The 72,089-nt window shown below is 37.2% G+C and overlaps 3 protein-coding genes and 1 long non-coding RNA gene across 4 annotated transcripts; all 4 read right to left on the bottom strand.

The window, feature by feature from the left end:
- Positions 1 to 16,691: 16,691 nt before the first annotated feature.
- LOC141684151 (uncharacterized) lies at positions 16,692 to 24,499 on the bottom strand. The gene is made up of 3 exons (XR_012560564.1): positions 24,388 to 24,499; positions 22,183 to 22,307; positions 16,692 to 16,814 (listed from the first exon to the last, which is right to left on the bottom strand). It is a non-coding gene; the product is annotated as an uncharacterized LOC141684151 (long non-coding RNA).
- Positions 24,500 to 30,853: 6,354 nt separating this feature from the next.
- LOC141685567 (uncharacterized) lies at positions 30,854 to 31,661 on the bottom strand. Its single transcript, XM_074490661.1, has 2 exons — positions 31,342 to 31,661; positions 30,854 to 31,202 (listed from the first exon to the last, which is right to left on the bottom strand). The coding sequence occupies exons 1-2, from the start codon at positions 31,659 to 31,661 to the stop codon at positions 30,854 to 30,856; spliced, it is 669 nt and encodes a 222-aa protein (XP_074346762.1).
- A 63-nt stretch (positions 31,662 to 31,724) lies between these two features.
- Positions 31,725 to 33,302, bottom strand: LOC141685566 (uncharacterized). Its single transcript, XM_074490660.1, has 2 exons — positions 32,851 to 33,302; positions 31,725 to 32,577 (listed from the first exon to the last, which is right to left on the bottom strand). The coding sequence occupies exons 1-2, from the start codon at positions 33,300 to 33,302 to the stop codon at positions 31,725 to 31,727; spliced, it is 1,305 nt and encodes a 434-aa protein (XP_074346761.1).
- A 9,234-nt stretch (positions 33,303 to 42,536) lies between these two features.
- Positions 42,537 to 43,109, bottom strand: LOC141685565 (uncharacterized). Its single transcript, XM_074490659.1, has one exon. The coding sequence runs from the start codon at positions 43,107 to 43,109 to the stop codon at positions 42,537 to 42,539; it is 573 nt and encodes a 190-aa protein (XP_074346760.1).
- Between the last annotated feature and the right edge of the window lie 28,980 nt (positions 43,110 to 72,089).

Here is a 72,089-nt window from a genome sequence, read left to right as displayed (position 1 = left end):
TTGCTATCATAGCCTTGCCTTTGGAGTAGATTTTTCTCCTTGGTTTCCCTTCAACCTTGAGCGCAACTTGTCTTGCTTTAGGTCCTTTCCTCTTGCTTCTTTGCTCCATCTCCAGTTCATAAGTCTTCAACATGACATAGATCTCATCTAGAGATGTTTCATAAAGATCATAATTATCCTTTATTATTGTGATTTTCAAGTCCCACATTTTGGAGAGTGCAAGAAGAAACTTTAAGTTGGAATATTCTAGATCATATTCTTTATCAACCAGTGACAAGTCATTCATTATATTTTGAAACATGTCATAGATTTTAATCAAGCACTCATCAGCTTTTGAGTCAAAGTGTTCATACTCCTGAGTTAGTATAGTTCTTATGTTTTTCTTGATAGTAGTAGTTCCTTGACAATTGATTTCCAGAGTATCCCAAATTTCTTTGGCAGTTTTGCATCCAATGCTCTATTGAACATGACACTATCAAGACTGTTATAAAAAATATGTCTAATTTTTGCATCTTTCATAATAGATGAAATATCCTAATGAGAATAGTCTTTCTTCTATTTATCAACCATCTTTTCCTCTTGGCCAGCAATAGCAACAGCTAGCTTCATTGTCCTGTGAGGACCATCATAAATCATGTTCAGATATTCAGGATCTGTTACTGCCAGACACATGTCCATCTTCACTTTTCAGATTGGATATTCATAAATCTTCATAATTGGAACCTTGATAGCCTCATATCTACTCATGTTGTGGTTGATTGGATTTGTGGCTGGTGGAGGTGGGGGATTTTGTTGTGCTTCTTTATCCGCCATTAGTGATTATTCTGTGGATCTTAAAGTGTTTGTGTATCAACAACAAGCTCTGATACCATTTGTTAGGCCTTTAATCAACTGTAGAGGGGCGGGTGAATACAGTTAAACAATCAAATCGAAGTAATAGACACAATTGAAAGAACAGTTTTTATTATTAATGTATAAAACTGATTACAATAATCTCTCAAATGATGAACATATATCCTTGAAAGCTGCTAGGTTATGTGAATAATATAACAATGTTCGAATCACATAAAGTGTAAACCTAATCCATGCTTATATACTGCATAGTTACACATTCAATAAGGAATCCTATTACAATACAATAACGAATCCTTTAACATATTTATCTATTGATTGCTACAGTAAGTAAAGTACTACACCGACATATATTTGGAAACATTTTCTCCTTTAATATCTCTTGGTTTCCAGCTTCACAATTACTGAAGTAACTAAATGCTGATGTCAAGTACTGATCAGCAAATACTGATGGTAAATGCTGATGACGCCGCCTCTGTCAAATGATGATACCAAATGCTGGTTCAATAAACTCTGATAGTTTAATACTGATATCATGAATTTTTTCTAACAAAGTTTATTATAGTATCTGCACTGCCAAAATAGTATTTAATTAGTGGATAAGCCCGATGCCTTTTGTTGGTCTTTGTGTAGGGTTTTTAATAGGTAAGATGAGTTCTAATTAAGGAGAAAGTAGCAATAATATAATACCAATTTTTGTAAACACACATGCATTGCCCAAAAGATTAAATCGGCACTTTATAAAAGATTTCTAACATGATTCCTTTTGATAAATACTTTTCTCCCTGGAAGGCCATGACATGAGAACATACAGAATCTACAATTTTATAGGCTGAAGTATATGTATTTATGTATAGTACTATAGTTAGAAGGCCATGGCCAAAGTATATGTATTTATGTCACTATTGACCTTCAAATCTCTTGATTGATTGTGTTGTAATGGAAAATTGGCCAGAGGGAAGGGTTTAAGTGATCTAATGAGCGAAGATTTTTACGGCAAAGGTAAGTCTCATGTGAAGAAAATCATTGGCGAAGATATTATCTCGCTTACTTTCATGTACTTTTATATATCATTGTATATCACGTCGTACTTTAAACATACATATATGTGCACACACAAGCTGAAGGTATTCTAAAAAAATAGACGCTTCATTCTTTGGAATGAGGCTAAGGCTGTGTACAATATATCATCCACATATACTGCTTTATGTGGTATATATTGAATATAATTGATTGATTGATTGATTGATTGATTGATTGACTGATTGATTTATATATATATAAAGGGAATACAAACAGTCTTAGACGTTAAGTAAAATTTATTTTTTTAATCTCTGTGTCTAACAATGATGTTAACAACCCATGGGGCTGTGGGAGTATATGATATATGTCATATAATGATTAATTGTGAAGTATAAATCATACAAATCTATATAAATAGTTTGTTCTATATTTTATTTTAGTGAATTTAATATAATATTTCGCCATTTCATGACGATGTTAGATTGATGGCAAATAAGAATATACGAGTATGTATGTGTGTGTGTATGTTTCTCTATTAATATATATATATATATATATATGTATATATTTATTATACGTATGTATTTATGTATGTATATGTATGTATGTATGTATGTATGTATGTATGTATGTGAAAGGAATATGTCCTAAGTCCAATCAGGTATTAGGATTTAGGAATAACTCTTTATGTAATCTGTTTTGATTTCATTGATATTAATAAAGACTTGTTTTGTTTTTATTACGGGTCTATCTATTTAAGTGTTTAAATAAGATATACCATAGTTTAGAGTAAAGCTTTTTATGGATTATGATGAGATCATAATAATGAGACCTAAAAAGATGATAACTCTAAACTTAAATAGTTCCTGGTCATAGGATTACTAACTGGTAATTAATAATCCGCAAAGATCGGTACATACTATGCTTGCTTCATTATGAAGGATGTCTGTTCTCATAGACATTTGTGTGGTGACACTATAGCTAGTATGTAGGTGCTTATTATAGAATAAGTTCACTGAACATGACTCGCCTAGCTGAACAACTGATGGAGTTCACTCACGTGTCAACAGTTGTTCGCTGAGTGATAGTTGTACAGTTTGGTCACTTTGCTACTGAATGCAAAAAACCTAAAAGGTGAAGAAAGACAAGGCCTATCTTGAACTGGAAGTAAAGTATGAAGCCCTCGTAAAGAAGCGGTCTGGAAAAGCTTATATTGCAGAAGGAATGAGTTGGGATGATACTAATGTTGATGATGAGAATGAAGAGGTTGGAAACTATGCACTCATAGATTTTGAGCATGGAAAAGGATCCACTTCAAAATCAAAGGTACCAACTGAAAGGAATATGTCCTAAGTCCAATCAGGTATTAGGATTTAGGAATAACCTTTTATGTAATCTGTTTTGATTCCATTGATATTAATAAAAGACTTGTTTTGTTTTTATTACGGGCTTTATCTATTTAAGTGTTTAAATAAGATATACCATAGTTTAGAGTAAAGCTTTTTATGGATTATGATGAGATCATAATAGTGAGACCTAAAAGATGATAACTCTAAACTTAAATAGTTCCTGGTCATAGGATTACTAACTGGTAATTAATAATCCGCAGAGATCGGTACATACTATGCTTGCTTCATTATGAAGGATGTCTGTTCTCATAGACATTTGTGTGGTGACACTATAGCTAGTATGTAGATGCTTATTATAGAATAAGTTCACTGAACATGACTCGCACAGCTGAACAACTGATGGAGTTCACTCACGTGTCAGCAGTTGTTCACATAGTGATAGTTGTACAAGTATCCTTAGACTTGAGGTCATCATAGTCATCTTGTGTACACTGAACTATGCTTTGGTTTAGTTCTTAGTCTCCAGGGACAATTATTAGGGCTCTTCTGGGTATAGGAATTTATACACGAAGATAGTGTATGATCAATAAAGGATCTACCCCTTCCAGTGAAGGAAGCGAATGTTCAAGGCTGATCCAATTATGCTAGTTCAGGAATCTCTGGCCAGAGTGAATGAAATTAGAAAGGAGTTTCTAATTTGCATAGAACTACGCATAATGAATGGTAAGCAAGTGATTAAATTACATAGGCTTGACACGAGATCCATGCCTTGTATTTAATCGGGACATTGTAGGGTAGAAGGAGTTTATTGTACGGTAACTATTCACTGACAGGTTCTTGGTATTCTAAGCAGTGAATTCATATTATCCGGATAGTCGCGATATGTTGAGAAGCATCACTCACGATGTAGAATAAATGTGATTATTTAATTAATCATATTTAATAAATTAGAGAATTTATATAAATAATGATAAAATAGTTTTATTATTATTTATTTCTACTACCGGCTTAATATTGAACCTACAGGGTCACACCATTAAAAGAGAATGATTTATTGGTGGAGGAATTAATTAATAATGGCTAATAATTATTTATTTGTGAAATAAATAATTAATTGGAAAATTTAATAATTGATTAAATGAGATTTAATTGATTACAAATTAATTAAGAAAAGTTCTTAATATTATTAATTAAGGATTTAATTTTTGGAAATTAAATCAAGAGAGAGAATTATTTCTAAAGTGTTTAGAAAAAGGATTAATAATTAAAAGGTGTTTTAATTATTAATGAGAATAATAAATGGGATAATAATAATAATAATATTTATGGGAAAATTTCAGCTGAAAATTTTGCCTATAAATACACTATTATAGACCCTATTTTTATTTGAACCCTAAAAAAAACCCAAAAGTTTTAGAAAACCAAATTCTCTCCACCTCCTCCTCCTCCTAAAAGTCGTTTTCTTGGTGGATACCGGTGGAGTGCTTCACACTTGAGGAGCAACTGCTAAGGATCTCTGATCGTTGTCTCCGAATTAATTTTAAAAGGTTAGATTCGATCCCTCGAATTTTTATTCACGATTTATATGCTTTTATTTGGATTTTGTGTGTGTAAAAGTGTTTTTCCACGCCCCGCTGTGTTTAAAAATCCAACATTGGTATCAGAGCATAGGTTGTATGCATATAGATCTGTGGTAAAAATTTCAGAATTTTATGTGCTTCTATGAATTAATTATGATTTTTACAAGTTATATCATGGATTAATTTTTTCTGATGAGAAATCATTTCTCAGAATAATTTTGAGTGTTGATCTGGGTTCTACAAGTGTTGTAGATCGTCTGGGTTTTTTTTTCATAATTTTAGGATGTATAGATTTTTTATTATGAATTTTTGAAGTTCTTGCAATTAAAATTCGTAATTAAAAATTATATAGTATATATATATGTTTGTATTGTCTGCTGTGTGTTTTTCTGTGTTGCACGGAATTAAAGACAAAGCAAAGCAATTAAAGATCAGACGGCGGCACGGTGTCCAATGAGAGGAGAGAGAAGACGGCGACGTTCGAAAACAGGCGAAGGACCGCGCGTCGACCACGCGCGCGTGGGGCTCACGCGCTGGCGTGCCACGCGCGGCGTGTGGAAGATACGCGCTGGTGACGTCATGCTGACGTCATCAGATGATGTCATGCTGACGTCAGCATAGGAGTTAGGGCGCGTGGGGCGCGTGAAGCGCGTGGGTGGTTGTCAGACACGCGCCTGACAGCGCGTGTGCGCGTGTCGGCGCGTGGGGAAGCTTGTTTCGGCGCGTGCGGGCGCGTGGAAGCTCAGAATGGGGTGATTTTGGTGCCGTTGGATTCGTCTTTTCGAGACGCTTCTAATGGTATATTATATGATATTTTATGAAATTGTTTCGAACTGTTTATAGCTAACAGAAGTGTTTTTAAGCTGTTTTTAACTGTTTAAATTGCTTTTAAATGCTTCATGTGATACATAGAGATGTATAATGCTTAGACGAATGTGCTAGATGATGTAACATGCCTACCTTGATGTTTATTGATATTTATATATGTGATATATGCTTAGTTTATCATGCGATGATAGATTTAGGTGAACTTGAATGAACATAAGGCGTTTGTTAGACAACCTAGTATAGTGAAATTATTTCATAACCTTAATAATAATATTATGAATACAATCATGAGATTCTTGTGTTTGTGAAACACGTAATTGAATATGAATTTTTGATATGAGAGAAAAGATGATTCTGTCAACAACAGATTTCTATCTGTAAGAAAGGGTTATTAAGTGACGCCTCTTGACAATGCTCCACCCGATCTGGGAATCGTCTGATTACTGATTATTGATTTGAAATATTTAATTTAAAAGGAAGAATCTCTTTATAATATGATTATGATTGTAACGTAATATAATCCCTCTAAAATTAAATAATATCAAGTAGTAATTGGCCAATGATACAACGGGCTTGTGTCGGTCATAGCCTTCCAACATGATAGAAAAGTAGTTCTTATTTTTGAATCATTGTCGGTTTGTGCTACAGCCGAGGGCTTTGATTTCGAAATAAGAAATACTTGTCTATTACATAGAGATGTGTACATTGAATAAGAATCTAAAGGTCGGTACGTGCTACAGCCGTGGGCCTTTGGGGACTGATTCAACTGTACGGAATGTTGGGTTAGACTTGACTTAGAATATTGAGTTTGTCGTGCTACAGCCGAGACTCAATTATTCAAGAGGCTAAATTTTGATTAGGGAATAACATGAGATGTAATTGACAAGAGTTGTCTGCCTATTGAACATTACATTGCGGTTCGTGCTACAGCCGGGGTCGTGTAATGGAATGTAGGATCCCTATTCCCACTAGCATTATGAATGCTTAATTTTTTCACGTAGGGGGTTGAATAAATTAGGAAAACTACTGGGAGCCACTTATGAATAAAGACCCGATTCATATAGTGTTTTAAAATGAAATCGAATATTTGCTGAGTGTTGTTATGTGTTTATCATTTATAGGTTTACAATATACATTATGTCTTCTGCACTATCACTTAGGAGCATACTGGATGCTCATAAATTGACTGGTCCTAATTATGCTGACTGGCTTCGAAACTTGAGAATTGTTCTCAGGATTGAGAAGCTGGAATACGTGATTGACTCACCTAAGCCTACTGAACCTGCTAGTGATGCACATAATGATGAACATGTTGTGTATCGTAGGTGGATAGATGATGCAAATGTTGCTCAATGCATCATGCTAGCTTCCATGAACATTGAGCTACAGAAGCAACATGAGCATATGGATGCTCACACTATCCTCATGCATCTACAAGAGTTGTATGATATGGCGGGGAGGACAGCTCGATATGAGATATCGAAGGAGCTGTTCGGTTGTAGGATGTCTGAGGGATCATCTGTGAATGACCATGTACTTAAGATGATCAATATGATTGAACGTCTTGGACAACTTGGTTTTGCCATGGATGAGGAGCTGAGCCAAGACTTGGTCTTGCAATCGCTTCCGAGTTCGTTCTCGCAGTTTGTTGTGAACTTTCACATGAATAAGTTGGATGTCAGCCTGCCTGAACTCCACAACATGTTGAAGACTGCGGAATCGAATTTTCCCCCTAAGAAGAGTTCTGTTCTTCTAATTGGTGAAGGTTCCAATCCTAAGAAAAGGAAGAGGAACCCTTCCAAGAAGAAGAAAGTAGGTGAGAAAATGCCGGTTCCACCAAAAGCTGAAGACCCCGAGAGCAAAGTTGTTTGCTTTCACTGTAACAAGGTGGGGCACTAGAAGAGGAACTGCAAGGTTTACCTTGCAGAATTGAAGAAGAAGGGTAGTGAGACTACCGCTTCTGATTCAGGTATGTTCATGATAGAAGTGAATATGTCATTTCTGCTTGGGTATTAGATACCGCCTGTGGTTCTCATATCTGCAATTTGTTGCAGGGACCAAGGAGAAGTAGGATTCTTGAGGAAGAGGAGGTGATTCTACTGAAGGAAATGGAGCAAAAGTTGCTGCTGAAGATGTAGAATCATTTCATTTACATATGCCTACGGGCAAGACTATTGTTTTAAATAATTGTTATTTTGTTCCCTCGATTATGAGGAATATTATTCCCATGTTAGACTTGGCTGGATTTTTCATTTATTATTGAGAATAATGAATGATTTATTCTTAGAGATAATATTCTTTATGGACGTGGTGCTTTAAATAATGGTCTGTATATATGTGACATAATTTACTTCAGATTGAACAAACTAATAAAAGAAAAGGGATGATGAAAATCTCACTTTATAGTGGCACTGCAGTCTCCATTTAGTAGACATGGAGAGAGGACTGCAAATCTGCTAGGAATGGTACACACAGATGTATGTGGACCAATATCTACGCAAGCCATGGGTGGATTTTCATACTTCATTACTTTCATAGATGATAGATCTAGATTCGGATATGTGTTTGATGAAACACAAGTCTGAAGCCTTTGAAAAGTTCAAAGAGTATAAGTATGAAGTGGAGAAACAAACCAAACATAGTATTATAATTCTTCGATTAGATCGAGGTGGTGAATACTTGAATGGAGAGTTTCTGGATTATCTCAAAGTAAATGGTATAGTCTCCCACTGGACTCCTTCAGATTGGTATCTGAAAGGAGAAATCGAACTTTGTTAGACATAGTTCGGTCCATGATGAGCTATGCAAATCTTCCAGTATTCCTATGGGGTTATGCATTGGAAACCTCAGCATATTTACTGAATAAGGTGCTTTCCAAATCTGTTCCTCAAACTCCGTATGAGATATGGAAAGTAAGGAAACCGAGTCTTAAACACGTTAAGATTTGGGGATGTCCAGCTTATGTCAAGAAAGTTGACCCAGATAAGCTGGAATATCGATCCGTAAAATGTAGTTTTGTGGGATATCCTAAAGAGACTTTAGAGTATTACTTTTACACCGATCATCGGGTGTTTGTCTCCAGACATGCTACCTTCTTGGAAAAGGAGTTTATCCTTGAAGGAAACAGTGGGAGAAAAATTGAACTTGATGAAGTTCAAGAAGCACAAACTACTATGGATCAAGTGGAAACACCTGTTCTGACTGAACAACCTTTTGTGGAACAGCCCATTCATAGATCAGGGAGAGTGTCTCGCCAACCTGAGAGGTAATATGGCCTTGTCATTGAGAATGACAATGAGTTGTCGATCATTGATGATGACGACCCTGTGACCTATAATGAGGCTATGAGTAGTGTTGACTCAGAGAAATGGCATAGTGCCATGAAATCCAGAATGGAATCTATGTATACGGTATACAAAAGATAGATTATAGCAGATGGCCAGGTGGAGAGCTATAAGGCCAGGCTTTTGGGAAAAGGATTCAAACAAAGGCAATGGATTGACTTTGATGAAACTTTTTACATGTAGCCCTGTTAAAATTAGTTCGGATTTTGCTTACGATTAATGTGGTTTAAAGCAAGCTTCTCGAAAGATGGAACATTCGTTTTGATGAGATAATCAAAGAGTTTGATTTTATCAAAAACGTAGATGAACCATGCGTCTACAAAAGGGTTAGTGGGAGCGCGGTAACATTTCTTATATTGTATTGAATTAAAGTTGACACACATAACAACATAGCAGACCCACTCACAAAGCTACTTTATGAAAGTCACTTTGATCGTCAAGATGGGTATTAGATACCAGAGTGATTGGCTTTAGTACAAGTGGGAGATTGAAAGGAATATGTCCTAAGTCCAATCAGGTATTAGGATTTAGGAATAACTCTTTATGTAATCTGTTTTGATTTCATTGATATTAATAAAGACTTGTTTTGTTTTTATTACGGGCTCTATCTATTTAAGTGTTTAAATAAGATATACCATAGTTTAGAGTAAAGCTTTTTATGGATTATGATGAGATCATAATAATGAGACCTAAAAAGATGATAACTCTAAACTTAAATAGTTCCTGGTCATAGGATTACTAACTGGTAATTAATAATCCGCAAAGATCGGTACATACTATGCTTGCTTCATTATGAAGGATGTCTGTTCTCATAGACATTTGTGTGGTGACACTATAGCTAGTATGTAGGTGCTTATTATAGAATAAGTTCACTGAACATGACTCGCCTAGCTGAACAACTGATGGAGTTCACTCACGTGTCAGCAGTTGTTCGCTGAGTGATAGTTGTACAAGTATCCTTAGACTTAAGGTCATCATATTCATCTTGTGTACACTGAACTATGCTTTGGTTTAGTTCTTAGTCTCCAGGGACAATTATTAGGGCTCTTCTGGGTATAGGAATTTGTACACGAAGATAGTGTATGATCAATAAAGGATCTACCCCTTCCAGTGAAGGAAGCGAATGTTCAAGGCTGATCCAATTATGCTAGTTCAGGAATCTCTGGCCAGAGTGAATGAAATTAGAAAGGAGTTTCTAATTTGCATAGAACTACACATAATGAATGGTAAGCAAGTGATTAAATTACATAGGCTTGACACGAGATCCATGCCTTGTATTTAATCGGGACATTGTAGGGTAGAAGGAGTTTATTGTACGGTAACTATTCACTGACAGGTTCTTGGTATTCTAAGCAGTGAATTCATATTATCCGGATAGTCGCGATATGTTGAGAAGCATCACTCACGATGTAGAATAAATGTGATTAATTAATTAATCATATTTAATAAATTAAAGAATTTATATAAATAATGATAAAATAGTTTTATTATTATTTATTTCTACTACCGGCTTAATATTGAACCTACAGGGTCACACCATTAAAAGAGAATGATTTATTGGTGGATGAATTAATTAATAATGGCTAATAATTATTTATTTGTGAAATAAATAATTAATTGGAAAATTTAATAATTGATTAAATGAGATTTAATTGATTATAAATTAATTAAGAAAAGTTCTTAATATTATTAATTAAGGATTTAATTTTTGGAAATTAAATCAAGAGAGAGAATTATTTCTAAAGTGTTTAGAAAAAGGATTAATAATTAAAAGGTGTTTTAATTATTAATGAGAATAATAAATGGGATAATAATAATAATATTTATGGGAAAATTTCAGCTGAAAATTTTGCCTATAAATACACTATTATAGACCCTATTTTTATTTGAACCCTAAAAAAAACCCAAAAGTTTTAGAAAACCAAATTCTCTCCACCTCCTCCTCCTCCTAAAAGTCGTTTTCTTGGTGGATACCGGTGGAGTGCTTCACACTTGAGGAGCAACTGCTAAGGATCTCTGATCGTTGTCTCCGAATTAATTTTAAAAGGTTAGATTCGATCCCTCGAATTTTTATTCACGATTTATATGCTTTTATTTGGATTTTGTGTGTGTAAAAGTGTTTTTCCACGCCCTGCTGCGTTTAAAAATCCAACAGTATGTATGTATGTATGTATGTATGTATGCACATATTAATTAAACGGCAATTGATAATTTTTAATAAATGAATGACGAGGTGAATTAAATATTATAGATATTAATGTAGGGTATAATTGTCATATGAATTAATTTGCTCAATAAACCTCCTACCGATGTTAACAACCTATGGGACGATGGGAGTATATGATATATGTCACATAATTATTAATAGTGAAGTATAAATCGTACATATGTGATAATTATCCTCTTGGTCACAGGTTCGAATCTCACGGGAGGAGACTTTATGATTATGCCTCCTAAGTCAGAGCATGTCGCTTAAATGTGGTTTATCTTGGTTCACGTGGTTTGCATGCTATTGCGTGAGGCCGTGGGATTTCCCCAGTGCACACCCAAATAGTAGCGGCTGTGGGTTCGCTACGATAAAAAAATAAAAAAATAATCGTATATATGTTTATAAATATTTATTATATTTTTTATTTGATATAATTTAATATAATATTTGGCTATTTCATTGTGTTGGAGGACGATGTTAAATTGATGACAAATAAGAATATATGAGTATGTATTTATGTATGTATGTGTATGTATATTTCCGTATGTATGTGCATATGCATGCATGTAGGTATGTATGTATGTATGTATGTATGTATGTATGTATGTATGACGACGATGTTAAATTCATGACAAATCAGAATATATGAGTATGTATCTATGTATGTATGTATGTGTATATATCTGTGTGTATGCATGCATGCATGCATGCATGTATATATGTATGATGCATGTAAGTATGTATGTATGTATATATTTATTGTATGTATGTATGTATGCATGTACGTATCTAATAATGTACATATATATGCACCTTAAATATACAACAATTAATAATTTTTATTGAATGAATGATGATGTGAAATAAATATTGTATCGATATTAATGATGTGTCAATTAATATATATTAATTGTGTGCAATAAATTTTATATAAATATTAATAGACAACTACAAAAAATATTAATTGTAAGAATAAATATAAAGTAAATATTATAAGAATTAAATTGCTCATCAAACCCCTTTTGTTGTATTATATAAATTGTTGTATTATATAAATTTTATTGAAATGTAGTTCCAACAATTTCTGTTATAGACCTAAAAACATGACATTGGATAAATATGATTTTCTATGACCCAAAACTTTGGGGTGAGCTTGAGCCCATTGCCATTGCCAATTTGCAATTTCGTTTGGGACATGACGTTAGGCTACAGGTTTAAAGAAAGAATATCAGTATTGGGGTTTCTTTCTGGGCTCACAATAGAAGTCAAAAAAGTTGTGAACACGGATGTAATACATTTCGAGCACTTGCAGGCTGTGGCTGCTTACATGTCATTAACTATTCAAAATCTTAAATTACGTTTTCCAAGTAACGGGCTCTGGCCTCTGAAGTTTTAACCAAATGGTGAACTTTGTTGATATGATTTAATTTAATTTATTTATTGCTTCGCTCCGTAATATTTTTTTTTTTAAAAATAACACTTCTCATGTTGAGCAAGATTAGATATCTGAAGTGGTTAAAAGATTATTATCCTCGCTCACCCCGAGAATTTATAAGAACATATATTAATTTGTAAGGCTATATAAGTTCATATTTGTCAAAAAACACACTTCTAATTACTTAAAATAAACATTTATCTACGTCTTTGTTATTGGCTACAAATTTTTGGCCTAGCATAGAATTTTTCTCTTCATTCTCATTTTATGTATCCCTTTTAAAAAAAATCTTCGGCCTAGCATAGAATTATTATTCCTCTGTCCTATTTTATATGTCTGTTAAAAAAATTACGTATATTAATAAAAATGTTAGTTGGATAAAGTTTTCCAACTTCTAATACCCTTAATTAATACATTAAAAATGAAAATAGAGTTAGTTACAAAAAAATTAAATCTTGGAACATTAGATACATGGATAGTTTTAAAAAATCATTCTTATTTTGTATTAAAATAGAAAATGAACATTTAATACAGAACAAATTTATTTTTCAAAAGGGACATGTATACGTCAAATTCAAATTTGTGCACCTCAGCGCCTAGGGAGGATCTAATAATGCCAGGAACACGTCCCAAAAGAAAATTTTACATTTTTTATCATTAATTTATTTAAAATATATGAAAATATTCGTAACATTTTAAAAATATAAAGGATGTATTCATAAATATATTTAATATTTTTAAAATTTTAATTTATGAATCAGCCTCTGTCAGCACCCAAACCGCCTACAATTTTCTAAAAAAAATTCTACAATGTAAAATTATTTCCCTAAATTTGATGTTGATTGTAGTTCTGATAACTTTTTTTTGTCAGGATTGTAGTTCTAATAACTTCGACTTCTCTCGGTAGGCATGCCATTGTACAATATATTCAAAAAAATAATAATTTATGTAGTCATTATTTTGATCTGCATTCACAAAAATAACATTTTGCTGTACTAATTTTCTTTTAAATACCCTTATACTGATTTTAAATCAAACGAAATATAAAGTAAAGCTACCGGAAGTCTGCGACCCCCCAACAGATGAAGAAATTTTAGGTGCGAACAAATGTAATGCTCCTAATTATTGATCAATAACAACTTGATTTGATTAAATTAGCAGGACACGATAGCTTTTTATACATTCATATTTTCAATATATAATAACAGTGTATAAAATAATGATAACACGACAAGTTGCAAATGCATCCTTATCCAGTAGCCACAATCCAGGCATAACCAAGAATTTAAAGTTCTAGATGGGAAATTTTGGGGGGATGAGTACTCGTAAAGAGTTTTTTCTCTAATTAGTTTTGGCTTTTTACAAAACCCCGCATTGTAAAGTGACCTAATTAATAGAAAATTTATCAAAAATATCACCTTTTTGAGGGTTTTTTTTTGTAATTTTACCATATTTTCGAAAATATTTGCAAAATATATTTTGCAATCAAAATTATCTAAATGTATCTCTTTTTCTAAATTTTTGGAAAGTAATTAAAATTTATTTTTGGTTGAATTTGAGGTTGCATTTGTCATTTGATTTAATCACTGCAACTTGTTAAGATATTCTGCAACTAAAAATTACTTTAATTACTAATTTTTGAAGTTGCAATTTTAGTTGATAGTGGTTAATTATTTTTTTGACAAATATGTCTTATAATATTTACAAATGAGTATTTATTTTAAAAAATTTGGGTCGAACTCAGGACTCGGTACAACAAAAAATAAACTCTACACACTTCAGTTATCCAACCGTGTTCTGATTGTGATTTATTTTGGTTGTAAATATGCTTGCAGAAGGTATTTTGTAAATATTTTTTTAACGATGATATTTTTGTATTTTTTTTAAAAAAGAAGGTTTTTGTGTAAAAATAATTCAACAATTGGGTAATTTTTGAAAAAGTCCTTAATGGCATAGATACCATAATTATTAAGGAGACCTTACATGACAAGGATTATTTCCTCTATTACTTGTGTATAAACTAATTTGTGTTTGAACATTACAGGTTACATAAAAAGAATTACTCCCTCCATTCCACTGGATTGTTCACGTTACTTTTCGGCACGTTTTTCAATGTTCGTTTAAAGTATAGTTTCATAATATTTTTTTAAATTAAACTTTTATTCAGAAAAAATTTGAAAAAACATTATGAAATTATAATTTATAATATCTCGAAATACGTGCCGAATAGTAACATAAAATCTCAGTGGGCCGGAGGGAGTATCAATTATGTAATAGTCTTGTTTTTCTAATTTTCCTGTAGTTGTATATTTAATGTAAGAACACAATCAATCGTTTTAAGAATAGGAAAAAAATTATTGAAGACAATTATATAGAGTTCGGGGTTGCTTTCTCTAAAGCGAGAACGTAAAGATTAAAGAGGCCCATAATATTAAAAGGATGGAAAAGAATGCTTAGCTTGTGCTTAACTGCCTGCAACGGATAAACATGTATATGTGTTCTAAGACTATAGGTTATCAAAAACTGAGGATACGAACTGTTTGTAAATCTGAACTTCGTTAAATGAGAACCAACCGGTTCACAATGGTTTTGGGGTATAACTTTACCATTAACTCCATTTTTTTAAATAGTTTATATAATGTCCCGTGTGTGCCAACTTATAAGTTACTTATAACTTATAAGTCCGTAACAACTTATCACGGAGTATTTGTCGACCCAACTTATAAGTTGGATTTACAACTTATAAGCTGATAAGTTGAATGTTAGTAACAACGTACTTTTTCTCAACTTATTTTGAATTTTTGTTTTTTTATTAACTTCAGTTTTAAAAAAAAATGTGTTCTAAACTATTTTTCTAATATAATAATCACGAATTAAGATAACTTTATTTATAATTTATTTATTTTTGTTCAATTAAGTAAAAAAATTCTGACTTTTATCCAAACACTTATACAACTTATAAATATTTATCTACTTATCACTTATAAGACATTTATTCATTTTAAGTCATAAGTTATTTATTTTAATATTTCCCAAACGAGCACCATATTTAAGTGTCTTAGTGGTGAGAATCTTAAGCATCTTTAAAAAGAACACGTAAATTATGATTGTGGTAGTATAAAAAATAGGACCGATTATTCAGTAATTACTTTTTCAGTATTCAAATTGTAAACTCTGTAAAATCATGTTGTTAATCTGGTCAACTCCATTTTTTTAAATAGTTTATATCATATTTAAGTGTCTTAACTACAAGAAACAGCTCTATCAGCGACCGCATTCTGTAGCAGAAAGCTATTAGCGACCAACTGCCGTCGCTGAAATCTGTCGCATATAAACTGGTCGCTGGAGTGCATTTCAGCGACGTCTTTTAGCGACCGTTCTTCTAGCGACTACCATTAGCGACCGACGCCGTCACTAAGCTGAGTCAGCATCAATCTAACATGAGTTGACGTGGAGGAGACTACTTCTGCGACGAAAATCTGACGCAAACTTTGGTTACGGCTTTTAGCGACCAAATGTCGTCGCTGGTATTTGCGACCACAATTTGCTACCAAAAGCTGTCGCTAATATAGACGACCAATATTTGTTACTAATTTTCAGTCGCTAAATGTAACATTTTTGAGACCGTCTTTTAGCTACTGAATTCGGTCGCTAATGCCTGCGACAAGCTTTGGCTACCACTTTTTGGTCGCTAAAAATCATGTGAATTTTGTCAAAATTGGGCTACTAAATTCGGTTGCTAAAATGATTTTCAAAAATTTAAATAATTTCCTGTTCCAGCATATTCCATAATATTTTTACCTATTTTCCGAACACATATACAATAAAACAACCAATCTACTTTGGAAAACATATTTCCAAAATTATAAACATTTGCTAGAAAATAAATATCCAGATTGGGTTAATGTAATTCAAATATTTTTACAATAATAAGAAAATAAACAAGACAATTATAAGTTCAAGTGTCAGCCAAGTACAAAAGTAGAACACTGAAATCTAAAGCAACTAAGTTCGAGTATAAAAGGAAAACATAAATGGGAATGAGACACACTAAGAAAATATTCCAAACACGTCATCACAATCATCGCGATGTGTCGGGCTTTCTAACTGTCTTTGGCAAGGTTGTCTGGCACACTTCTACCAAAACAAAGTAGATATAATCGAAACCTGCTCATCCTCCTACCTAAAACGTTTCTGAAAAAAAATTACCAACGAATATAATTACACATTATTTTCTATAAACAATAATGAATGACAGATGATTGCAAGTACATATTTACAACAGACTATATTCGTTGACATAAGCATATAGATTTAAAAAAACAATAAAATTACAATATTGAGAAGATCAAATAAAATAAAGTTTTCTCCCCAAATACAACAGGACTTCAGTTTTATTTGATGCAGGGTTCAAGAAATTTTGGACTTCTCTGTATTTATATTAATATCTCTCAAATACTTAGTTTTTATTTTCTCTTATTCAATCTTAATGGCACCGAAGAGACAAAAAATGCAAGTAGGCAGCAGCACCACCGATTCTTCATCTGCGGGTGGTGCGAGGCCAAGGTTTTCAACTCCTGAGGCTGAAGAGGAGTACACGAGGCTTCTCTCGACGCCTATTTCTAAGGAGCGAGGTTTTCTGCCATCACGGAAGGATGGTAAGCTGTTGGAGATTATTCTTGAGATGGGTTGGGTTCCTTTTTGTGAGGCTCCCGCTGCTGTGCCCATGAGTGTTGTGCGGGAGTTCTATGCTAACGCTAAGGCAGAGAAGAATGGCTTTACGGTGGTTAGGGGGATGACTGTAGAGTATATTACTGATGTGATTAGGAGGGTGATTGAGTAGCCCGTGAGGAAGCCCGGTCAGGACACTCGGAACGATAAGACTCCCGAGGACTTCAAATTGGATCTGATCATTGCGACTCTGTGGTGTGCCTAAGACTCACTGGAAGTTCAAGAGGGGCACTACTGATTACTCCACGTTCCCTGCGTCGTGCATGAACAGGTTTGCACAGGATTGGAACTCGTTTATTTGTGCTAACATCATTCCATCTTCGCATGTGCATGAGATTACTGTGGAGCGTGCTCGTCTGCTATGGGGTATTCTTCAGGGCGATTACATTGATTTTGGGGATGATGATTTATCAGGGGATGTTGAGATTCTTGAGAGGAGGTACTACATGTGCTATTCCGTATGCGTCCGTTGTGACGAAGTTGCACGTGGTAGTTATTGTTCATTGGCCCGCACATGAGCAGCTGCAGCTTCCCAGTGCTCCTATCGACAGTTCTACACTATTGAGTATGCAGGAGTGGTATGGAGGGAAGCCCGATCCTAAGGGGCTTGGGTATTCATATGATCATTTTCCAGGTGGCGTGCCTATGGATCAGGCTACTGCGGGAGGTTCTTCACAGGCTCGTAGAGCAGCTTGGAGAGCTTAGTTAGGAGAGGAGGCTGGTTCGTCGCAACAGCAGCAGGAGGCAGCAGGAGCAGAGGTTGGAGCTGGTTTGAGTTCGACGCACTATAGGCGTCTAGCGCGGAGGATGGATGCGATGCACGACATCCATAGTCGGTTTGCACATGATCTCACCCAGGCACTTGGGACAGCTTTCAGAGCCCCCGGTGTTGACATCCAGTGGCCAGTATTTGGTGAGGATTCTGTGTATCCACCTCCCGATACTCCTGACACTCCACCCGTTGAGGGTGAGGATTCTGATTCGCAGTAGGTATTCCTGAATTCCTTACTATTACCTTCACCGAGGATAATAAATATTTTAAGTTTCGAGGAAGTAGTTGAAGGAATATGTTTTGTGTGAATCACATTTAGTTTGCATATTCATGATAGTTTAGTACATATAGTTTGCATATTTTTCTATGTAGTTTTTTTTAGTTTTGGTAGTTTTTATAATATTTTGTTCATTTAGTTTCATGCATGTGCACTATAACATGATCCCTTAGATAATTTTTCTGATTGAATTGGTGATATTGATGTTAGTGTAGTGATGTCGTATTTAGTGATGGTAAGTCTTATCGAACTGATTTGCATGATAGAGACACTTGTATTTCACTAAGTCTTAGAGGTTGCTAGAGTGCTAGATCATGATCTTGGTTTATTTGTTTGTCGAGGTTTGATCGCTTATTTATATTTAGAATTTTGGATATTCTCTTAATAATAAAAGACATGGATTTTTAAAAATTGGAGAAAATTAGATTTCATTACTAGTTGTGTGACTAGGTGTCAAATGGCTAGTAGCCGGCTCATATTTATATGAGTAGTCTAGGGTTGAGCGAGATGGAGCGAAACACACTTATTCAGAAATTTGAAAAAAAAAGAAAAAAAAGAGAAAAAGAGAAAAAAAGAAAGAAAAAAGAAGAATAAGTGTTATGTATAATTGATCACGAGTGGGCTCTTCAGTACTCGAGTTATTAAGTTCTTAGGGGACTTTGTGCCTAGTGACCTAAGGCTTTTATAGTCTGGGATCCGCTAACCTAACGCTCGCTACATGGGTATTATTGTATAAGCCTTTTGTGGATCTCACTCATTGCACGATCAAATAAGCATAATTATGTTATTTTGTTGTGAATAAAAGCATGAATCCATGTTAAAATCCGATATAAGAATTGAAGTGTTATAAGTTATTTTGAGTCTAGCTTTTATTCTATTTATAAATTTGCGATTGCTTTGATAAGTAATGAGTCATGATTGTTGATCTAGTTGCGATAGTATGTCTAAAAGCAGTTGTACACACGCACGTCTCTGGTTTGTAGGTTGATTTGTGAGATTTGATTGATCTTTATATGAATAACTGCATTTGCTGAGGTGTTGCTTGTTAATTGGTTTATTTATTCTATGAGGATCGTTGCATTCATTTAGTTGTATTCATGCATTTCTATTTCTTGTTTTTTTTAGTCTACTTATGCTTGAGGACAAACATCGATTCAAGTTTGGGGGTATGTTGAGTGGCATTTATGACACTTTATTACGCTTCTTAAAGCTTTGAATTGGTGTAATTGTACTCAAGTTATTGGTGTTATAATGTGTTTTCTAGTATTTTTGCATTTCAGGCATTAATATGAGAATTAGGTGAATTAACATTGATTTGATGCTAATAGGGTGTTAGGTTGGTGTCTAAAGGATAAAGCTCGCGAAGAACGGCTCAAATCTGCAAGAAAAAGAAGAAGTCAAAGTTTTGGCAAAAGCCCAGCGTGCCCGCGCTGATCAAGCACGCGGCCGCGCCAGGTCGGGTTTCAAGAATTCTGTTTTGAATAGACGACTGATTTCTAGACTTCTCTGCTGATCAAGGCTGGTATATAAATAACTTTAGGTCATTTTTAATAATATATCAAGCCAGAGACATATGAAGGAGAGCTGTAAGAAGACCGTGTTAGCACGATTCAACGGCGACGAAGAAGATCTTGTTTTTACTTGTGAATCTTTGTTCTAAGTTGTAACTTGGATGCTAGTTTTCTTATTTTTGAACCTTACTCTTGTTTCGTACTTGGTTTTGTTAATTTAGTATAAAGACTACGTTTATTATACCATGCTTTCATCGGAACCCACCTTGATGATGAGTCCGATAATGGGCTAATCGTTATCGTGGGGTTCTAACAGATTTATTTATGGATTTCTTTAGTTAATTTGTTTTGATGCCTTAGTATGTGGTGATTGTATGATAACCTAGTATTGGTTGTGCGTATTCATCTTATGAGCGTCATGAACTTATATGATAGTGTGTTAATTCTTAATGAAGCAAAAGTGAATTTAAGGATTTAGAACTTGCCATGCTAGGATAGGTTCATGTATTTGTTATGCATGATTTGTGGGTAATTTTAACCATCTTACTTGCCGTATATAATTAATATAGATAACTTGTGTTTAAACCGTTATGTTGTCAAATACTATAGACATATAGTGTCTCAATATAATTGGTGTCTATTAAGCTTCTATCTCTTTTGTGGATGTCTGGTAGTATGGTATTCGTGCAACGAAAGTTGGCGCTTATCAGTTTCGTGTTATCTGATTAGTGTTATCACCATTGCATGCTAAGATTAAGAACAATAAGGATATTGAATGAAGTATTTAATGAAGTTAGAGTCCCATGTTTGTCATATCTATTAATTCAGTCAATCTTATTCCCTTAGTTATAATTGTTAGTTTAATTCTTAGTTATGAACAACCTCAATTTGTTATCGTCTTAGTATTGAATAATAACCATACATTGTTGCTTAAGTGCATAAATTATTTAGTTAACCAAGCCAGTCTCTGTGGGAATGAACTAGAAAAGATTCTATATTACTTGCGAACGCGTATACTTGCGTGTATTATTAGCGCGTGTTTAGCGACTAACAATTAAAAGTGACACTATCCAAGCATGCTTTCGAATTCCTCATAACACTACTACTAAGCCACACACATATGCTAATTTAGTTACTTGCTTAATACTATTGGCTATGCACTTCCTACCACTAAGTTAAGTGAGATTAGAAGGCTAGGTCTTAGGAAAGAGTGGAGTTATCTGTGTGATGTAGTTACCAAAGTGTTTTCTGGTAAGGTAAGTAACTTTGATTCTGTCAATACTGCTATGCTTAACATGCTCTATATACTAAGCTTTTGTAGGGTGTGATTTGGTATCTTTCTTTTCTTTTCTCTAAAGTATTCCTGAGTTAGGACAGATAAGATGCCACCAGTAATCAGTTTTAGTAATTAGTAGGAATTATAAGCTTGAGAGATTGGTTAATAACTGTATTGTATCCAACACGAGCCATAAGGTCTGCCTGAATGTTATTCACCATTTTTTTATCCTGTTCTCAAGCTTAGGTATAGTATACATGCATCAAATTAAATTGTAGTAGCATAATAAATAAATTAACTAGCCTGATTAACAGTGAAATATGACTTCCAGAATGAAAATACAACACTCAGCTAGGTACCAAGTAGTTTTAGTATAAATATCTAGCAAGTACAAAATTCCTTACAGTGTTGCATTATTTTTCCAAATCTTCTAAGAGAATTTCATAAAGACATGCGGTTGGATCTAAAATAATATATAATTAAAAGAGTGGCCTTTTAGGCTTGTCTTTGTAGCCTTTGTTACTTTGACTCATGACACGAAATGCAGTCACTTGCTCCGTGTCAGATCCTTTGCCTGAACTGTGAACTCGTTGACAAATTGAGAGACCGCATATGAATTTAATTTAAATTTAATTTTTAAGTTCAGCAGGGGAAGTTTAATCTATTTATCTCGTTTCTTTATTACTTTTGTTATGTCCATATACTCATGATTAAAATTACATAATTTAAACTAATATCCTCTGAATTGGCTTGGATTATTATGACTAATCAATTGACATTTTAAAGTTTTCTACAAATAATATCTTGGTCGTATTTTTGTTTGCTAACAGGTATTTCATTAGAAAAAACTAATTCCCAGAACTCACCACAAGTACACTTGCATTGCAGAAGCAGATATCTGTATCAACGATAAATGAAAAAAAAGGCAAAAATATTCCACAATACTCCATTAATTATAAAAATAATATATAACTTAAATCATCTAAAAAATATACCTGAAATTCATCCCTAGCTGTATCCTTGTGGGAGACAGGAGTGTTGGCCCACGCAATCGCAGGAGTGGTCATTTTGAAGGCACAATTAAGAGATGCACTTCACGATTTTGTGGTATGCAAAATTACTGTAATATACAAGATTAAATAAAACAATAATTATGTACCACAAATAAATGCAACACACATGTCTTTCTCAGAGTCAAAATCACATGATCAGATCCTACAATCCAATAAGATATGACAAAACAAGAATGAATATAAACTGAACAATAAACATGAGTCAATTAAGTTGATGGTGTGTATATCTAATATACCTAAAAAAAACTAACACAAACTCTGAGCATTCAGTCTATATCTGAACTTTAAATGTAGTGATACTTGAAAAATTAATAATTTCTAAGTCATAGATATAACCGAGTATAAGTCATGTATGAAAGGTGTTTACTCAACTTGACACTTTGATCAGAACCTTAAAAATTAAACATACAATTATTTTTAGGCTATGACTACCTACATTTTAATTGGTTGGCTAACTATCAACTATACACTTGTTGAAATCTGATTAATATACGTGTGTGTCCGGATACATTAACATCGTCAAAAGGTGATAATTTTATGAGTGAACTAATAAATTGATGGTTTAAATTTATAATATTTTTAAGAGTGAACTAAGAGATTGTTAGAGATGCTCTAAGTTAATCACTTATCTTGATGATCAGATGTTCCTCAAACTTTAACATTGCAATATACTATTTTTTTAAATCAGTTCTACTAATGAGTAATGACTGAAATTGCACATTTGTAGAAATTTGAACTCCAGATAATCTTATCAAAAATCATGTATCAAAAGACTACCTCAACTACCAAATATATGATGGCTGCTGATCATCAAGGACCTACCTAAGTTCATGATGGCTGTTGAACTCTAAGTCAAAAAAAAGATTTTTTTCCTTATTCATGAGTTTTATCTTCTTCTTTTGTAATAGCTCTTGGACACCAGAAAAGGTTTACTTCTCTCTACTGTTTTTATTCCTTAAATTTCTACCCAGATTATCTCATTTTTTGAAAACTTAATCGCCTCACTGTTGTCAAAACCTTTGTATTATAGTATGAAATACAAAATAGGTAGTAATAATGATAATTAAATGCATTTATGGACTGCTATGATATCTATTAACTGAAATTTTCTTAGAAATTAATGCCGGAGAAATATTAAAACTACAGGAAGTTTGTATAGCCAATATAAGTCACAAGAGTAGATAAATGAGTAGATATGTACATGATGGACTAATACTAATGAGAGTGCAATGGTCTGGGTTTGTAGGGGCTTTTGGGACATTGATCGGTCCTGTACCCAAGGCAATTTGTCGGGGCCATTGCTTCAGAAACTATTAATTAAACCTTAATATCAGTAAAATACAAGTGCATACGTCGTGACAATTACAAGTCGTATAAGATAAAGTAGAAACGACTTTGAAAACTGACAATTACAACCTTAATTTCAGATACTAACCTTGAAAACTTACAATTACAGGTCCTGGGCACAAGTCTTTGTGGACAAAAATTTGTTCACAGGTATGCCAATATAGACCTAATCGATAGAAAGCTAACATACTTGCTCATTATATACTTATATCCTAATATCTAACAGTAAATTCTTAAAATTCTCTACTACGATTCTCCTAATAAAACCAAGACCTGGATAAACTTATTCTTTTTTGCTCCAAGAAAAAACTAAAAAAAATATTAATAAACTTAAATCACTGTAAATTACGATAAAAATAATCAATGTAGGTAACTAACATGGCAATAAAATTGTAATAATCAAAACAACATCCCTTCTATTAAGAGAGCAAAAGATTAATAAACTTACTTTTAACAACAAATTCATGTAATGTAAATGTAAATAGTAACAATTGAGCATAACTAGAAACTCAATAGATAACATCGTAATTCAATATTCCAGGTTCTTCTTTCAACTTGACAAAAACTCTCCTATAATTCATAAGAGTGTCCCTTTCCAATAAAAAATCAATACAAATCAATAGACAAAAGCTTTATTAAACAACTAACACATCATACCCATTAACACAATTAAGCATATATGTTAACACTCGTATACGATATGCATTAATTCTTATATATATATATATATATAGACACATAGACAAACAGATATGTACGCAAATATATGTGTGAAATTACTTGTAATTGGATGAATACTAGCCATAAGATGACTGGATCACAGTAGTTTGGGGAAGAAGACGGTTCATGGAGGGTTTTGACGTGCAAGAGTAATTGTAACCGGGTAATTATAATTGGGCCCAAGTAAAATAATATTTCTACTCATAAAATAGTATTTCGATAGGTCTTAATAATAAAATAGTATATAATTTTGTTATATATATATTAAAATAGCTAATTATTTTATAAATTTATATATTAATATTCTATAATTTTACTACTCATAAATCCTTTTATATATTCTTAATAATGAATATATATTTTTAAAGAAACAATATTAAATATAACTTTAAAATCAAGTTTAGATATATTTTTATTTATTGAGGTGCACTTGGTTGATAGACAAAATGCGAGTAGTATAAATATGTTAATCCGGACCCCTGACCGCCAAAATCAACTCATAATTCAGAATTTCGCAATATTTTAAAATTTTAAATAAATATTTTAAATAAAATACTTTTAATATATATATATATATACAAATCAAATACGGAGAGTTTAAGTCTATATGCATTTTATCCCTAACAACTTAACTAGTAAATAAAAGAAGTCATGTTTATTGATTATACAATGTATATCATCATATAATGGATTTTAAGGCTTTTGTTAATTAAAAAAAATCAAGGCATACTTTTCATATTTTAAATTCTTATAATTAATTTAAAAAAATAAGGCATAATTTAATTATATTATAATATAAATACTATTTTTGTATAAAAAATATTTATTATTATAATTAAAAAAATAATATTTTTAATACCCTGTTCTAGTTGCCGGGTCGTAGATTCCCATTTCTTCAAAATGATTATATATATAAACAAACTCAACTAGTAAATAAAAGTCATGTTTATCGACTATATAATGTATATCATCATAAAATTATTGGTCAAACTACAAGGCAATTTAAAAATTAAAAAAATAAAATTTAAAGCATATTTTTTGTATATTATATTTTCTAGTTATTTTTAATATAAATTTGAAGGCATATAATTAATTATATTAAAATTTAAAATTTATTTTAAAATAAATTTTAAATAAATAAATAACTAATTAAAAATTTTAATACCATATTATAGTTTTAGCAACAGGACGTGGTCGCAAATACTATTCAGTCGTTACGAAAATTGCGCCAAGATTTGTAAACAAAATTAATTCAAATAATTTGTTTTTGCGACTAGATGCGGTCGCTAATACCCGTCGGTCACTACTGGCCTGTGGTCGCTAGTTCAGCCACAATATGCGGTCGCTGATATTTACACTGATGTGGCACTTTCAGCTACCAAATGCAGTGGATAATAAAATTTCGGTCGCTAATAGTGAAGCGCCAAATTTTCCCATAATTTTTTTGGGTAAGATGGCGGTATAGCAACTGACTAGCTACGGGTGTCGGTCGCTGATCCCATGGTTAGCGACGCCATTACGGCGGTTGCAAATAGCGGTCGCCGGAAGCCAGGATTAGCTACCGACTGTGCGGTCGCTGATAAATCTGGTTGCAGATAAGGCTTTTTCTTGTAGTTTCTTCCCAGGTCTTCTTCTCTCTCACGTAAGCCAGAGCCTTGTCCGCGTGGCAGATGGTGTGTGTTTAACCTGCTAGGTAGGGGACTTTACAAAACAGAACCGGATGGGGGTTGTGTCTCCGTGGTAACTCCGGTATGAGAATAAGAATAGGGTTTTCTTGAAGAAGAAGAAGAGGGAAGAAGGGGTTACTCAAAATATGTATAGTGGTGTGTGTATATGTGTGTAGCAGTCAAATATTTTTCAACCCCGAAAACCCTTTTCTTGGGGCCTTTTATAGGCCTCAAGATTTAGGGGTTTAGGGGTTTGTACCTCTTCATCCTAGCCCTTGATCATTCTTGGTTGGTGAGTGATTGGACGGTTTGGATGGACTGTGGGGCCGGATGTCCTTCTTCCACCAGTGTTGTCTTGGGATCCTTACATATGGACGGCTGGGATGCAAAATTTCCATTTGGGGTAACATGAGACAGTTGACATTTTTGTCCTGTGCCACGTGTCCCCGGGGACCACCCCGGTGTGGGCCTGAGGTGTTCTCTGTCTAAGCTTTTGCTTTACTTTATTTGGGTTTGATTATTTATGGCCTATCATTTGCCTCCCACTCCCTTATGCGGGTTTTCCCGGATGGGGGAGTAGTCTTCTTTTCCGGAGTGTGTGTTATGACCTGCATGACTCAGAATTTTTTTTGCATTTTTCCTTTGATTTATGGGCCCCTAACCCCGGGGTATTGTTGGTTATAAGTCCCGGTGTTGTGTTTGGATTTGCATTTTTCCTTCGATTTATGGGCCCCTAACTTCGGGGTGTTGTTGGATACAAGTCCCCGGGGTTGTGTTTGGGTAGGCCCTATGGTTTTTGTCACTTGGAAAATTTTTGCATTTTTCCTTTGATTTATGGGCTCCTAACCCCGGGGTGTTGTTGGATACAAGTCCCCGGGGTTGTGTTTGGGTAAGCCTTTTGGTTTTTGTCACTTGGAAAAATTTTGCATTTTTCCTTTGATTTATGGGCCCCTAACCCTAGGGTGTTGTTGGATACAAGTCCCCGGGGTTGTGTTTGGGTAGGCCCTTTGGTTTTTGTCACTTGGAAAAGTTTTACATTTTCCCTTTAATTTATGGGCCCCTAATCTCGGGGTGTTGTTGGTTACAAGTCCCGGGGTTGTGTTTGGGTAGGCCTCATTATTGGCCTGCTGGGCATAGATGTGACAGGTTCAGAGTATTTTGGCATTTTTCCTGGAGTGTGAGGCGGCGGTTGAGTTTCCTGTTGGAATATATGTATACGTATGTATATATATGAAACGTTGAAGTCCCCCCCTTTTCTCCTCAAAAGTCGCGCATGTTAAATAATTACAGCTGTGTAATTATTAACTACGACGGTTATTATTTGGATGCACAGGATCCTGCCACGTGTCTGATTTCAGCGGCCCTAATTTTGGAAAGGTTGAGTGGGCTATTACCTCATTTGTGCCTGTAAATACCACTCCTTTGCCATTTCTTTTTTCTTTACGCAATTACAAACACCAAACACTCTCTATTTTCTTTCTTGAAGGCGAACTTCGAGATTCTTGCTCTTTAAAGTCGTTCAATTTCTCCTGCCTTCTTGTAAGTACTTGAACTCTGCCTTTCATTTTTTCTTTCTCATGATTGTGCTTTGAGTTAACATATATTTGTAGTCTGAGTTTTTCGAATGCATGCGTATCCAATATCGGGATCGGTTTACTTTTGTTGTGTCGAGTTTTGGCAAATTGAATGTGGTCTTGATGTTGTTCATTGTTTAGAGTTTTAAGCTTTGTTTGCATAAAAAACGATTGATGTTTATAGAGAACTGGGTTTGTTTTTGGCTCATGTATATGTAAAAAAAAGGGGTTTGATTTCGGCAAACACTAGGTTTGTGTTTTAATACTCATCGATGTTTTTTGTGATTTGTTGTAAGTATATATGTGTATGTATAGTCTGTATGATATATACTGGTGTTTCGATTCTATGGTTAATTGTTTCTGAGTAGCTTTCTGTTTTTTTCCCTGTTTCTTTTCTTTTCTTCCCGAAATGGCATAGACTCCGGGGTCATATGGTTAGGAGAGCAAGAGTGTTAAAACTAGCTAACCTTAAACGTAGGCCCGACCGTCCCCACTTCGGACTTCCTGACCATTCTTCTAGTGACTCTTTCCCGGAGCCTGATAATATGCCTCCCCGACTACAACCCGTAGTTGAGGAATTTCCCACCTTCCTTCTGTATCCTGGGCAGACCTTGGGTAGGAGAGATGAGTCTTGGGTAGACATAGACCACTACTTCATTCAGACTCGGGAGAATAGTCCTCCGCATGATTATTATTTTAGGGACCAATCTACTGCTTATAGGCCCGGGGGGAAAGAGCCTTATGATGGGGCGCGTATGGATGAGCTGTTTTATAATGCTCCGGGGACCTGATATGTTCCTTCTCCCCGTCATCCTGACCTACGCACGTACACCTCTGAGCAGATAAATGACCTGGTTAAGGCGGTATTTCATTTCGGGGATGAAAGGGAGTGGAGGTGGCCTGAACCCCATGAGAGGGTATATCACCGGCCCGTGGGTGGTTGGGTAGCGATTCCCTTAGAACATCTTCGTAGGATGAGGCCCAATCTTCACCAATTCACCAAGTCTCTATGTCGCGATGTCTACGGAATTCCCTTCACCCAACTGGCCCCGAACTCTATTAAGTGGATTTCTTGGTTCATGGCTTGCTGCCACATGAAAAATTACTTGCCCACCTTCAAGCTTTTCCATTATCTTTTTAAGATTAAAAAATGTACCCTTCCTCCTCTATTTGAGTTCACCTTTAATATAGATGGCTGCGGGTTCCCTACTGATGCCAAAAGCTCTCCCGTGTTCATGTTAAATTCACTCTGGGGCTGGCACCAGGAGTTCATCTTCGTCCGGGGTGGGGACCTAGAGTTTATGCCTGTGTATAAAAATGCTTTAAAAAATAACAGGTTCCCAACCGAGCGGCTCGGTGGAGCTGCCTTAGCGAAGATGTACGACTTTGTGGTGGCTCTGGGTGCACAGTGGACACATGATACTTTTCTAGATAACCAAACATTGTATAATGTGGGCTGTAAGTGTTTTACTCTGTAGTTATTCCCTTGTATTTTTTCTTGACATATAACTGTGCTCCGATGTCTCCTCCCTAAATTGTTGTTTCCTTGTGCAGGTCTCCCGTTGCTCAACCCTTTCCATCATGCCATCTTACAACAATTCAAGGATTTGGATGGTAGGTTCAAGAAGATCGGTGGTGCTGTGCAGCTGGATTCGGGGAAGAAGGTTGGTGTTGGTAGTGGCTCGCAGCCCGGGATATTGGTTCCTCGGGGAACAACGTAAGGCGGAGTGTTCCAGAGGTTACTACGCTTGTTATTCCGGGGCCCGAGGAGGTGGAGGTGCTGGAGTTGGAGGAAGAGGAAGTGGGCGCTCTAAACATTCGCAAGAGGAAGGCAGCGAAAGATGCGTCTGGTGGCTCCAGGACCCCCCAGCGGAGGAGGGTGGCTACCTCGACTCCTACTAAGGAGGAAAGCCAGAAGTTGGTAGAGGAGGATGCCCAGAAGAACTTCTTGGCCCGGATGACTCTTGACGATCGCCGGAACGAGATGTTTGACAATTATGCCTCCCCTGCTGATTTCGAGTGCTATGCCAAGGAAGATTAGGATACTTTCCTGGACCATCTCGTTCGGGATGTATCGGAGGTATGAGTACTCCTTTATCATCTTTACTCTTTTCCTTTTGTACCAGCACTTAGTCTTTTTTATTTCTTTTCAGGCTAACGCCCAGATCAGCGGCTGCTCTACAATCCTTCACAATTACCATGTAAGGGAGGCTAAGAATAAGGCTGCGGTGAAGGATTTGGCTGGCGAGAAGGAAAGATTCACCAAGTACAGGGAGGTGAAGGAGAGGGAATCCCGAGAGCATATGCAGGTCGTTGCTGAGGCGGTGAAAGCCCGGGAGGTTGCTGAGCTGGTAGTTGGATCCCTCCGGGCGGAGGTGGAGAACTTGAAGAAAAAGCTTGCTGCCAGGCCCCGGGCAAAGGAGGTCCTTGAGGCCTTTCGGGGTACTCCCGCCTACTATGAGGAGCTTAACAACAAGATCTTTGAGAAGGTTAATATCTGCTGGGACATCGCTTCTGCTTATCTGGCTAAGAATCCGGGCGGTGATATGGACGGGTTCATAGAGCTGTACCTTGCAGAAGAGCTTTGTCGTGAGGAAGCCAAAGCTGCTGGAGAGGGCATCTCCGAGGAGCAGCCACCTCCACCTCCCAAAGAGGTCCGTGAGAAGACTCCTCCTCCTCCCTAGAAATGAAGAATGAAGATCCAGGCTTCATGCCTTATAATTGTTTTCTTAGTCTGTTTACGTTCAAGACTTAGCCCTTGTGGCTTTTAAACTTGTTTCTTAAATTTTGTATGACTTTGGTTTGAATTTGGTCCAGGGCTTGTTTTGCCCCGGGTAAGCATGTAAATATATTTCCCTTTCTGTATTTGGTTTCTGCTATTTTTCGCTAAACATTTTCTAAGTACACTTGGTTGTGTGTTGTCCCCGGGAAGGGTTTAGAACTTTTAACAAAATAAAGAATTTTCTAAGTACACATGGTTTGTGTATTGGTCCCCGGGATGGGGTTAAAACTTTTAACTGAGTAAAAATTTCTAAGTAAACATGGTTTCTGCAATCGTCCCCGGGACGGGGTTGATTTCTATCTTACTGAAATTTTTCTAAGCTATATAGCGACAGTAAACAAGCAACATAATAAAATTACCTTAAGCTATGGGGTGCTCAAAGTGAAGTTTTTCATTCAAATCAAAGTAAAGCAAAAATTACATTCTGAGGTGAATGAGAAGAGTGTTTACATCAAGTTATCATAGCATAAAGTAGAGGTGACCCCAGAATGCGCACCTTGCCCTTACTGGAAGAACTTCCTTAGGCGGGCTCCGTACCAAGTATTTGGGACTTCGGTCCCGCTGAGATAGCTTAGCTTGTAGGTTCCTGGGCGGAGCACTTCCTTAACTATATAGGGCCCTTTCCAGTTGGGTTGCAGCTTCCCTTGATTGGTTGGGTCCAAAGCCTCGGTGTGCCGAAGTATCAAATCTCCCATTTCATACTCTCTGATTTTTGCCTTCTTTGCGAAGTAGAGATTTGTCTTTTCTTTATAGCTTTCCATCTTTTTTACAGCCCGATCTCTTACTTCATCCAGGAGCTCCAGGTTGGTCTTGAGGCCTTCAATGTTTGAGACTTCGTCAAAGTTGGTAACCCTGTAGGATTGGTACACGGGCTTCGGTGTCATAGGCAAGTTTGAAGGGGGTCTCTCCGGTTCCTGACCTTGGGGTGGTCCTATAGGACCACATGACTTTCGGGAGCTCATCTGGCCAAGTTTTCTTAGATTCTCCCAACCTTTTCTCCAGGCCCCAGAGTATGGTTCTGTTAGTCACTTCGACTTGTCCATTTCCTTGAGGGTGTGCTACGAATGCCCTTTTGTGCTCGATTCCGAGTTCTTTCAAATACGCTTCAAAGTCAGACCCAACGAACTGTGGACCATTATCGGAGACTATAACCACCAGGATCCTGAATCGCATAATGATTGAATCCATAAATTTGATACAATCTTGTTGATTGATTGTCCTCATGGCTTTAGCTTCTGCCCATTTCGTCATATAGTCAATGGCTACCAGAACGTAGTGGAGGTTGCTTTTTGCTCGGGGAAAGGGGCCCATGATATCTATGCCCCAAACGACAAATGGGATTGGAGATAACACCGAAGCTGGCAGGCTCAGGCTTTACTTAGGGACATTGCTGAATTTCTGGCACTGAGGGCATTTCTTGACATATGCGATGGAGTCGGAGTGGACTGTGGGCCAGTAGTATCCTTGCCTGATGACTTTGTAGGCCAGAGCTTTGGCTGCCAAGTGATCTCCACAGATGCCTTCATGAACTTCCCGGAGACAGTAGTTTGCTTCCTCTGGGTCTACACACTTCAAGGTGGGCGCTGAGAAGGTTCTTCTGTATAACTGGCCGTTTTTTAGGAAGAAACGGGCAGCCTTGTGCTTCAGATATTTGGCTTTGTTCTGGTCTTTCGGGAGCGTTCTGTCCCTCATATAGTCTATGTAAGGAGTCGTCCAGTTGTCTGGGCTGCTGATGCACAAGACCTCGGTCCGCTTTGTGCTAGGTGCCCCGAGCTCTTCAAAATATACCGAACTGCTGAGATCCGAGGTGTTCCGCACGAGCTTGGATAGCTCATCCTCCTTGGAGTTTTCTTCTCTGTTTATCTGGAGGATGGTGATATCGGGGATGGTTTCCAGGATATCTCGTACCATTGCTTGATATTGTGCCAATTTGGGATCTTTCGCAATATAGTCTCCACTGGTTTGCTTGACTACAATCTGAGAATCACTATAGATGATCATCTTCACCATCCTGAGAGATTTTGCTAATCTGAGCCCGGAGAGGAGTGCCTCATATTCAGCTTGATGGTTCGTTGCTTTGAAGGCAAATATTATTGCTTGTTTAATGGTGAAGCCTTCTAGGCTAATCAGAATGAGGCCTGCCCCGGACTTTTCGGCCGTTGATGATCCATCCACAAAGAGCTTCCAAGATTCTGTGCCCGGGTTGGTGTCTTCACGGTCAATCCCGCTGGGGGCAGGTGGTTGCTACTGGGGGAAGGTGCATTCCATAACGGATTCTGTCAGGGCCTGGGCCTTTATCGCCATCCGTGGCACAAACTTGATGTTAAACTGGCTTAACTCAATGGCCCAGTTGACTAGCCTCTCGGACGCGTCCAACTTGTGGATGATTTTCCTGAGTTGCTGATCTGTGATCACTCTAATTTCTCGGCCTTGGAAATATTGCCTTAACTTCCTACTAGAGTGTACGAGGGCCAAGGAAATTTTTTCCAAGTTTGGATACCTAGTCTCAGCATCTTTGGGGACTTGGCTAATATAGTAGATGGGGCTCTGGATTCCTCCTTCCTCCCGGATTAGAGCAGAAGAGACGGCTTTGGGGCCAGCGGTGATGTAAAGAGACAAAGGCTCTCCGGGCTTGGCTTTTGATAGCACCGGGGGGTTCATTAAATGTTGTTTAACTTCTTCAAAAGTTGTGTGGCATTCCGAAGTCCAATCTAACAATTTATTGTTCCGGGCGCCTTTCAGTAGTTCGAAGAATGGGATACATCTTTCCTCAAGCTTTGGGATGAACCTGCGTAGGGCCGCTAGGCATCCTGCCAACTTCTGGATGTCCTTCTGAGTGCGGGGTATCTTCATTTCCATTATGGCATTGATTTTTTCCGAGTTTGCTTCAATCCCTCTTTCACTGACTAGGAAGCCCAGGAATTTGCCTGAAGGTACCCCGAACGCGCGCATTTCTCCGGGTTCAACTTTATGTTGTACCTCCTCAAGTTGTTAAAACACTCCTTGAGGTCTTTGATATGATCCGGGATCGTGAGTGACTTGGAGGTCATGTCGTCTACGTAGGATTCCATATTCCTCGCTAGTTGACTTTTGAAGATGGTATTCATCATTTTCTAGGAGGTAGCCCCGGCATTGATGAGCCCGAAGGGCATCATGATAAAAGCGTAGACTGCCCGATGAGTAATGAAGGATGTTTTGGCGATGTCTTCGGGGTTCATGCGGACTTGGTTATACCCTGAGAAGGCGTCCATAAAGCTGAGCATCGTGTGACCCGAAGTCGCGTCGATTAGCTGATCGATATTGGGGAGGGGATATGAATCTTTTGGGCATGGAGCGTTGAGGCTTGTGTAATTGACACACATTCTCCACTTCTCATTCGGCTTCTTGACTAACACTACATTGGCTAGCCAGTCGGGGTACTTGATTTCGTAGATGATGTTGGCCTTAAGCAACTTCTCTACTTCTTCGTTTATAGCCAGTTGCCGCTTCGGGGCGAAGTTTCTCCTCTTCTATTTGATCGGCCTTTTCCGCGGGTCTACATCCAGATATGCATCGCCACAGACTGGTCTATCCCAAGCATGTCTTCCGGTGTCCATGCGAACACGTCCGCATATTCTTTTTACAGCAGGATAAGTTCTTTTTAGAAGGATGTCCCTAAGCCTTTTCAAATATTCAGCTTCTGGGTGGAGTTCCCGGGCTCCAACTCTATCTCCATAGTCTGTGCAGCAGGTTCTACCTTGGTCTTTTCCTTTACTTCCACAAATTTCTGTATCCGGCCATCAGCTTTGGTCACGCCGTACCCCTAATCCTCTACCATGTTGACGTCTAACCTTGGCCTTTTGCTGTGATGTTTACGATATTTCTTCCGGCTTTGGCCTTTGGGTAAGGCCATTGCCTTCTTCCTGTTTTCGTGTTCGGTTTCTGCCATTACTAAGGCCTGCCCATAGCATCTCCCGGACACGCCCTGGTTCCCTTTAAGTTATCTGATGCCTCCCGGGGTGGGAAACTTTAGCTTCAAATGGATTGTTGAAGGGATGGCCCGGAGCTTCGTGATGGTGGGCCTCCCCAAAATAATGTTATAGGAGGATGTAGCACTTATCACGTAGAATTTCATGACATGAGAGACTTGCTAGGGTGCGGTGCCGAAGACCATGGGGAGATATATTACCCCGCGGATCGGGATCATATAATTTCCAAATCCGTAGAGGGGGTCTTCGAGGCATGGGTTCATACGAAGGTGTCCCAACTTCATCCTGTTAAGTGTGTGCTAAAAAATAATGTTAGCCGAGGAACCATTATCGACCAAAATTATTTGTACCTCATTGTCGGTGATGTCGAGAGTCACGACTAGGGTTTGGTTATGCTCGGGATCTAGGCCTTCATATTCAGCGTTAGAGAAGTATATGGGTTCATCTTCAACAGGCTGGATCATCATGACATCACTATCCATGTCTGGGCTCCGGGGCGGGGAGGAGGTTCCCCCGAAGATCACGTTGACCACGTGCTTGCCGCTACTAGAGGACTTATCTTTGTCATTAAGTCTCCTTTGCAGATACTGGTTCATATTGCCTTTCTTGATCTGGTCTTCAATAAACATTTTGAAAGAGAAGCAGTTTTCCGTGGTATGGCCATGATCCTCATGATATCCGCAATGTTTGTCTCGCGCCCTGTTCTCAGGAGGTGCTAATAATGACTTTGGAGGGTAATAGAAAGGCTTCCCTTTGACCTCTCTTAAGATGTCAGCCCGGGGTCGGTTTAGTGGTGTTCATTCGGGCTCTGGCTTGGGCTCTCTCTTGGGCTTGGGTTTCCTTTCAATCCTCTGTCTGGAGTAGTTGTCCCGGGGTGGGGTTCCCTGAGACTGCTGTACATAATTGGTCTGCCTATCTGCCATGTACCTCTTTTCTTTTCTGTAGGAGGAGCGACATTCCGGGGACTCATCATCGTCCCAGATTCGCCTGTTGATCTTCATAGAGGTGAGGAAGTCATTTTCCTTGATAAACTTTGAAGCCATCGCATAAGCAGAAGCAAGGCTTTTGAGCTCTCTATGGATCAGGTCTTTGACATAGCCCTCGCATGAAACCGGGTGGAGGTTTTACCGGAAAATATTGACGGCTTCCTTTTCGTCAAGGTTAGAGAGCTGGTTGACTGCTTCTTGAAACCTCTTGATGAATTCTGGCAGAGTTTCTCTACTTCTTTGTTGAATGGTTTCCAAGTGGCACATCTAGAGCTCGTTCATGCGGTTTGCCCGAAATCTCTTTAAAAACATTTCCCGAAAATCTTTCTAAGAGTCGATGCTCCGGGAGGAGATTCTGCTAAACCATTTCTGCGCCCCTCCCTTTAGTGTTGAAGCAAAGAAACGGTACTTGGTGAGGTCGTTGTAATCGTATATATTTGAGATATGTTCAAAGTAGTTTAGATGCTCTTCGGGGTCGGCAAGCCCGTCAAAAGAATCAAAGTTGAAGTGTTTGAGGCTGGATTCCCTGGGGTGGACTCCAGTTTTCTTGTAAAGGGCGTGGCCGCCGCTCCGACTTCCACGTCTCACTCAACTTTTCTTTTGAGATCCCGGAGAGCCCGGGCCATCTGCTCCTGTTTAGATTCCTTCTCCTGCTCGAAATATGAGGTGACATGAACTCTGCGTGTCTTCTTCTTTTGTTTCGCCTCTTCCTTTTAGATCCTTTTTTCAATATTGGCCTTGGCCTTGGCTTCCTCTTCCTTCCGGATGCGGTCTCGGAGTGTAGCTCTCTTGATTTCATCCTGGGCGTCTTTTGATGGCCTCTTGGTTTTTCTAATTCGGTCCAAGACTGAGCATCGAGATTCTTCAGAATGTTCCTCCTGGTCCCCGGGGCGGGTTTCAGGAGTCTTGTGGTTCTTTTCCTTCCATAGGTCGAAAGCCGCTTGGATTTGCTCCGGGGTCATGTTCCGCCAAGGGTTTGTAGAAGTTTCTGCGTATTTGTGGGCTGCTTTCTCTAGAGTTAGTCTCTGGTCTCCGGGCTGGAGTTGAGATGAAGCACGAGTTATAGGGGGCTCCTCTTCTATCTCCTTCATCTCGCCATCCCTGGGTGGGACAACGGTGGGCTGAATAGTTCCCGAGACCGAAGTTTTGCTCTTTCTTGTGGCCATTTTTTCAGAACAGAGTATGGGAAACAATAGCAGAAGTGTAACAAGGTGTGTGACTGTTTTGGAAGGAAAGATACGAAAAATTAGTTGTGAAGAGAGTGAGGGTACTATTCTTACTTGGGAGGGGGTTTTCTTGACTCTTAGAGCTTTGTAACGTAACTGGAGACAGCACCACACCACCGGAGGTTCGTGCCCTCTGTTCTTACTTGTGAGGGGGTTTTCTTGACTCTTAGAGCTGTGTAACGTAACTGGAGACGGCACCACACCACCGGAGGTTCGTGCCCTCCTTCTAGTGCCAATGATAACTCTGTTTCTTCCCGGGTCTTCTCCTCTCTCATGTAAGCCAGAGCCCTGTCTGCATGGCAGATGGTGTGTGGTTAACCTGCTAGGTAGGGGACTCCGGTGTGAGAATAAGAATGGGGTTTTCTTGAAGAAGAAGAAGAAAAAGAAGAGGGAAGAAGGAGCTATTTAAAATATGTATAGTGGTGTGTGTATATGTGTGTAGCAGTCAAATATTTTTCAACCCCTAAAACCCTTTTCTTGGGGCCTTTTACATGCCTCAAGATTTAGGGTTTTAGGAGTTTGTACCTCTTCATCCTAACTCTTGATCATTCTTGGTTGATGAGTGATTGGACGGTTTGGATGGACTGTGGGGCCGGATGTCCTTCTTCCACCAGTGTTGTCTTGGGATGCAATTGTTCCATTTTGGCTAACATGAGACAGTTGACATTTTTGTCCTGTGCCACGTGGCCTTGGGGACCATCCCGGTTTGGGCCTGTGGTGTTCTCTATCTGGGATTTTGATTCACTTTGGGTTTGATTATTTATGACCTATCAGTGAGAATCTTAAGCAGTTTTAAAAAGAAGACGTAAATTATGATCATGGTAATATAAAAATTAGGACCGATTATTCAGTGATTACTTGTTCAGTATTCAAATTGTAAACTCTGTAAAATCATGTTGTTAATCTGGTCAACTCCATTTTTCAAATACTTTATATCATATTTAAGTGTCTTAGCGGTGAGAATCTTAAACAACTTTAAAAAGAAGACATAAATTATGATAGTGGGAGTATAAAAATAGGACCGATTATTCAGGAATTAGTTGTTCATATTCAGTAATTAGTTGTTCAGTATTCAAATTGTAAACTTTGTAAAATCACGTTGTTAATATGGTCAATGTTACTCAGGAAAATCATAAGATAAATGTCCTTAAGTCTTGACTAAGCCTCCGAGTAATATTCATGCAGCTGCATATACAATTTCTCCCAATTTTGTTCCTTTTGGAGCTGCCACTGCCAGACTGAAACTTTATAATTTTATTTTATTGTCCAATTTCTTCTGTATGGAATCAGATTATATGTGATAAGTCTAATTCCTTATGTCAAAAAAAACCTTTGAATGCTTATTCAGATGAACAAATAAACATCTAATGTTACATTGTATTCTAGAAATTACTTTAAATTAGTTTTTTTATATATTCTAGAATTAAAAATTATATTTTCATTTTCTCTATTAAACGGCTTTGTAACAACCCGATCACAATTATACGTATATACACTAAAAAGCAAAGATTTCAGTTCCGTTTTATTTAAAATCTGAGCCGAACCTGTCCTGCATACCCTTGCTCTCGGGTAATGAAAACAATGCTTACTTACATTGCAAGTTTGTTACTTCGTGTGAAAACTATACACGTGTCGTAAAAAGCAATTTTTTCTTGAGCCACCATCTGTTCATTCGGATCTAATTTTCATGCTGTTGGGTCCCGTCCCGTGATCTTAACCTGAATACCTGATCAATAATGTTACACGAACAGTGTTCGTGACACGCATACATAAATATCCTAAGACACATCCTAAGACACATAATTCAGTTTGTTGAATACCTGATCAATAATGTTACACAAACAGTGTTCGTGACACGCGTACATAAATATCCTAAGACACAGGATTCAGTTTATAAATACGAGTACAACTATTAAGCATTATCTATCTCTTTCCCAGGAGCATTTCAACCACTCTTTGATTATTATTTAATAAATAAATAAAGGTTTACTTTTTCTAGAATTGTTAGATCCAGGTCTTTTTTTTATTATATTATTACTATATAATGAAACCTAATTTTGTAGTATATAAATTTGTAGCCCATTAACCATGCACCTGTAACTTGATACAGTAACCATGCAGCTGATTTGGTTCACGTCCGGAAAATCTTAACAAATTTGATTTATAACTTAAAATGAATAATTGACTTATAAGTGATAAATACATTAATATTTATAAATTGGATAAGTTTTTTAATAATTTTACTTATAAGTCAGAATTTTTTTTAATTAAATAAACAAAAATAATAATTTTTGAATTTTATTATCTTAATTCGTAAATTTTAAATTAGATTACTTTTTCAAACATATATATTAAAATTAAAATTTATAAAAAAATGAAAATTCAAAATTAGTTGAGAAAAAGTACGTTCGTACTAATATTTAATTTATTAGCCTATAAATTAAATTTACAACTTATAAATAGTGTCAACAAATACTCATACATAAATAGTTACGGACTTTTTTTTTTTGAAAAAAAGCACTTGCATTGAAACATTTCCGAAATAATATTATAATTAATCATATCAGGTACGGTATCAAACCATTCCTGATGATCTGTCATAGAACAAGAAGCCCTAGCTAACAAATGGGCAACATTATTCGCAGATCGATGCACAAAACCAACTAACACTTCATCAAAGTATTTCAATAACTCAATACAATCACTAACAATAGTATCAAAAAATGATCTCCCCCTTACGCCATTTATAGCATCCACCAGAAGCTTCGAATCTGCTTCAAAAATGCATTTATGAACTCTCCACTCCTTCACACATGACAATGCCTCTTTTAAACCCAGCGCCTCCGCTTCCGTTGGTTGTCTTCTTCCACTAATTACTTTACACCTTGCATGCAAAAACTCTCCATGCTCATTCCTAACAACACAGCCCAGTCTCGTACTCTCCCTCCCACATGCTGCATCTATATTAACTTTAATCCATCCAACAGGTGGCTTAACCCAAACTGGCACACCATTCTGTCTACCTGAAACTACTTTATGTTCACCCTCATTCACCCTCCTCCATTCACTTAGCATACGCACAGCTGATTCTCGAACCCCAAACACAGAAATACTCACATGATCCCAGACCCATTTATTTCTCCTATTCCATAAATTCCAATAAATCAGACATATCAATGCACACTGATCAATTGTATTCACTGTAATAATTCTGCAAAATAGTTGGAACAGAGTTTCTCCTGGACGATCTTCGACAATTTGCCACAAACCAGCAGCTTCCCAGACATCCCGTGCAAAATTACATTTAACTAACACATGTACAGGTGTTTCTTCAGACATATGACACCACGGGCATTCCACATTGACCTGGACGTTCTTTGTTGCTAACGCAGCGACTGTTGGCAAACAATTCTTCATAACCCGCCACACAAAATTAAGGACTTTTCCTGGGACCTTCAACTTCCATATTTTCTTCCAAACTGCTACATCTGGTAGAGTATCCTCTCCCTTCAATGTTCTATATCCACTCTTAACTGTAAATTCCCCTTTATTATCAAACAGTCAAAACCATTCATCCACTATACTCCTCATTGGTAACAGAATTTGCTTAATTAACAGTCTATCCCGTTCGTTACAAATATCCTACAATACTTCTTCATCCCATGCTCTCTGATCTACCTGCATCAAGCTCTGCACTGTAATATGCTCAACTGTTCTGGCATTTCAGTCGTTAAAAAACCATTTTGATCATAGGGTAGCCACGACACAGACCATACATTGGTACTATCTCCATCTCCAATACGCTTTCTACACCCCTTCCTAACTAACTCTTGAGCCTCCATTATACTCCTCCATAAATAACTTGAGTTAGCTCCTAACTTGGCATTTAAAAAATCTGAACGAGGGAAATATCGTGCTTGCATCAACTTTGTCACAAGCGGATTCATATTATTAATAATTCTCCATCCCAGCTTCGCAAGCATCGAAATATTGAATTCCCTTAACCTTTTGCACCCCAAATGTCCACCTTCTTTACGCACACACAGCTTGTCCCATCCCATCCACTTTATACCTCTTCCTGTTCCTCCACTTCCCCACCAGAATGCATTCATTTTCCTTTCAATCCCCTCACAGACTTGGGTTGGTATCAAGAATAATTTCATCCAAAAACTTGGTATTGATTGTGCCTCCGTTTTCAGCAACAGTAGCTTCCCTGCCTTCGACAAACAACGATTACTCCACCCCCGTATCTTTTGCTCCACTCGATCCAACAAAAATGAAAAGATTGACACCTTATTTTTTCCCACCTGCATTGGCATACCTAAATACTTGCCTGGGTTCTGAATTTCACACACTCACAATGCAACACATACTTCTCTTCTATTATCATTCGATGTGTTTGGCGTAAAGATAACAGTGGATTTATTATAATTAATACACTGTCCTGAAGCTTTCTCATACCTCAAAAGGATGTTCTTCATCACCATAGCCTCTGATTTATTCGCCTTGAAAAACAAATAACAATCATCAGCAAAAAGGAGATGTGAGATCGTCGGAGCACCCCTTGCAATCGTACATCCATGTAATAATCCAGCCTCCTCATTTCTCCTAATCACTGAACTCAATCCTTCCGCACATAAGATATATATATATATATGGAGAAATAGGGTCTCCCTACCGTACTCCACGTTGCGGTTGAACCTCCCCAAATTCTACTCCATCGTGCAAGAAATTGTATGACACAGACCTCAGATGCCCCATTATTCTAGCTATCCACAGCTCGCTAAATCCAAACCTCGCCATCATATTTTCAATGTAACACCATTCCAACCTATCATATGCCTTTGAGATATCTATTTTAAGCCCAGCCATCCCATTTTTTCCTTGAGTACGTCTCTTCATATAATGATTTATCTCAAATGCTATAAGTGCATTATCTGTCAATAATCTCCCCTCAATAAACGCACTCTGCTTATCCGATATTAATTTTCCCAGACATGGCTTTATGCGATTTGATAGCACCTTAGACAACACTCTGACTAGCATATTGCACAAAGATATAGGTCTTAACTCTGACATCGTGTGCGGGTTCTTGACCTTTGGAATCAAACACACTAATGTACGATTCACTCCCATAGGCAACACCCCTGTCCTCATATACTTTCGATAAAACTGCACAACATCTTGACCCACTATACTCCAGAAAACTTGGAAGAATGCTGGATTCAGTCCATCACTCCCTGGGGATTTATCAGGATGCATCGAAAAGACTGCTGCTTTGACTTCCTCATATGTTATCTCAGCTGTTAACAACTTATTATCATCTTCTGTTATCTGGTTTACTTTTTCCCTTTGTGAAATTTTCCCCTCCACCGTCGATGCATGAAACAATTGTGAAAAGTAACCAGTAATAACTTCCTATATACCCTCATTTATTTCCTGCCACACTCCATTGTCATCTTTTAACCGTTTGATTTGATTATTTCTCTTCCTCGTCGAAGCATATTTATGGAAAAACCTTGTATTCTTATCACCCTCGCATAACCAAAATTGCTTAGCACGTTGTTTCCAATACTCCTTTTGCTTTTCTAGCAACTTCAAAAATTCCCATCGAGCATCATCATACAACTGCACCCCCAACCTATCCCTCCTTGATCTAAATTTTTTCAGCTTATCCATGTACTCCCTCATCTTCATTCGATACTCATGACTGATTCCACCTCCCCACTCTTCAAGCTTCAATCCACAGAATTGGATACGCTTCATAATTTCTCCATTTGCAGAACTTTCCCAACTATTCTTCACCATATTATAGCAATCACTCTCCCTAATCCAAATATTTTCAAACCAAAACCTTCTCTTCTTAGGCGCATATACTCGTTTATTCAACTGCAAGAATAAAGGAAGATGGTCTGATGTTGACATATCCCAGACTCGTACCTCTGCTTCAGGGAATATCTCTTTCCAACTAACATTAGCAAATCCCCTATCTAGCCTCTCCTGCACTCAATTGCTCTTTCCTCTAAATCTTTCCCACATAAATAATTCCCCAACATAACCTAAATCCACTAATCCACAATCATTTACTGTACTTACAAATCCTTCCATCAAGCTTCTCGCCCGATTATGAACCCCTCTCTTTTCTTCAGCGTACATAATGTCGTTAAAATCCCCAATAATACACCATGGAAGCATCGAACGACCTGCTAACTCCTTTAAAATATCCCATGACTCCCTTCTTCTATCCCTTTCTGGACACCCATAAAATCTAGTGTACCTCCACCTTCCTATCTGATCATTAACCACCTCAAAATCAATATAGTGTCGACCAACATCTTTGATATCAACACCACCCTCATTTTTCCAGAATAGTGCAAGCCCTCCACTATGTCCTTGTACCTCCACAGTCCTACATCCTGCATAATTAATGCTTCTACATACCTCTTCGACTTTATTCTGCTTTACTAATATTTCAGAAAAAAAAATAAGATTGGGCCTTACTTGTTGGATGATTTCCTTTAGAAATCGAACTGTACGTGGTTTGGCCAGCCCACGACAGTTCCAAGCTAACAAACTCATTTTTCTAGGCGGGCCTGGCTTCCAGGACCCGCCTCTAACCCGTTTTTTGGCCCAATAATATTATCAAGCCCAGTTTTTTGAATTCCCTCCACATCTGTTTCTTCCGTGATTTCCTCATTTTCCACCCATTTTCTCTTTGTCTCTATAACAACCCTATCACCTCCCCACATTTCATCTCCCATAATTTCATCCTCTTGATTTATCCCATATTTGGCTATAACCATATCCCTATGATTATGCTGTGTAATTCGAACTCCACCCTCATCCCCTAATTTCTCGCTCAATCTTCCCTCTATCTCCATGAATCTCGCCTCCACAGTACCCTCCCCATCTGTGGCGGTGCTTTGCCTGAAATTAAACTTATTATCTCCGGTACCTCTGCTACCTCCACTACCTCCATTTCTCAGCCATCGTGCTCCCACATTGCTATTCTTTGTACTACGCCCCTGTGCCCTAATCCATGTACCATACGCCTTCTCTATCTCCTTTCCTGGATTTACATAAACAATCGCACAGTCTATTTCTGAATGGCCTAACAATCCACAGACAAAACAAAATGTGCTTAACCTTTCGTATTTAAAATTAACCCAACTCCATGTACCCCCCTCTCTTTTAATCTTCATTCTACGCTTCAACGGCTTGTCAGTATCGAGCATCACCCTCACTCGAGCAAATGCCTTCCATGGGCCTTCCAGACTTGCCTTGTCTATCCTCACGAAGTTCCCAACAAACTCTCCTATACTTTTCAATATTTTTTCTAACATAAATCCATGAGGCAGGTCATGAATTTGCACCCAAATTTCTATTTTATTCAATTTGACTTCCTTTGGATCCTCCTCTACACCCAGCTTCTGGAGCACCAATGGACTTTGCTTAAATGACCAAGGCCCTCCATCGATGACCTTCTGCATATCCATAATATGATAAAAAACAAATGAGAATTTATCCCCACCCAATTCAAGTACTTCCATTCCTTCCTTTGGCCGCTACAATGACGCCATGACATTTTGCATAGCATTAAAATTAATGTTTTTCTCCGATAGGAAATTCCCCACCAATACAAACCACTGTTGGCTCTTATGTACTTCCTCCTCACCAATAATAAATCCCCCATCGTCCTCCGCCAGCGTTAACTTAACATATAGTTCCTCCAAATTTATTGATGCAGACGCCATTTGTGTTTATTATAACAAAAGCTTTCTATATTATAAACCAAAACGTAAAGATCCAAAACTTGTCATATAGACAAGACAAAACTTACCATATAGTAAGAGAGAAAAAGAATGACATCTAAATAGTTACGGACTTATAAGTCAATAAACTACTTATTCTTAGGCATCCAAACGAGCCCTCGATAGATATAGGGAGTTCACACAATTGACACGCTACAAAACACTCTATCTATGCATGTGATATGCACCTTTAATTCTTTATAATATTGTGCATAAAAGTGACAGCTTCGATCAGTTTAAACCCCGGGCACATGTTTGCTATCACTAAGGCAATTGAGTCACAAGCCAATAAAGGAGCTGTTATCTGTTATGTGGACCCAGTCATATAGCTGCCAGCTGTGATATAGTTTGTTAGACATGTTTGTCTATAAATACTTTCACAGACTCTGATTTTGGACAATTTGATTGAAATATATTTTACTTTCTTCTTTTTTTTACTTTCATTACTCTATCTGTTTCGCTACACACACAAATGATCATTCTTCAATTAACAATTCTATTATCGTATCAGAGCCAAACATGATGAATGTCGATCCTATAGCTACTTTGTCTTCTTCGTCTGCTTCGTAGTTTTGATCTGATTGTTTCAACATCTAAAATCTCCATTAACAATATTTTTAAACCCTAGTTTACAGGTTTTATCGATTCTCTCGAATTACTCGAATTCGTGTTGTTTGAATTTTCGATTTGTTGTTGAAACTATAATCGGTTAATTAGATCTGACTTATATTCGTAAATTAGACTTGTTTAGTAAACAAATTGACATATTATTCATCAGTTTTACTTTGATACAGTCATGTCTAAGCATGTTGTCACTACTAAAAATATGGCAATAGAAATTGGTTAATAACTGATGTATTTTTATTTTCAAACCGATATCTTCGCATGTGTAGAGAAAGGTCAGGGTCTATGACGTCGGTTTTTAGCCGATATTAAAAGTGAAGATATACATCGGTTTTCTTATATATAGCAATGTCAAATGAGATATAGCACATCATTTTTATTTTGGCAACCGATGTATAATACTTTGAGAGACATCGGTTTTAGCTTCTATTTCAATGTTAAAATCTTAATTAAACATCGATTTCCATTTAGTTAAATGATATCTATAGGACATGTCATTTTCCTTTGCGAAATTCAATGTATTTTTCTATTTTATTTCATTAAATACCAAATTCACTACAAGATCAGAAATGCGATCCAAAGAAATGTAAAATTATAACCCAAAAACATCCAACATTTTAAACTAGATATTTCTTTCATAAGAACCCAAACAAAAAGATCTATCCTTTCACTCGGGCCCTTAGCACTGCAATCCTTCTTAGTCTACACAGAAGAATCCCCATGGAGGTCATGATTGTCCCTTAGTAGTTCCTCATTTATCAACTCCTCCGATGCTTCTTGAGCATCAGCTATACAGTAGATGCAATTACAAGTAGGGCTCACTACAAGAAAAAAGTCCATAGACATCGCTTTTTGGCCGATGTCTATGCTATTTCCCAACCGATGTTGATGTCGGTGATGTCTATTTTAGACATCGGTGAATACCCGTTGTCCATACTCGATTAGACATCGATTTTAGTTAAAAAACTAATGTTTATGTGTGATTATTTACATAAAATGCTATAAAAAAATTATTTAATAAATAAATTACACCTAATTAAACATGTTAAACATATCATGAGCTATGTTTTTTGTCACAAAAACATCAGTTTTAGTGAAAAACACTGATGTCTATGTGATGATTTTTTACAAAAAATGCTATAACAAAATTATTTAATAACTAAATTACACCTATTAAAATATATTAAACATATATTGAGCTATGTTTTTTGTCACAAAAACATCGATAATTTTGACAAAGGTGATGTAAAATGACATATTAAACATCTGTTTCTTTAATGAAAGGTGATGTCTAATTTAGCATATAGATATCAGTGTTTTCTGGAATGAAGTGATGTTTATGTATCATTTAGACTTGAACTTGTTAGTCTTTAACATCAGTTGTTTATCTGAAACTGATGTACATTTTATTTTTTGACATCAGTTTTGTTTGGTTAAAAGTGATGTTTATAATGTTACTTGACATCAGTTTTATCTTAAACAAAGTGATTTCTATGTTTCATTTGGACTTGAACCTGGATTTCTTTGACATCAGTTTTTTACCTAAAAGTGATGTACATTATCTTTTTTGACATCATCTTTTCTTAATTGAAAGTGATGTGTAAGAAGTTTATAGACCAAATTGTGTAAAATTTTACATCACTAATTGTGTAATTGTTGTCTGAGAACGTCAACCAAAATAGTAAAACATATGATCTGAAATCTAAACTATTACATTCTCCAGAAACCAACTGAAGACATTTAGTCTAATGAAAATTGTTAGATAGTTTTTTCACTATCCTGTTTTGAACACTCTTCAAAATATGGACTAAAAAGTTATAACATAGAAATGTATATATTACACCGAATAACTATGACAATTTATAGATTTTTCATTTTATAACTTGAACCATTATACATGCAAAATCTAGGTCAGATTCACCCTCGAGTATTGTGGATAGTTCACGGTAAACTCTTTTAGCATCCAGAAGTACACAAAGTCGGCGTATTATCAAAGCACCGCGTCTAGAAATAAAATAAAAAAAATCACTGATCCAAAAATAGTGGAACTTACACAAAGGATATCAGCTACTTGGGTACTAACTAGGAGAATGGAAGAGAACTCACTTTTCTAGCAAAGAATTGTCAATACGAAAATTATGGACTAAAAATACAGCAAGCTGCCGAAAATGCTTTGGTTCTCTCGCTATCACTGTATGCACCTCAAGTACCAGGAGCACAACCTGAGGAAAGATACCAAAATATATCCATAGGAATTTAAAAAGGAGCAGTTTGCTTCATCATTCAGTTATAAACCAAATAACAATTTAGAACCTCATATTTACATGCATGAGATAGATCCCAAACATTTAATATTTTGACTTCAACATTCAAACTTATATAAAATTCAATATTTAAATAATTTGAACCCTAAATGGGATTATAACCATGTTTACTGTACTGCATAAGAATTTTTTATCTGGGATTGGGCACCTCATTCTAGTTCACACAATATCCTGTCCAATGTCATTTAAAATCTGTTTTCTTTTAATCACAATACCGACTGACTAATGAAAGAATTACAATTAAAATGGTCTCTCCAAGACTCAGCAGGAGGAATGTATTGATCTTATTATTATCAAACTGGAGTACAAACATTTATATCTACTGGGAACAAAACAGAAACAAACTAATCCAACAAACCAGGAGCACTCCTACACTAACTCAACTACTGCAGCTATATTGCCATGACTTATTCAAACTCCTAAAACAACTCAAGAAAGTTTGCTACACTTCCAAACCAAGTCAAACAGCAACATTCAGACATAAACAAATTAATATTATTTCAACGTTCAGACAATTATTAACCTTAGCAAGGGGAGAAAGGAAATTTGTGGTGCAACTAGCATTGGAAACAATATGGAGGTCAGATTTGTATTCCTTCTCATTGACACCAACAACAAACATAGGAGCATCTTTGCTAGGGGCAGATATTATGACCTTCTTTGCACCTCCCTGAGAAACAAGATAGAAGTCCAATCAATATACCTTTCGTGAAATTACTTCACTAGAATACAAGATTACATTTAATAGGCAAATATTAGTACCTAATAAACTATTCCCTCATACAAAACACTTTCCCCACAGAAAATACTCATGTCAATACATAAAAACATACCTGAAAAGAACTGACATGTACGGCTAACAACAATATTGTGAGCATTATATCATTTAACCCATACCTTGAACCGAAGACAGCAACAGGTTTCTCACCAAATAAAAGGGTCTTATCATCTTTAACTTTGAGTTCATGATGCTTCCAGGAACTATGGACACTGTCATACTTGAACATATATGTCTACGACAAACAATAAACAACAAACAATAATTAGTTTCACTTTCGCAAAAGCAAACAAGGAAGATCAATCTTTGTTGTTAACTTGCAAAACTAACACCAACTTGTAAGCATACACAGTCAATTTCAAATTGACTGAGATTTGACCAGAACACAATCGTTAAAATGAATGTCTATTATAATCATTCAATCTTACATTCAAGTTTCGATCCAGCCTTATAATAATGATAACCGTCTATAAGTAACTTGCAAGTTAATGCGGAACTAGTTGGAGAAGACATTGTGGAAATAGGTTTGTAATGTACACTAGTTGGAGAAGACTTTGTGGAACAAGTTGGATAAGATTTTGCGGAACCGTAATAAGAATTGGAATGGTCATTGTCACCATCCTTAAAGGTGGCATCAGAAGAAGGAAAATAAGCATCCATTTCAATTTTTTCCATAATTCGTTGAGTAGTCCAGAGGTATGAAGAGTGACCCTCCACGAATTCTGTTACATCGATCTGTACCAAGAAAAACTCATTTACTCATAATTATGTTAAATTTATATCAAAGTATGATAAGTATATCTGCTAACTGCAACAAAAAATGATGGTTAGCAGATACTTGCATTCTCAATTCTAGGGGTATCAACTTCTTGCATTCCAGCTAATCCTTTGCTGAGGAGACTGTTTATATATGAGAATATCAAGTTGCAACGTTTTAGAATAAACTCACAAAGATAAAATCACATGTTATGGCGAACCAATATTATACTTTTAAAATTAATCAGAAATGAAACCGAGAAATGGTATTATCCACTAGATAGGAAGAACCAGCAGAATTGTGAACATTAAGTAATAAGTTCACGGCTGCTATAGTATGTACCTAGCACGAAAGATGACTCCAAGCATCCAGTCATTTGTAGAATATGCATTCACAAATCTTCCAGACACAACCTGCAAAAGAACTGGTCTATGAATTTAAAGGGAAACATAATGGATCACCAAGACGGATCATTTATAAATAAAAAAGTAGGATATTACCTTCCTTGCTTCTTCCCAGTTTTCACCTTTAATAGAAAGAGGTGAACCAAGGAGAACAACTCTTTCAACCAGCTGAGCTGCAAGTATTCATTGTAACTGCATTAGAACAGTTCTGGCTAGCATAAATGAAAAGGAAAAAGAGTTTCTGTCCCTGAAGATACCATCACAGTCAGCTTTAGCCAGAGTTTCAAGACACTTGAAAATTACTCGTGCTCCAAGCGAAAACCCTATTAGCGTCACATGCCTGAAATGTATTTGGACACAATATATATTAAATTTTAAACAACAAACCATGAACTCCTAGTATATCAAAATTATGTTCCTATACTTTGATTGGCATGTTTACCTCTGTCCATGCAATCCCTTTAACAAAACTTCTTCAGCGAGTAACATTCCAGCCTGATCAGACCTACTCACAAAATAGAATAATTTAGCAAGACGTGGGAAGCGGGAAAAGATAAGGGAGAACTCTTGATAAAGAGAGGAACCTGTCTATGGCAATTGCCCATTTGCTGTCAATAAGATCAAGTACATTGAGTAATGTTATTGGCCAGGCCAGTGCACTGACAAGAGAGTGTAATGTAGTCAACATGGCTCCTTGTTTCATCGCAGTAATTGTAAGCTCTGCAGCAGGTACATGAAATTCTATCATAAACTATATCTATCCTGACACTAATTCACTAAAGGGTGATATGATTTACGTGTAGTTAGCCAGTCCTGAATTAGAGTAAATTTGTGTTCAAAGACTTTCCAGTGACAAGGCAATTTATTAGTTTCTAGTAAAGTTCCATTATGCAGTTTTACAAGTAAAAATGAAAATCATCTACTCTAGAACATATGGAAACTTACAATAACTTTATAGTAACACTGTCATGAGCCTCTCGTACCCGGGAAGAGCGCGCATATAAACAACTTAATTTCGATAACTTGTCTATAAAATAAAGGAGATAAATCTATAACAAGCACCAAACACCAAATCAAAACATTTAAAACCTAATTATATCCATAATAAAATAATAGATCAGCCTTTATAACGAGCAAAATTAAATAAACAACACTAAATCAAATCATAAATCACAAATCACAACTAAAGTAAAAAAATGAGGATTAAAGTTAAAAATACCATGTAATCAGTAGAGATGAAAGGATCGTTAACTTTACATAATTTGTAAAAATAAAAAAAACAAACAAAAATACAAATGAACAACCAAAAATACCCAAATTACCTAAAGCTTTAAATCTTTTTCTCAGATTAGGTCCTGTATACAACAAGAAGAAAAGTATTAGCAACAAGTCTAGACACTAAATTAATAAAAAAAATTAAGGGTTTCGAATTAGAAAAAACCCCAATTTACAAAATTAGGGTTTTCAATTCAAAAATCTTCAACTTTTAAAACTGGTTTTCATGCAGAGAAGACCAATTCGATTCAAGTAGATACAACACTTACCGAAGTAGAGAGGTTAACTGAAAGAGGCTTAAGGGAGAGATTGAGAGCGGAGAGAGGTTCAGAGAGAGAGAGAGAGGTTCCAGTTCGCGAGAGAGAGAGAGGTTCGAGAGATTATGATGGTGAGATGATGGCCAGAGTTCAGAGAGATTGTGAGGGGAGAGAGGTTCGATCGAGAGAGAGAGGTTCGAGAGAGAGGGGTTTGATTTTGTGTCTGAAGATTGATTTGGGGAACCAAAATTTGGTTGGGGGGGGAAATTTGGGATTGCGGGGGGGGGGAATTTAGAATTAAAACTGAATGAAAATTTGACTAAGGAGGGAAAGAAAAGGTGGGCGCGAAATTATTAATTTTTGGGTGAATTTTAGACATCGGTTTAATTATAACCGATGTCTACAAAGAACAAAGACATCACAAAAACACGGGGTAATGTCAATACTTCTTTTAACATTAGTGGCAAAGTTAACCGATGTCTAATGTGTGATATCTATTGACATTATTCTTGTAGTGGCTATGACATCACCTAAGTACAAGAAAAACTGTCATTAAGCACTTTAAATGTAAACACTTTTTAAAATTTAAATTATTTCTAGCATCCTAAATTATAGCAAGCATACTATCATCGATGTTGATCGAAGGCAAACATCTGAATCAGAGATACCAAATTAACCCGTTGTAAACAAGCTTCAAACATAGCAAGAAATACTTTACTCACTCTCGGTTCCTGATATATCCTTTAAATACCCATTCATTTACTCTTTTTATGCCCCAAAAGAGCCTGACGCAATCCAAACTAATTCCCGAGCTAAATTGGCTTTTGAACTACTAAGCTTTTTGCAGACTTGCCTATATAATATAGATTTATGTTTCAATTAAATATTAATGAAATGTGTTCAAAGGTGCACATATCACTCACGAAAAGATCATATATCTTTATTAAGAATGCACCGTGTTAGGTAATGAATCACACACAGGGGGGGGTTGAATGTGTTTTGGTTTTTTTCTACTTTTCTTGAAGTGTTTATGGTGATGAATAAAGTAAATTAAAACCTTGTAGTGAAATGTGTTATTATTAAATTTAAATAAGTAAGAACAGTGAACACAAAGCTTTCAAAACTCACTTAATTTTATATTAAAATTAAGAATATTTTCCTACAAAATTTCTAGGCTCTTTATTGTTGAAGAGCTTAGCTTCTTCCTTGAGAGAATACTAGATTTTTCGATCTAAATAATTGTTAACAAATGACCAGTGTTAACTTTATAGAATAGTTAAACACTAACATGTAATAAGAAGTGCTAATCACTTTAGCAACCTGTCACTAATCTTTCCATTTATGGCTTAGCATATCTTTCCATATTGTGTTAATTTTGATCTTCCTTTGTCTAGATAATCTTCACCTTTTATCTTTCACTCTTCAAGCTGCTTTTTGTAGACTTGTCAATCCAACTGATTGGATCGTCTGTTGATTGATAATCTTGGATATTTAACTTAATTATATTATGTATTTGAGTTTCATTAGAGGTCTCCGGTTAGCTGTTAGAGAACTGATATCTCGATAAGTATAAAGGCTTATCGAGGTCTCATAGTTCTCTAATAATTTTTGACTTATCGAGATCTTCGAGTTCTCTAGTGACTTTGACTTATTCGAGATCTCTGAGTTCTCGAATGTTGTTTGACTGTTTGAGGTCTCTTAGTTCTCGAGTGTAATGTTGACTTATCGAGATCTCCATTTCTTTGCATGTAGAATCAACTTATCGATATCTATGAGTTCTCTAGTGATATTATGACTTGTCAATAACTCAGAGTTCTCTAGTAAAGAAATGACTTTTTGATATCTTCAATCTTCATGTCTTTAATTTGGCTTGTCGATATCTCTGAGACTTCTCTATAAGCTTTTCTTGACTTCTCGATAAGTCATTCTGGAGTTCTCGAATGACTTCTCTATAACACTTAATCTTTGACTTGTAGACTTCTTGACTTAGAATGTTTTTCACAAAACAGATTTATTCAACTCCAAGCTTCTTCACCCTTTCTCTGAGGCATGATCTTCATGATCTTCTTCCAGAGCTTATTCTTAGGCTTGAGACTGTTTACAGAAAAATACTCCAGTCTAGTCTATTTATATTTTTACAGACTTAAATGTTACAATACAAAATACAAAATTAGATTACAATACAACTTACTTTGGGCTGCCAATATGACTTAGTCTTGTTATAGTACATGTATGTCTTGCACAACAAACTTCTCCAATTTGTGAGAAGATTGCTTATCACAAATTCATGCCTGTTAACAAGACTAACCCCAAGTTTTAATGGACAGATAGATTCCACATACAAATTGACATAAATATTACATTTTTTACATTAGGTGATTTCTTAAGTTTAATAGTTACACATATCAGATAAAAATTGTATCTCCTGTTTCTTCTCTAATGAGTTCTTTTAAGTATACAAGAATTTCCAGTTTCTCTATGATAGGTGTCCCTCTTAGAGCTTCCACAAGATTAAGTTTGTCATGTTTTGAATAACCACTCAGCAAATCAATCCTAAATCTTGAGAATTTGCAAGCTTTGACATTTAGAAATCTTCCATCCTTGGTAACTCTGATCATACCTTTTGTCTTGAGATCTTCAGATCTTTAAAAAAAACATTTCTATCTCCTCATCATACTTTCTCTTCCTCTCCTCACTTTCAGCCTTGTTTCTTGCTCTTTAGTCTTCCCTTTCTATCACCCATTCAGCTAAAACAGATTTCCAAGCCTTGGTTGCAGTATTCTTATCCTTTAGTAAGCTTATCACTCTCTTGAATTCTGTGGTTGAAAAGGTATCCATTAGGTTTCTGCCAAGAAAGGTGAAAGACCCATCTTGATAGTAGATTCTTACTTCCCTTAGTGTTACAACCCAAACTCTGATAATTTTGTTATTCCCAAACAATACAACAAGAATTACAGAAGGGGGGGGGGGTTGAATGAAATTCTGACTACTTTTTGTGATTTTAAATTTGTTATAACTTAATACATATAACAGTGTTTGATTTGCAGTAATGCGGAATGGAAGAATATAAGAAATCAAAACACTAAGTAATAAAACACAAACTTTAAAACTTTATGGTGGATTTGAATGTATCCACCATATATATATATATATATCAGATTGAGAACTCTGTGATGCTTTGAATAGCATACAGCTGCTTTACAAGTGAACAGACAAAACTACAGAGAAATTCTTAACAAGTACAACTTTATCTATCTCTCTGAAAAAAGTTATTGCTTGCTTATTATTCTACTTGCTACTCTTGGTTTATATATCACAAAGTTACATGATAATAAGACAAGACAATAAAAAAAATGAATCTAGTCTAATATTATGCTGCAACATTACTCTATCCAGCATCTTTGAATATCTTCACATTTACATGGAAATGGTAATGCTTCTTTGTTCTCAAAATCCTGCTAAACAGGCTGCCACATTCCTTTTGCAAACACCCAACGCATGTGACTGTGTTGTCACTATCAACAACTATTTTGAATATGATCATCCTTTAGGATTATGTTGAACATCTGTCGGGATTATGTTGATCATCCGTCGGGAGCCTTGTAGATCATCCGTCGGGAGTCTATCTGTAATTTGACTCCATTTCACTTTTATAGAATTACAAGACATCTCATATTTACAATTAGCCAACCTATTCTGTGTATCAATCTAGTAGTCAACATGACTTAGAGAATCCTACAGAATCTACTAGACTAAAACTTTGTTATTTTCAGAAATGTGCTACACTTCTTATTTGTTACATAAGCTACACTCTCGATGGATGTTAAGTTATCATCCGTCCGGACTATAAAGATCATCCGTCGGGACTATAATAAGTCATTCATCGAGTGCTACAAATTCACTAAATTAAATCTACTAAGGTGTTTTGTTTAACTTATCATCAAGTTCATGAAAGAGATATGTCCTAAGTCCAATCATGTATGAGGATTTAGGAATAAATTTTATGTAATCTGTTTTGATTTCATTGATATTAATAAAAGACTTGTTTTGTTTTTATTGTGGGCTCTATCTATTTAAATGTTTAAATAAGATATACCATCATTTAGAGTAAAGCTTTTTATGGATTGTGATGAGATCATAATAATGAGACCTAAAATATGATAACTCTAAACTTAAATAGTTCCTGGTCGTAGGATTACTAACTGGTAATTAATAATACGCAAAGATCGGTACATACTATGCTTGCTTCATTATGAAGGATGTCTGTTCTCATAGACATTTGTGTGGTGACACTATAGCTAGTATGTAGGTGCTTATTATAGAATAAGTTCACTGAACATGACTCACACAGCTGAATAACTGATGGAGTTCACTCATGTGTCAGCAGTTGTACATAGTGATAGTGATAGTTGTACAAGTATCCTTAGACTTGAGGTCATCATAGATATCTTGTGTACACTGAACTATGCTTTGGTTTAGTTCTTAGTCTCAAGGGACAATTATAAGGGCTCTACTGGGTATAGGAATTTGTACACGAAGATACTGTATGATCAATAAAGGATCTACCCCTTCCAGTGAAGGAAGAGAATGTTCAATGCTGATCCACTTATGTTAGTTCAGGAATCTCTGGTCAGAGTGAATAAAATTAGAAGGAGTTTCTAATTTACATTAAATAGAACTAAACATAGTGAATGGGAAAGCAAGTGATTAAATAAGATAGGCTTGACATAAGTTCCATGCCTTATATTTAATCGTGACATTGCAGGGTAGAAGGAATTAATTGTACGGTAACTACTCACTGGATAGGTTCTTGGTATTCTAAGCAGTGAATTCGTATTATCCGGATAGTCGCGATATACTGAGAAGTATCCCTCACGATGTAGAATAAATATGATTAATTAATTAATCATATTTAATGAATTAGAGAATTTGTATAAATAATGATAAAATAGTTTTATTATTATTTATTTCTACTACCGGCTTAATATTGAACCTACAGGGTCACACCATAAAAGAGAATGATTTAATGGTGGAGAAATTAATTTATAATGGCTGATAATTATTTATTTATGAAATAAATAATTAATTGGCAAATTTAATAATTGATTAAATGAGATTTAATTGATTATAAATTAATTAAGAAAAGGTTCTTAATATTATTAATTAAGAATTTAATTTTTGGAAATTAAATCAAGAGAGAGAATTATTTATAAAGTGTTTAGAAAAAGGATTAATAATTAAAAGGTGTTTTAATTATTAATGAGAATAATATAATAATAATATTTTATTGGATAATTTTCAGCTGAAAATTTTGCCTATAAATATACTATTATAAACCCTATTTTTGCCTCAACCTAAAAATATTATTAATGTAAAGCTTCTTAAGTTAAACATACTGAACTACTAATTAAATATTATTTTTTGCATGGATCGTGCGGAGGGTTTCGGTTTTTTTTTAAGATTTAAATTTACGTTTTCGTTGCGTTTATGTGCTAAAAACCCTTCAGTTCCCAAGATATTCCTGACAATCTCCCCCAATTAATGTCTACTGGAATTGTAGCCATAAATTAAGAGAAACTTGATGATAACAAAACACCCTAAATGTACATATTGAAATATAGTAGATAAAACTAATAAGTGCTATAATTTATTGAAAAATTGAACAAAGTAAATTGTACAAAGAGTTCTCACAATCTTCTCAAGGTGCACCTCTAGTCTGAGCCGATGTTTTCTATTCCCTTGATTGTTTGGATTTCTTCCCAAGCTTCCTGTTATATTCTTCTATTTGATTTTGGAGTTGTCTGTGGAATTCAAGTTCTTCAACATCTGATAGATCCAGCTTTCCTTGCATTTCCAATAGAGTCTCATTGCTAGAGATACTCAGTTGGTCATCCAGTCTGAAGAATATTCTAACACCCTTATCATCCATGAATTCCAACATCCAATAAGGCCTCAAATGCCTTTATTTCCTGTGAAGGGAATTGATAGAGTCTTTGGAGTACATCCTTGGCTTTATTACTCCTTAGATCTTCTATCTTCTTTAGGACCAATTTCCTTGCAGTTACAATGAATCCAAAGTTTTTCTTGAAGGATGAGAAGACCTTTATCAGTACATAGCAACTTTATTGAAGAATCCTGTGAAGAGGCCATGTGATTTCTCTCCCTCCCTTGTACTTGAACACCAGTCTCTCAGGAAGATGTTTGTGAGCATCAATTCCTCTAACCTCTTCCAATTCATCCAAGTAGGTATTTATATCTGAAATTTTTTTGATGTCACAAATGTAGAGTAGATCTCCCTTGTTGATAGTTGGTTGAGTTTTAGCTAAGGTTTTGGTTCTGAGAGTCACAGGCTTGACCTTCTTGATTGCTCTAGACTTTGTTCTCTTTGGCTTGTTGAAGATAGGTAAATTGAGTTCGGGAATTGACAAACTTTCCCAGTCTATTGGCTCATCCTTGGGAATTATAGGCTCACCATGAAAGTTCTTTGTTGGATCCACCTTGAATTCCCCATGCACCACTGAGGGTTTGAATGTTTGAGATGTAGAAGTAGACTATTTGGGGATGTAAGTCCAATTTTCTCTTGATTCTTTGCTTGTATCTTTGTTTCTTTGTCTGTTGGGATTCATTTAGCATTTTCTGATCTTGAGCTTCAGTAATCACATGTGGTTTCTTAGAAATCTCAGTTGTAGTTTTCACAGCTTGAAGTTTGGCCACGATAGCAGCTTGCTTCTTCTTTTGTTTGAGCTTCTTAGCATCTATAGCAGCCTCCTTCTTTTCTTACTTAATTCTTTCCTTTTCCTCCTTCTTGGCTTCTACAAACTGAGGATGTCTAGCCACCACACAGATTTCCTTACCATTCCTGTAGATCTTGGCAATTCTTCTTTTCAACACTGAATCAGTTGGATCTTTAAAGAATGCAATTGATCTTGCCAACAGTTTCTTTTCATCTGACCTTGGTGTCTCAAACATAAGATCCACATGATTTTTATCTTAGAACTTTGGGTAGTTCTTTTTAGGCTTCAAAACCAGATTGGCCTTTGGAGACTTTATGCATGAAGGTTGGCTCTTTTCCAAGCTATCTAGACTCATTTCATTCACAGAGATTTGCTTGACTTGTGAGTCGTGATGAAAGATCTTGTCTGGAATCTGTATCTGACCAAATTTCTTCTGAATTTCTTCATCTATTTTATTCCACTTGTCATCCAATTCGTTCTCAACAGCTGCAACATCCAGCATTTTAAGATTTGACTTTGAATCAAGCTTAGAAGCTGTTATTTGGATCAGATCAATGTTGTCCAATACATGTGGCTTTGGTAATTTAATTTCCGGAACTATTACTTGGTTGATTTGAACATTTAGCACATGCCCCCCAACTGGTTTGCCCTCCTTGACTAACTGGGATGATTGAATCTTTCTCCCCCTTTTTGTTATCATCAAGTAGAGTGGAGGTAGAAGTTTGTGCAGCCACCAACTTTTAAAGCAACTGAGTTTACTGTGCTTGATTAGATGAATAGTTGTGAGAGAGGATTCTACTGCTTTCAGTCTTGTGTCTAGGGAATCCACTTTAGTTGCAAGAGTAGAATTCTTCCTCAATTGTCTGCTGATGTCAAGTACTGTTGTATCTTGGAATTTAGCATCCAATCTTTCAGAGACATCCTTCTTGATTTGGTCAATCTCTGTTTTGATTGAAGTGACATCTTGATTATATTGAAGAGCTTGTATTTGATGTAGTTGTAGTGATTTGAGGTGTGCTTGTAGAAGCTTCTTGGTGCTAGCATTAGTGGTGGCTTGAAGAGCAGTGTGTGTTTGTTGAATGATGTGAAAAACAGTTGTCTTGAAATGTTGCTCATCACACTCTTTAGAAAACACCCAAGGTGGAATGTTTATTCTAGAGCTAGGGCCTGCTTCTCCCCCTACGTCCGTGAACTCTTCTTCATCACCATATTCATCTCCAAAGAACTCTTCAGACTCACCAGTTCCATAGTCAACATCATCACCGGCTTTAGGTGGCATGGCTGTGATGGCATCCTTTGCTCTTTGCATTGAAGCAGTTGTATGCACCAAGTTAAGCATCTTTTCTGCAGCCTCATTGTCCTGTTCGTCTAGAACTTGATATGTTGACACATGGTGAGTATATGCCTCAGCTTCAAAAGAAACAGAGTCACTTATAATGGGCTCTTCCCATTCAGTTGTACCAATTTTTTCTCATTTTCTCTATGTTCTTGCATCAAGGGCCCCCCTTGGCTCACCACCCTCACACCCTCACCTTCACCTACTAAGGTGGAACTCCCCTCACTTACTTTTGCCAGGCTGGAAGAAATAGCCTGCATTTGTTCACTCTTTTGCTCTCCTTTTGCCTAAGTGCAACTCAACCTCTCACTCAGTTCACTCCCTTCCCCCAGTCCTAAGAGTGATTGTACAACTACTAACTCGTCTACACTTGTAACAATTGTTAAAATTTCAGTGTGTGTAGAGAGTACCGACGGATGAGGAAAATCCTTCGAGGTAGTAGTTAGGATAGCCGATGGATGACTGCTATTAGGCACATCCATCGGGATACAATCACTAACCGATGGATGAAAAATATCCACCGGAATAGAAGAAATTATAGAGTTTGCAGTGGAAACTATTATAGACTCTGTGCAGATTGATGATAATTTGGGCACAGATGTCTCAACAGTTCCTGAAAGAATTGGCAAGTGAGCCAACAAATCATCTAAAAGATGATGCTCACTTGCACTAGATTTTGGCTTCCCCAACAGAGTTAAAGAAGGGGAATCAGGAATTGATGTGTTGATCATATCCACATCCAGATAATTTTTGGAGAGTTTGGTGTTTGTGGAGCTTCTATGATTAAAGATTTTGGCTGTGACTCCACATTTATTGGAGCCACATCAATCTGAATTTGAGATGGTGTAGTGACTGAGTCTTTAGCTTCAGTTTGCACTGTGTGTGTTCCCTGTGCATCCCCAATGGTTTTGGATCTCTTCTTTATGGCATAAGTTTGAGGTGAGCTTGTATCCCTTACCCTCTTGGCCAGTGCTCCTGGTTGGGAGCTTGTTTCAGTAGTAACATCCTTTTGGGAGGATGAAACAAGAGTTGTGCTTATTTCCTTATTAATCACCATAATTTCTTGGGAAACTGTGATGTGGCTAGGCTTGGGTACACTTACCTCTCCATCCTTATTCTTGTGGCTTCTTTGATGTTCACTGTTGTGCATATGTTGTGTACTTGATGATGACATAAACAAAACACCTAAATAGATTTTACTTAGTGAAATAATGTAGCACTCGACGGATAAGAATTATAGTACCGACGGATAACTCATTACAGTCCCGACGGATGATGACTTATTATCCATCGAGTGAGTAGCTTATGTAATAATGATGTAGCACATTTCTGCATACACCTTTGTATAGAGTCTGTAGTAGCATATAAGTTATGTAGACTTTAACTAGATATGCAGAATAGGTTGATGAATTGTACATAGATGATGTCTTGTAATTCTGCATAAGTGAAATGAAGTCAAGTGCCTGATTGCTACCCGACGGATAAACTACAAAGCACCCGACGGATGATCAACAACCCAACGGATGATCAACAATCCGATGGATGATCATGAACCCAATGGAGAAAGAATTCAAACTTCAGTTGACAGTGACAACTGGTCACATGCGTCGGGAGGTATGCAAATGGAATGAGGAAGCCTATTAACTGGGTAATAGAGAACAAAGTAACAAAGCATTAAAACTGATAGTTTTTATAATAATTCTATCTTTTGATTTTGTAATCTTGGTAATATATAAACCAATAAGTAGCAAATAGAAACAGAGATCTGAGATACAAAAACTGAGAAACATTTGTAAGCAGTATTATTAGCATTTCTCTGTATTCTCAGTAGTTCAAATCTGTAAGCAACTGTTAGCATTCTTGCACATAGAGTTCTCTCGATATAATATTTATCTCTGGTGGAATTGTTTAAATCCACCAGAAAGTTTTTAAAGACTCTTCTTTTTAATTACTTATGTTTTGATTCACGTAAGTTTCTATTCCGCATTGTGCTAATCAAAACACTTATATTTGTATTCGAGTTTGAACATTTTTATTTTAAGAAAAAGGTTCAAGAATTCCATTCAACCCCCCTTCTGTAATTCTTGCTATATTATTAAGGACTAACAATTGGTATCAGAGCAATCTCTTAATCTACAAGGAGTTTAAAGATCAAAATAATTCAGCAAGATGAACAAGAAGGATGTTGGAGTCAAGATTCCTTTTCTAGATAAAGATAATTATCATCATTGGAAGGTAAAGATGCATCTTCATATGCTTTCTCAAGATGAGGCCTATGTGGACTGCATAGAAAGAGGCCCTCATGTTCCAATGAGAGATGCAACAGGAAACGAGCCATCAGTTCCCAAGCCAAGGCATGAATGGTCTGAGCCTGACATTGAACAAGTCAGGAAGGATAAAAAGGCCATGAATATTCTATTTAATGGAGTTGATGCAGACATATTTGACAACATTATCAACTGCAAAACTGCCAAGGAAGTCTGGGATACTATACAGATAATCTGTGATGGCACTGAGCAAGTTAGAGAAAATAAGATGCAGCTCTTGATTCAGCAATATGAGCATTTTCACAATGAGGAAAGTGAGTCTCTCACTGACATTTTTAGTAGGTTTCAAAAACTACTAAATGCTCTTAAGTTGCATGGAAGAGTCTATCAGACTAAAGACTCTAATCTGAAATTCCTTAGATCTCTTCCAAAGGAATGGAAACCAATGACAGTCTCATTCAGAAACTCACAAGATTATAAGGAGTTTACTTTGGAGAGACTATATGGCATCCTGAAAACCTATGAGCTTGAAATAGAACAGGATGAAAGGATGGAAAGAGGAAAGAAGAAAGGAGGATCCATTGCACTAGTTGCTGATTTAGAAAAGGAGAAGGAAGGGAAGATGGAAGCTGTTGAATCCACTTCTAAGGTCTGTGAGAACAAGGACAAGGGGCTTGTAGTAGAAAGTGAAGATTCATTGAGCCAAGATGACATGGAGGACATTGATGAGCACCTAGCATTTCTTTTCAGGAGATTTTCCAAGCTCAAGTTCAAGAAGAACTTTGGAGTAGCTGATAAGTGGCATTTTATACCACTTAGAACGTCTTAAAATGGCTTAAATTGGTGTCTTGAAATCAAGTATTTTGTGTATTTGATGCGTTTTTCTAGTGTTTATGCATTTCAGGGTTTTAGTTGCATTTCCGGGGAGGAATCATCAAGAATAAGCCTTGGCATGTGTTCACCATTGCGAGAGGAAAGAAACGGGCAGATTACGGCGAAGAAACGGAGCGAAATCAGAATTTTTCCAGTAAAGGTCTGAGCGCCCGCTCAGCTATGTTGAGCGGCCGTGCAGGGTCGGGAAAAAAAACAATTTATTTTAGGACTTCTACTTCTGTTTGGTTTCCACTTCTATGTAATCTGAGTTTTATGGGACTATTATATAAGTAGATTTGAGACGTTTTCACAAGTGGGGATTGAAGAAGATTGTGTTTTACGCAAGGAGCGAAGGAGATAAGGAAGAAGACCGATTTAGCACACCGCAACGAAGAGGAAGCATATTTTCTTGTGATTCTTGTTTCGTTGTAACGTTGGATGCTAGTTTTCTTGCTTTGAACTTATTTGCTCTTGTGACGTACTCTGTTTTAATATAATTAGTTTAGTTATTATTTTCTTGTGTTTGTTTATCATGATTTCATATGAACCCATGATGACGATAAGTGCTATTATGGGCTAATCGTGATCATGGGGTTGCAACGGATTTATTATGGAATTCTTTAGTTAATTGTTTAATACTTTAGTGTGTGATGATTGTATGATATCTAGTATTGGTTGTGCGTATTCGTCTTATGTGCGTCGCGAACATATAAGATAGGGTGTTAATCTCTTGTGAAGCGACGGTGAATCTTGAGATTTAGAACTTGCCATGCTAGCATAGGTTCATGTACGTTGTGCATGATTAGTGGGTAAATCTAACAGTTTTATTTGCCCTATGTAATCAAAAGGAATAACTTGTGCTTAAATCGTTGTGTTGTCAATTTCTGTAGACATATAGGAACTCAACATAATTGATGACTATTCAACTTCTATCTTAATTGTGGATGTTTGGTAGAATGGTATTAGTACAATGAAAGTTGGCTTTTATCAGTTTCGTGTTATTCGATTAATATCATCACTGTCACATGCTAAAGGTAATAACAATGGCTATAGAAGGAGGTAATAATGAAGTTGTGATCTCATGAATGTTTTATTATTGATAAATTGAAGTGTTAGTTAAGTGGTTAATTAAGTAGTTAATTGTAGTTAATATTTAATCAACAATTTTAAGTGTTAGTGTCTTAACATTGAGAAGTAATCATACATTGGTGAGTGAGTTTAATTAGACAATAATTCAGTCTGAGTCTCTGTGGGAACGAACTAGAAAGTATTCTATATTACTTGTGAACGCGTATACTTGCGTGAATATTAGCGCGTGTTTTCGCCTTAACAAGTTTTTGGCTCCGCTGCCGGGGACTCGGCGTATTTGTTTAGTTTATGTACTTACCATCATTGGTCATTAGGACTCAGTGATTAGGACGTAGTAGTTACTTATTTTTTTCCGGTTGTGTTTCAGGTACTTTAGCAAGCGTTTATGCAAACTCGTTCTCGTGCTCGCAAGAGGACTTTAGATACAGCTGAGGAGACAGACGAAGTTCTTGATATTCCGGAGAAGTTAGATTTTGAGGATTCGGATTCAGGAACTGAGCAGAAAGAACCAGTAAACATGGGAGATCGTATTGTTCAAGCTGATCCAGCTCTTATGGATTTTTCTCGGCCTAAAATTGATGATATTCAGTCAAGCATCCTTCATCCGGCTATTCAAGCTAACACCTTTGAAATCAAGCCGGGCACTATTCAGATGGTGCAGAATTCTGTTTCTTTTAGAGGAGCGGCAACTGAAGACCCCAACATGCACATAAGGAATTTTGTCGAGATCTGCAGAACTTTTAAGTATAATGGCGTGACTGATGAGGCTATCAAGTTGAGGCTTTTCCCATTCTCACTGAGGGACAAGGCTAAAGACTGGTTACATTCTGAACCAGCTGGGTCCATCACTACATGGCAAGATCTTGCGCAAAAGTTTATGGTGAAGTTTTATCTGATGGCAAAGACTGCTGCTATGAGGAGTGCTCTTACTCAGTTTGCGCAGCAACCTACAGAATCTATGTGCGAGGCTTGGGAACGCTACAAGGAAATGTTGAGAAAACCCAACTCAGAGGATGACGTCAGGCAAGGTAGCAGGTATTCTGGAAGTTGATGCAGCCACCGCTATTGCAGCCCAGCTCCAAGCGCTATCAATGAAGGTTGATTCTCTGGCTACATATGGAGTTAATCAAATAGCTATGGTTTGTGAGCTTTGTGCAGGTTCTCATACTACGGATCAGTGTTCTCTTGTCAATGAATCTGTTCAGTACGTGAATAATTATCAGCGACAACAGCAGCCTGTGCCAGCGACCTATCATCCTAACAACAGAAATCATCCAAATTTCAGCTGGGGGAATAATCAGAATGCTATTCAGCCACCATATCAGCAAGGAGTGAGTAAATAGTTTAACCCACCTAGATTCCAGCAACCACAACAGTATGCTACAAGGCAATCATATCCTCAACAGGGAAGTACAGCTGCACCTACTAGTGCTGATTTTGAGGAACTTAAGCTGTTGTGCAAGAGTCAGGCGGTTTCCATCAAGACCTTGGAAAATCAAATCGGTCAATTAGCCAATGCAGTGCTCAATCGTCAACCTGGCACTCTTCCCAGTGACACGGAAGTACCAGGCAGGAAGGAAGCTAAAGAGCAAGTCAAGGCTATTACCTTAAGGTCCGGAAAAGTAGCTGATGCTGAAAAGGCAAAAGAAGTAGAAGCTGAAATTAGAGATGAAGAACCAAAGCAAAAGGAGAAAGCGGCTGAACCAAGGAAGACTACTGTTGAACACACTCTGCCTGAGGCTAATACAGGGGAGAAATAGCTCTATCCTCCACCACCTTTTCCTAAGAGATTGCAGCAACAAAAGCTGGATAGACAGTTCGGGAAGTTTCTGGATGTGTTCAAGAAACATCACATCAATATACCTTTCGCTGAGGCTCTGGAACACATGCCTAGTTATGCAAAGTTTATGAAGACTATTCTTTCAAGGAAGGTGAAACTGGATGACCTTGAAACCGTTGCTCTCACGGAAGAATGCAGCGCTGTTCTGCAGCAAAAGTTACCACCAAAACTGAAAGATCCAGGAAGCTTCACCATTCCTTGCACCATTGGCAATCTGACTTTTGACAAGTGCCTTTATGATTTGGGAGCAAGCATTAATCTGATGCCGTTGTCGATCTTTAAAAAGCTGGATCTGCCTGATCCAAAACCCACATACATGTCGCTACAATTGGCTGACCGTTCCACTACTTACCCAAGGGGCATAGTTGAGGATGTGCTCGTCAAGGTGGATAAGCTCTTCTTTCCTGCATATTTTGTTATTCTAGATTTTGAGGAAGATAAGAAGATTCCCATAATCTTGGGAAGGCCTTTCTTGGCTACTGGCCGTACCTTGATAGATGTGCAAAAAGGGGAACTTACTATGCGGGTCCAAGATCAGGATGTGACCTTCAACGTATTCAAGGCAATGAAATTCCCTACAGAAGATGAGGAGTGCTTAAAATTGGATGTGATTGATTCTGCGGTTACTTCGGAACTCGATCGCATGCTAATGTCTGATGCATTGGAAAAGGCCTTAGTGGGGGATTTTGACAGCGATGATGAAGATGGCAACGAGCAATTACAATATTTGAACGCTTCTCCCTGGACGCGAAAGCTGGACATACCATTTGAATCTCTTGGTACTTCTGACCTTAAGAATGCTGAAGGGAAACTCAAACCATCAATAGAGGAAGCACCTACCTTGGAGCTCAAGCCATTACCTGAACACTTGAGGTATGCTTTTTTAGGTGATTCATCTACGTTACCTGTTATTATTTCATCTGACCTTTCAGGTAGTGAGGAAGACAAGCTCTTAAGGATTTTGAGAGAATTTAAATCGGCTATAGGATGGACCATAGCAGACATCAAGGGGATAAGTCCTTCATATTGTATGCATAAAATTCTGCTAGAGGAAGGTAGTAAGCCAACTGTGGAACAGCAGCGAAGACTGAATCCCATCATGAAGGAAGTGGTGAAGAAAGAAATTCTGAAATGGCTGGATGCAGGCATCATTTATCCTATTTCTGACAACTCGTGGGTGAGCCCCGTACAATGTGTACCTAAGAAAGGAGGTATCACTGTGGTCACAAATGAAAAGAATGAGCTCATCCCTACTCGAACAGTTACAGGATGGAGAGTATGCATGGATTATAGAAAATTGAACAAAGCCACAAGGAAGGATCACTTTCCTCTTCCATTTATTGATCAGATGCTTGACAGATTGGCGGGTCATGAGTATTTTTGTCTTCTGGATGGTTATTCCGGGTATAATCAGATTTGTATTGCACCAGAGGATCAGGAAAAGACTACCTTCACTTGTCCATTTGGCAGGTTTGCTTTTCGCAGAGTTTCGTTTGGGTTATGTGGCGCCCCGGCCACTTTTCAGAGATGTATGATGGCTATATTCTCTGACATGATTGGAAATAACGTCGAAGTGTTCATGGACGACTTCTCCGTCTTTGGACATTCATATGATGAATGTTTGAATAATCTGCGCGCCGTACTCAAAAGATGCGTGGAAACTAATTTGGTGCTCAATTGGGAGAAATGTCATTTTATGGTGCATGAAGGCATTATCCTTGGGCATAAGGTCTCTAGCAAGGGTCTGGAGGTGGACAAGGCCAAGGTGGGAGTCATTGAAAATCTTCCCCCACCTAATTCTGTGAAAGGAATCCGTAGTTTTCTTGCTCATGCGGGTTTTTATCGGCGATTCATCAAGGACTTTTCAAAGATATCTAAGTCGTTGTGCAATCTGCTTGAGAAAGATGTGCCTTTCAAATTTGATGATGAATGTTTGGCAGCATTCGAGACTCTCAAGAAGAGTTTGATCACTGCACCAGTTATTACAGCACCAGATTGGACAGAACCGTTTGAGATGATGTGTGATGCGAGTGATTATGCGGTAGGTGCAGTTCTGGGACAGCGCAAGAAAAACCTCTTCAATGTGGTCTACTATGCGAGTAAGACTTTAAATGGTGCCCAATTGAACTACACCACTACTGAGAAGGAGCTTTTGGCTATAGTCTTTGGTTTTGAGAAATTTTGATCGTATCTACTTGGTACGAAAGTAACAGTATTCACTGATCATGCGGCTATTCGCTATCTGGTTTCCAAGAAGGATTCGAAGCCGAGACTCATTCGTTGGGTGCTTTTACTTCAGGAATTTGAGTTAGAGATCAAAGATAGAAAAGGTACTGAGAATCAAGTAGCTGACCATCTCTCTAGATTGGAGAATCCCGATTCTACTTCACAGGATAGGACGTTAATCAATGAATCTTTTTCGGATGAGCAGTTGTTTGCAATTTAGGAGGAAGAACCATGGTTTGCAGATATTGTAAACTATCTCGTCAGCAATATAATGCCTCCTAATTTGACATCCGCTCAAAAGAAGAAGTTTCTGCATGAGGTGAAGTGGTATATGTGGGATGAACCATATTTGTTTAGACAGGGAGCTGACCAGATCATCAGGAGATGTATCCCGTTCTGTGAGACGGAGGGGATATTACGAGACTGCCATTCTACGGTTTATGGTGGACACTATGGTGGTGAGAAGAGGGCAGCTCGTATTCTGCAAGCAGGTTTTTTTTGGCCTACTTTGTTCAAGGATGCTCATCAGTTTGTTTTAAGGTGTGATCGTTGCCAAAGAGTGGGAAATTTGTCAAGGAAGGATGAGATGCCATTAAATGTGATGCTTGAAGTCGAGGTCTTTGATGTGTGGGGAATCAATTTCATGGGGCCTTTTATCTCGTCTTGCAATAATCGGTACATCTTGCTGGCAGTCGATTATGTCTCAAAATAGGTCGAAGTTAAAGCTTTACCGACAAATGATGCAAAGGCAGTGCTAAATTTTCTTCATAACCAAATTTTCACAAGGTTTGGAACACCTCGGGTAATCATAAGTGATGAAGGATCGCATTTTTGCAACCGTAAGTTCACTTCTATGATGCAGCGTTATAATGTGAATCATCGAGTAGCTACTGCCTATCATCCGCAAACAAATGGTCAAGCGGAAGTGTCTAACAGAGAGATAAAGCGCATTCTAGAGAAGGTTGTTTGTCCGTCAAGGAAGGATTGGTCTTTAAAGCTCGATGAAGCTGTTTGGGCTTACAGAACAGCATACAAAACTCCACTTGGGATGTCACCGTTTCAGTTGGTGTACGGTAAGGGATGTCATCTACCTACGGAGCTTGAGCATAAAGCCTACTGGGCATTGAAGAAGTTGAACCTGGATTTAGATGCAGCTGGTAAGAAAAGAATGCTTCAGCTTAATGAACTTGATGAATTTCGACTTCAAGCGTACGAGAATAACAAAATGTATAAGGAGAAGGTGAAGAGGTGGCACGATAGGAAGCTACATCCTAAGTTATTTGTGCCAGGGCAACAAGTTCTTTTATTCAACTCTCGGCTCCGACTTTTTCCTGGGAAGTTGAAATCAAGGTGGTTTGGACCTTTTATTGTCAAAACTGTGTTTCCACATGGAGCGGTGGAAATTTTTGAGAATGATCCGGACCAAGCATTCAAGGTTAATGGTTAGCGGTTGAAGCACTACTATGGGGACATGGCAAACCGAGAAGTGGTTAGTGCCATTTTGTTGACTACTTGAGAAGGGTACGAAACGTCAAGCTAATGACGAAAAAGAAGCGCTGCGTGGGAGGCAACCCATGAATTGTTGTTACAGGAACCCTTAGAAGTTAATAACCTATCCAAAAAGACAAAAAAATCAGAAAACAGGGGCTGAAATTTTTTTTTCCAGTGACCCCCTGAGCGTCCGCTCAGCTTTGCTGAGCGGCCGCGCAGCAAGCTGAGCGCCCGCTCAGCTTTGCTGAGCGACCGCGCAGCAACCTGAGCGCCCGCTCACTTTTGCTGAGCGACCGCTCAGGGATCGAGTACCAGATTTTTTTTACAGTTCAGAAAAAAAAAAAAAGAAACACAAAAAACAGTTTTAGCCCATAAACCCACGATTTGTTACCACTACCCATCATTTTACCCCTTAATTCCCAAACCCTAATCTAATCCACACCCTATATATACATACACCTATCCTACATATCTCCCACAAACTTCCTACACTTAAACCCTCTCACAAATATCAAAAATCAGTTCTTACACACTTTTATTCACGAATCAATGGCACCCAAGAGAGCACGCACTATTGACAGCAGCAGCACAGTTCCTACTGCTGATTCATCGAGGGGTACTGCTGCAAGGCCTCGGTTAACTGACAGAGCCGCGTAGGAGGAGTACACTAGGCTGTTGGGGAAGCCGATTCTGAAGGAGAGGGGGTTTTTACCATCGGGGAGGGATGGTGAGTTGCTGCCCATGATTGCAGAGAAGGGGTGGATAGCTTTTTGTGAGTCACCCGAAGCGGTACCGATGAGCGTTGTTCGCGAGTTCTACGCGAACGCAAAGGCCGAAAAGAATGGGTTTTCTGTGGTCCGAGGGCTGACGGTTGATTATCATCCTGCGGTGATTCGCCGTGTGATTGGACAGCGAGAAAGGAAGCCCGAGGAGGAGAACTGGAATGAAAAGACTGCTGAGGATTTTGACTTGGATTTGATTTGTGCGACTCTCTGTCGACCGGGCACAGTTTGGACCTGCAGGACCGGCACTAATGAGTATCGTCACTTTTCGGCGATCGCCATGAACAGGTATGCCCGTGCATGGAACGCATTTATTTGTGCTAATATTTTGCCTTCTTCGCATGCACACGAGGTCACAGTTGAGAGAGCACAGTTGTTGTGGGGAATTTTGAATGAGGAATACTATGTGGACCTTGGTGAGTTTATCTACAAAGGAATTCTGAAGTTTTTGAGGGGAGCGAAGCATATGAACATCCCTTATGCATCTACGGTTACGAAGCTATGCCGAGCAGTGGGAGTGAACTGGCCGGCTCATGAGCAGTTGCAGTTGCCAGCAGCTCCGATTGATTCTGGCACTCTGAATGGGATGCAGGAGTGGACCGGTGGTGAGCCTGAGGAGCATGGGCTGGGTTATCGTCTTCCAGGAGGGCGTCCAGCACGAGGTGCTACTATGGCTAGGCCAGGGCGTGATGAGGCTGGTTCTTCGAGAGCTCAGGAGGGTGCTGGGATGGTTGATGCCCAGTATAGGAGGCTTTCACGATGGATGGATGCCATGTATGAGACGCAGAGCAGGTTTGCTCAAGAGCTCACCCTTGCGTTAGGGACTGTATTTCGAGGCCTTGGAGCTGATATCCAGTGGCCAGTTTTTGGTGAGGACTCTGCATACCCGCCGCCTGATACTCCACCCACTGAGGGTGATGATGATGATGACTCCGAGTAGGTATACCCTGTGTTCCTTTCTACTACTTTCACTGAGGACAGTGAAGATTTTTAGTTTGGGGGTGGTAGTTAAGGAATATTGTGTGTGTGTCATATAGTTGCATATTCATGATAGTTTATTTCATATAGTTGCATAATTTATGCCATATAGTTTTTTTTTTGAATGTCATGTAGCTCATGCATTTACCATGATCCCTTTTGCAATGATTTATCGACTGAATTGTGATATTGATGTGAGTGTAGTGATAGCATTAAAGTGATATTAAGTTGTGTAGGTTGATATGCATGCTAGAAGCAATTGTAAGTCCACTAAGTCTTAGAGAATGCGTAAGGGCTAGATTGTTGTTATGATTTGGTTGTTTTCAAGGTCAATCAACTTATTATGCTTAGAATTCGATTATAGGTTCTTAGTGATAAAGGCATGAAAAAGAAAAAATTTTGGAGAAAAAAAATATGGAAGTTGTTGCTAGTTGTGGCTAGGCGTCAATTGGCTAGTAGCCGGCTCGCATATGGTGCGAGTAGTCTAGGGTTGAGCAAGATGGAGCGAAACGCACTTGCTCAGAAGTTATTAAAAAAAAAATTAGTTTATGCATAATTGATCAAGAGTGTGCTCTTTGGTATTCGAGTTATTAAGTTCTTAGGGGACTTTGTGCCTAGTGACCTAAGGCTTCTAGAGTCTGGGATCCGCTAACCTAACGCTCGTTACATAGATACCATTGTATAAGTCTTTTGTGGACCTCACTCATTGCTTGTAAATAAAAAGCACGATTCCGTAATAAGCTCTAGAGTTCTTGTAGTGTTGTATATCACTTTGTGCCTAGAATTTTTATTCTTTGTATAATCGTAGGATTGCCTTGAGGATAGTCTAGTCATAGTAATTGGTCTAGTTCCGAAGCATATCTGTTAAGCATTTGCACACACGACATTCTGGCTGTATGTCCGTTTGCATGAGTTATTGATCTTTAGTTGTCTAACTGCATTCGTTGAGATGTAGCAATTTGGTTGGTTAATTGTAGTAAGGGGGATCGCTGCATTTTCATATAGATTGCATTCATGCATGTTTTTTATTTGTTTTTGAGTCTGTGACGCTTGAGGACAAGCATCGATTTAAGTTTGGGGATGTGATAAGTGGCATTTTATACCACTTAGAACGTCTTAAAATGGCTTAAATTGGTGTCTTGAAATCAAGTATTTTGTGTATTTGATGCGTTTTTCTAGTGTTTATGCATTTCAGGGTTTTAGTTGCATTTCGGGGGAGGAATCATCAAGAATAAGCCTTGGCATGTGTTCACCATTGCGAGAGGAAAGAAACGGGCAGATTACGGCGAAGAAACGGAGCGAAATCAGAATTTTTCCAGTAAAGGTCTGAGCGCCCGCTCAGCTATGCTGAGCGGCCGCGCAGGGTCGGGAAAACAAACAATTTATTTTAGGACTTCTACTTCTGTTTGGTTTCCACTTCTATGTAATCTGAGTTTTATGGGACTATTATATAAGTAGATTTGAGACGTTTTCACAAGTGGGGATTGAAGAAGATTGTGTTTTACGCAAGGAGCGAAGGAGATAAGGAAGAAGACCGATTTAGCACACCGCAACGAAGAGGAAGCATATTTCTTATGATTCTTGTTTCGTTGTAACGTTGGATGCTAGTTTTCTTGCTTTGAACTTATTTGCTCTTGTGACGTACTCTGTTTTAATATAATTAGTTTAGTTATTATTTTCTTGTGTTTGTTTATCATGATTTCATATGAACCC

Source organism: Apium graveolens, chromosome 9 (assembly GCF_009905375.1).
Source record: "Apium graveolens cultivar Ventura chromosome 9, ASM990537v1, whole genome shotgun sequence".
In the NCBI taxonomy this organism is placed as follows: Eukaryota; Viridiplantae; Streptophyta; class Magnoliopsida; order Apiales; family Apiaceae; genus Apium; species Apium graveolens.
Note: the sequence above shows the minus strand (reverse complement) of the source record. Positions and strands in the feature narration are given on the sequence as shown.

Coding starts and splice junctions, on each gene's coding strand:
- LOC141685567 (XM_074490661.1), bottom strand. CDS start 31,661: ATGGGCCCCTTTCCCCGAGCAAAAAGCAACCTCCACTACGTTCTGGTA. Junction 31,203..31,341: donor CTCTGGGGCCTGGAGAAAAG/GTTGGGAGAATC, acceptor CCAATCCTACAG/GGTTACCAACTTTGACGAAG.
- LOC141685566 (XM_074490660.1), bottom strand. CDS start 33,302: ATGCGCGCGTTCGGGGTACCTTCAGGCAAATTCCTGGGCTTCCTAGTC. Junction 32,578..32,850: donor CCCAAAGATGCTGAGACTAG/GTATCCAAACTT, acceptor ACCTGCCCCCAG/CGGGATTGACCGTGAAGACA.
- LOC141685565 (XM_074490659.1), bottom strand. CDS start 43,109: ATGAGTTTGTTAGCTTGGAACTGTCGTGGGCTGGCCAAACCACGTACA.